Raw genomic sequence first — 72,089 nt, 5'->3', positions numbered from 1 at the left:
GTGAATAAGTTGGTTGACCAATTTGAATGTATGATTGATATATGTGTGTGATGTATTAAGTACTTTGCTTTGAAGAGTATAGAAGTGTAATCATCACCGACGTGTTAAGGTGAGTGGAATAATTATATGCGTAAGTATATAATGTATTTATTTGTTGTAGCGTGAGATGTGAAGTGTCGATGTGCTAAGACACCATATTTCACGTGACGAGTGAAGTGTCGATGTGCTAAGACACCACTCAAAGTAATAGGACGGGTGAAGTGTCGATGTGTTAAGACGTCACCCGGAGTGAAGTATCGATGTGTTAAGATGCCACTCCAAAAGGTTAACGGATGAAGTGTCGACGTGTTAAGATGCCATCCGGGGGTGAAGTATCGACGTGTTAAGATGCCATCCTGGGTGAAGCATCGACGTGTTAAGATGCCACCCGTGGGATTAGTGTACGACGTGTTAAGTACTCTAATGGTTGTTATGAACACCGATGGGAAATTCAAGTATCATTCCTTGTACGATTGGTTAACCATGGTTTTTTGTTGTGGTATAGCATAATATATTGTTCGTGTTATATGCTATCGTTTGTGCTAGCTCATGATATCGTGGACTTAGCATTTGTATTTTGAGATGGTATGCTAATTTTTAAAATACTAGCATGTATGAGGTATTTGTGTAAGTGATTGCAAGTAAGTAGATTATATATGTATGTGTATAATTATTGCATTCACTAAGCTTTGCTTACCCTCTCGTTGTTTACCTTTTTATAGGCTCGGGCGTCGACAAGGGTAAGGGCGTTCGAATGGATTAGAGATCCCGCTTTGTTTTGATAGGGGACGCTTTTGAATGTGCTAGCTTTTGAAGTTTGGCCAATATATGGGTAGTTTAACCCCAAACACCATGCTCTAGGTGTCGTTTAGAATTTAAACTCTTGTTGTCAAACTTGTATTTTTGAACGAAACTCGTAAAATGGCCGATGTGGGCCCGATGTTGTAAAACTTGGTTTTATGGTGGAAATCTCTTAGTTTAATTTATATTGACATGTTGTAAAAAGGGTTTCGTTTGAAAGTGTCGGGAAGCAGATTTTTCGCTCGCGTAAGTTGAGCACGGGGATCAGTCCCTGGCAGTTCAATGGGACGCCGTCTCAAAAGGTTGGATGCCGTCCTGGCCTTCAGTACTGGACGCCGTCTAGATGTACTCGTCCAGAAAAAAAATTGGGGTCATATTTTGGGCGTATCAAGGTTGGGTTGTTACATTTAGTATTGATAAGGATGTTGAATATATTGGCATGTTGATATTGTACCTATAGAGGAGTTAAACAATGAAGGATTTGATAGTGAATCTGAGTTTGCAGATGGTATTGAGGGTGCTAAAAAGAGGCAGATTAAATAGTTGAAGCAACAGGAAGAAAGTTCAAGTGTGATTAGCACATATTTCTATCTTGGTCAACATTTTGGTACTAAAGAAGAAGCACTAAATTATATAAGGTTGCATGCTATAGAGACAAGAAGACAGCTTTGATTTAAAAAGAATGACAAAATAAGGATAAGAGATGTGTGTAACGGTCAAAACAAGAATTTAAAGATGGTCAATGTAATTGAAAATATAAGGAGGGTACTAATGAAGTAGAAGATAAAAGATGGAAATGCAAATGGGTACTATATATCTCAAAAGAGCCAAACAAGGAAACCTGAGTTGTGAGAACATATAGAAATGACCACGGATGTCTAACTTTTAGAAAAATTAAAATGTGCACATATGACTTTCTTGCATCAAAGTTAACTGACAAAATCCCTTCAAATCCTAACATGCTTATAAAGGCAGTCAAGTATCAACTTAAATCTGTAACACCCGCGTTTAGGGCCTAGTTGAAATAGACTATTTTGCCCTTAAGTGTTACTAAAAGTGATTTTTATAATTGTATGTTTTTAAGTATCTGATTGTTTGGTTAAGACCAGTTTGTGGCAAGGGTCACAGAACAGGTTCGTTTATTTAGTTTAGACTCCGTTAGGGCTGCCTAACGAGGTACATAAGTTATCAGATAACTGGTAAATACCCGGGTGTGATGGGGTATGGGATTTTAACCCCAAATAAGTGTATTGTGCTGCCATTTTCTCCATCTCTCTAGAGATTTCCCAAAAACACACCGTACCTAACTTCATCTCCTACCTCTAACCCTAATCTAATTCAAGTATGGAATTGAATCAAGAAGCTTTAGAGATTAAATTCTTGCATCCTAGTAATCAATAATCCACAGGCTAGCTTGCTTGAATTGTTGCTTGAATTCTTGATTAAATGGATTTTTGTGTTCTTGAGCAAAAGTGTGTTTTGATGCTTAAATCTTGATGAATTATGTTTGTTAGTGTTAATTGTTGTTAGATATATGTTTTATAGTTGTTATATGATGTTTTTGAAGTGGTTTCATGATCAGATTGAGCAAAAATCATGTTTTGGGTTCAAAAAACTCGAAAATAGCGAGATGTAAGTGTTCATTAGAACCCACACTTTTGACAGGTCACTCGTACGAGTGACCACACTTTTGAGGGTCAACCACACGTGTGAGGACTCACTCGCACGAGTGAGACCTCAGTCACACGTGTGAGCACAGGGTCAGATTTGTGGAAGCTTGTTTTGGTCATAACTTTCAAACCGTAACTTCATTTTTGATGAATCAAATATTGTTGGAATCATAATGAAAAATAATTTCCAATGGTAAACTCTTTATAAGCTATATCAAAATGTATTTGGGTCAAAAATAGATGTATTAGCGTGTGTGTCTAGTGTGCATGCGTTAATCTGTTATTATGGGTTGAATTCTTGATATAGGCTTATGAATGAATGAATATATGATGAATATAGGTTGGAAAATATCTTTACAAGTTACTATTGATGTTTCTTATCACTCACACGAGTGAGCCTTCGCTCGCACGAGTGAGCTTTCACTCGTACGGTTGAGGCAGTTAACCGCATGGTGAACCGCACGAGTGAGTGGTTACTTGAACTGTTATATTTGCTAGTTAGATCATACGGTTGAGATGTGACTCGTACGAGTCATATGTCACTCGTGTGGTCAACCGTATGGATCTACTGTTGTGTAATTAGAGATTTGGCCAAGGACCAAACGTACGAGTGAGGTGTCAACCGCACGGTTGAGGTTTCTCAGACGTGCGGATGAGTGTTACTCGTACGGTTGATAGGTCATATTGATTAAGTGTTGGTATTGGTGTTGTTGTTTTGTTGTCGGGTTGTTATCAAGACATGATTACTGACTATGTTATGTCTATTCTCAGGTGATAAAGACGAAGAGAAGGCTCAATAAGATTAGAATTTTGAGTTCCTTCTGTTGCTAGTAATCGGTGAGTGGGATTATCTTCGGGTGTAGTATAGAGTAGCAAGTTGTGCTACTATGTTATATTATTATAGTTGCTATGCTTAGTAGATATGTTGTAATAATGATCACTGTAGAGTTGCCATGCTAGTCGTATTGAGAGTTGTCCGTAGTGGTAGTTGTTTAATAGTTGTGTACACAAGTTGTAGTTGCCAGTTGGGACCTATAGTTGTTAGGCTCAGCTCAGTGAGGTCAACCTAGTTGAGGTTGGGTCCAGTTGGCTACTGATTGTTGTTCAATAGTAAGGACTTTCGGTAGACGCTAGACTGATCAGCTAGTGGTCATGTGCTCGTACAAGCCGTCGAGTCTCTAGTTGGAGCATAGTTACTAGTTGCTAGATGCCAGCTGTCAGTTGATAGTTGCTAGTTATTAGTTGTCAGATGATTAGTTGTTAGTTGTCGGTTGCCTGTTATTGATTGTTGTAGCTGCTGTAGTTATACAAGTTGGTACCGTATGCTAGATCTGTTAGATGATTCCATTCACTTAGCCTTGTGCTAACCCCCCTCACCTCCTCCCTTGCAGGTTTTGGATGTTAGCGGGTTTCGCGATAGAAGTGGTTGTTTGAAGATATGTTTTACAAGACGAACTCTGATGTTTTAACTTTTATAAATATGTAACTAGTCGTTTGATGTAACACCGGTGGTTTGTAATGAAGTAATTAACTAAGGGTATTTATGTAAATTAAGTCTTCCGCTGTGATTTAAAAAAAATAAAAAATCTAGGGTGTTATAACTTGGTATCAGAGCATAGGTTTGGCCGCATATACATTGTGTTGAATGTCATGTTCCCAAACCTTGTGTTGTGTCAAACATATCTGAGGGGACGGGTTAAGTGAATTTAGGGATTACATGCGTTAGTTGATAGGTACTAACTTGTTTTCCACTAAGCGTTTGTGTGAGATGTTGTGGTAGTGCAGATATGGCAGATAATACAGGAAACGCAACTGGTCCGTCAGCCCCCGAAACATTCAGAGCCCTAGATGAAGACGGGCATGTGTCAGAATAAAATCCGCAAGAACAAATTCTTGATTTGGAAAGTCAGTTAAAGGAAGCAAATGATCGAATAAGAGAATTAGAACAAAGTCAGGTAATAGTAAATCCAAGTGGTAGTGTACCGAATCAGATGTTTAGTGGGTATCCGGTGCAGTCAAATATGTATCAGCAAACTGGAAGTGCTTTCCAACAACAGCAATGGTTACCACCTCAGTATCAGTTTCCTCAACAGTATCAGATGCCACCTCAGTTTAATCAACAGTTCCCAAATTAGATGTGGGGCCCTTATCAGATGCCGACGTTTCAACAACCAAAGAAATGTACCTTCAAATAGTTTCTGAATTGTAATCCACCAGAGTACTCAGGAAGTTCTAACCCAACGGTAACCCTTAACTGGTTAAGAGAGATAGAAAAGGTTTTTGAGGCCTGTCAGTGCAAACCAGAATTACAGGTTATTTATGCTAGTCGTATGTTGAAAAATAGGGCAATGGTTTGATGGGATACTGTTATTTCTAGTATACCGAAAGAGCAAGTGAGCATGATTACTTGGGAATAATTTTATAGTAAAGTTTGTGAGCAGTATTGTTCGTCCTCTGACCTCAATCGAATTAAGACAGAATTTCTGGCAATGAAAATGACACCCCAGATGACAATAGATGAGGTGATTGAGCAGTATATGGATAAAATAAGGTTCGTGCAACAGTGGGTTCCATACGAACAGGCCAGAATTTAACATTTTGTTAATATAATTTTACCAGAGTACAGAACGATGGTTAGGATGGCGACGACGCTATCGCAAGCATTTGTTATGGCCAAGATGGTAGAAGATGACATTAAAGCAGCAAGAAATAGAATGGTAGGTTATGTGGTACCACAACAAGATCAGGTGATGAGTCATTCGGACTCTAGGTCAAAGAAGTCTGTTAAGTTGAAACAGAAAAGTGGGTCAGAACAGAGTGGGACAGCATCAAGTCAGAATTCTTGGTGTTATAATTGTAGATCATCTCATAGTGGTCCTTGTTCAGATTCAACCAAAAGATTTTTGAGATGTGGTATTGTGGGGCACGAGATTCGGATGTGTTCGTTCCAAGAGGATGTATGTTGGAAATGTCATCAAGTGGGGCATAGGTCAGCTCAGTATCCGAATGTAAGAGGATCAGGTTCTGGGGCGGGGCCAGGAGCGCAGTCGAGATCAGTAGGTGGATCTTCTGGTTCTCCAGTTGGGCAGAAAAGAAAGAATCCACCTACGACAACAGCAAGAGCTTATCAGATGGTTGCAGATGTTGAATATGATGTGAATACAGGTATGTTTCAAAATCCTTGTATTGTTTGGTTATATACATGTATATGATTGTGCGTATATATATGTGTGTTAGATTAGTAGATCTTGATGGTAGTGTAAGATTTATTTTGTTGCATTATGTTGTTTATGTTTTGGTTGCGACCCTTGTGTGCCATGTGGGATAAGGGTGATCCTGAGGTTGATTTTTCGGGATTGTAAACCGTGACTTGGATAGAGATGTGTTGAATATCTTTATGCAGTGAACTCTTAGATGACATGAAGTTATTGGATAGTGGCATGAGTATGATTGTTATGATGGTAGTGAACTATATTGACCATATATTTCCTAAGCTTGTTGGATGTATGATCTGGTTGATAGATTATATTTGGGTGATTGATAGACAAGGTTTGAGTAACTGTGATTGGACAAATGTTGTGATTGATTAGTCATAAAGTAGTTAAATTAATTACCGATGCTTATTGAGGAGATTGACTGGACATAAGCTAGTGAATGAGACAAGTAGAATTTTTTCATTTCGAGCAACTCAGAATGAAGGTATGATTTAGGATAATATGCTTATGTCCGGCCAACATAAGTATATTGTGATAAATCATACGGAATTTCTGAGAAGCTGAAGGAAAATTAGGTGGCCTGTGCTATATTGGATTGTGATGTGACTGGACATGAGACGGATAACATGTGAAGTTCTGTTGACTTAAGAGACAATTTCGTGGACATAGGTATAGATTTTAGCATGATGACTAATTATGTTGCCTAAGCTTGGGATAATTGTGAAAAGTGGACTGTATAAAGAATTGAATTGGATGACAGATCGTGAAATTTATGATACAGAATGGCGTAGAAACATGAATTTGACTCTGATTATTTGACTTGATCGTGTAATTGTGGGCTTAAGTGGATTAACGGACGTTGATCGAGGAAGATTGTGACAAATATTTTGTATCGGAAGTGTATTGACGTCAAGAATCTCGTTTCCCTATGTAATTATGATGGATAATGTCAGTCTCGGGGATAAGATCGATAAAGTTAACAGTGTGTTTTGGCGGTTTGAGTAACAAATTTGGGGTTTTGTTGACTATAGTTGGCCCGATTTCGAGGACGGAATCTCTTTTAAGGAGGGTAGATTTGTAACACCCGTGTTTTGGGCCTAGTTGAAATAGACTATTTTGCCCTTAAGTGTTATTAAAAGTGATTTTTATAATTGTATGTTTTTAAGTATCTGATTGTTTGGTTAAGACCAGTTTGTGGCAAGGGTCACAGAACAGGTTCGTTTATTTAGTTTAGACTCCGTTAGAGCCGCCTAACGAGGTACGTAAGTTATCAGATAACTGGTAAATACTCGAGTGTGATTGGGTATGGGATTTTAACCCCAAATAAGTGTATTGTGCTGCCATTTTCTCCATCTCTCTAGACATTTCTCAAAAACACACCGTACCTAACTTCATCTCCTACCTCTAACCCTAATCTAATTCAAGTGTGGAATTGAATCAAGAAGCTTTAGTGATTAAATTCTTGCATCCTAGTAATTAATAATCCAGGTTAGCTTGCTTGAATTGTTGCTTGAATTCTTGATTAAATGGATTTTTGTGTTCTTGAGCAAAAGTGTGTTTTAATGCTTGAATCTTGATGAATTATGTTTGTTAGTGTTAATTGTTATTAGATATAAGTTCTATAGTTGTTATATGATGTTTTTGAAGTGGTTTCATGATCAGATTGAGCAAAAATCATGTTTTGGGGTCAAAAACGCGAAAACAGCGAGCTGTAGGTGTTCATCAGCACTCACACTTTTGACAGGTCACTTGTACGAGTGACCACACTTTTGAGGGTCAACCACACGTGTGAGGACTCACTCGCACGAGTGAGACCTCAGTCACACGTGTGAGTACAGAGTCAGATTTGTAGAAACTTGTTTTGGTCATAACTTTCAAACCGTAACTCCGTTTTTGATGAATCAAATATCGTTGGAATCGTAATGAAAAATCCTTTCCAATGGTGAACTCTTTAGAATCTATATAAAAATATATTTGGGTCAAAAATAGAGGTATTATCGTGTGTGTCTAGTGTGCATACGTTAATCTTTTATTATTGGTTGAATTCTTGATATAGGCTTATGAATGAATGAATATATGATGAATATAGATTGGAAAATATCTTTACATGTTGCTGTTTATGTTTCTTATCACTCGCACAAGTGAGCCTTCACTCGCACGAGTGAGCTTTCACTCGCACGAGTGAGCTTTCACTCATACGGTTGAGGCGGTCAACCGCATGGTGAACCGCACGAGTGAGTGGTTACTTAAACTGTTATATTTTCTAGTTGGATCGTACGGTTGAGATGTGACTCGTACGAGTCATATGTCACTCGTGTGGTCAACCGTATGGATCTACTGTTATGTAATTAGAGATTTGGCCAAGGACCAAACGTACGAGTGAGGTGTCAACCGCACGGTTGAGGTTTCTCAGACGTGCGGATGAGTGTCACTCGTACGGTTGACAGGTCAGATTGATTAAGTGTTGGTATTGGTGTTGTTGTTTTGTTTTTGGGTTGTTATCAAGACATGATTACTGGCTTTGTTATGTCTATTCTCAGGTGATAAAGACGAAGAAAAGGCTCAGTAAGATTAGAATTCTGAGTTCCTTCTGTTGCTGGTAATCGGTGAGTGGGATTATCTCCAAGTGTAGTATAGAGTAGCAAGTTGTGCTACTATGTTATATTATTATAGTTGCTATGCTTAGTAGATATGTTGTAATAATGATCACTGTAGAGTTGCCATGCTAGTCGTAGTGAGAGTTGTCCGTAGTGGTAGTTGTTTAACAGTTTTGTGCACAAGTTGTAGTTGCCAGTTGGGACCTATAGTTGTTAGGCTCAGCCTAGAGAGGTCAACCTAGTTGAGGTTGGGTCCGGTTGGCTACTGATTGTTGTTCAGTAGTAAGGACTTTCGGTAGATGCTAGACTGATTAGCTAGTGGTCGTGTGCCCGTACAAGCCGCCGAGTCTCTAGTTGGAGCATAGTTGCTAGTTGCTAGATGCCAGTTGTCAGTTGATAGTTGCTAGTTATTAGTTGCCAGATGATTAGTTGTTAGTTGACGGTTGCCTGTTATTGATTGTTGTAGCTGCTGTAGTTGTACAAGTTGGTACTGTATGCTAGATATGTTAGATGATTCCATTCACTTAGTCTTGTGCTAACCCCCCCTCATCTTTTCCCTTGCAGGTTTTGGATGTTAGCGGGTTTCGCGATAGAAGTGGTTGTTTGAAGATATGTTTGACAAGACGAACTCTGATCTCTTAACTTTTATAAATATGTAACTAGTCGTTTGATGTAACACCGGTGGTTTGTAATGAAGTAATTAACTAAGGGTATTTATGTAAATTAAGTCTTTCGCTGTGATTTAAAAAAAAAATCTAGGTGATATCGGCCAAAAAGTCACGTTTTTACCCCCGATATTGAGCCCTAAAACCATAAAGTTCCAAACTTTATCGCTAAAATAATCACTTTATTGGTTAACTTGGTAGATTTAGTCATTACAAAGGCTATGTTTCAAGAATCACTAAAAACGGATGAGAAACGAGGAAAACCGAGCAAAATCGGCTAAGACGATTAACTCGCGTTTAAATAACTTATTTTATAATTTTTGGAAAAGGTTAATTACTTAACCTCATGTTGTAGGATATTCAATTACGAACGCGTGGGCTTAAGAATCGTCAAAAACGGAGCTAAAACGAAGATTCTAGAGCGAAAACGAGAAATCAAGTTACGAACCAGGGAATCAAGGCTGACCAGCACAAAATCCGCCCTGCCATACTACCTGCCATCTGCCCTGCCAGTATGCATACACCCTGCCAAATACGGCCTTCCAGTGCACCTTGCCAAACGGCCTGCTGGGCATTTTTCAGAAAAAAGGCCTGCCAGTGCACCTTGCCATACGGCCTGCCAGGCGTTTTTTGGCCAAAAATTACAATTTTGCCCTCAAGCTTTGCTTATAAAAGGAGGGCTTCATTTCTCATTTCAACACACCAAAAACACACCAATTCCTCATTTCTCTCTCTAAATATCTCTCTATAGTCGCTCTCTAGTGATCTATAGGAGATTAGTTCTCTCTCTACTTTCTCTCTCTAGTTTTTAGAGAGAGAAAAGTACAGAGATTAGGAAATGTAATTATCTCTCTATTGTCGCTCTCTAGTGATCAATAGGAGATTATTATGTAGTTAGTAGTAGAAGCTTTGAAGCATTGTAACGCTATGGATATTATGAAGTAATACAAGTGTTATTCTGCCGACATTATCTGGTACTATCTATCCTTTCTTTTATCAGTTTATTATAATATTCTTGTTAGATGTTTATGATTTACTGATGTTAGAAATGCTTGTTGCCATGATGTGTGAGTAATTACTTAATTGTTTGCCATGATTTATTAATGTTAGTTAGGGATGATTATCGTTTCGTACTCGCTTTCTGTCTATGATATTAAACCTCGTTATTATCGTCCTTCCACCAATAAACGTGATTAAAACCTTTTATAAAGTCGACATTATAAAGGTAATTAATTATCTGTGTTTATACATTGGTCAAGGTATGAACCCATCGGAAATACTATAAAGTACATGGGAAATTACCATAGGACCAGATCAAGACATTGGTTAAGAGTATGACTCATGTCGATGTACTATAGGACCACTTGGGCATGGTCAAGGTTAGAAGCTATGGAACCACTATAAGTCTAGTACATGGTGGATAACTAAGGGATTTATTGGGTAGATTTAAGTAAGGGCTGATTTAAGTCATAAATGGGAGTTTAACGCACTACAATACAAACTAAGCTTATAAATCTTAAGGATGACTGAGAACTATCGGATGTTCTAATTTGTCTACAAACCCTTAGATTTTACCAAACCATTGACAGAAAGGGATTCGAAACAAAATCATAACCACTCACTTGGGTGATACACTAAGGTGTTAAGAAATGTTGGATATTCTATATGTATATGGCTATGCTACTTTATTCGTGCTCTCAAGGTATGCACTGCATCCAAGATGGGCCGCTTATATCCTTAAACCGGATAAAGCATCGGGAGTTGAGCATAGTCCATCCGATCAGAATCTTCAAAGCCTAGTTCCTCGTGACATGCTAACCGGGAAACCGCTTAGTAGGGAATCTAGTGTTCACACCAAGGTATATCTGTCCAAGGAGTGTCTCATAATCATCCCGATAGTACGTTATCTTAAATCATGGTGAACCACGTCTTCTCTGTCTTTAGTTGTTGCATGCTAGCTAGCTTATTTTAATTATATTGCTTTAATATTTTAAATACAATTATAAATCAAATCAACCCAACTATTGCCTTTACATAATTTGATATTCCGGATAAAGTGGTGTCTAGAATAAACCAGTTGGACTTGGTTATTGGATTTTCCGAACAGTCGCCAATTTATTGGGACCAAAAGGATCCTGCCTCTCCACACAAGGTGTACCTGGCCACTAGTCTTGGATAATAAATTGTGTATAAACCCATCTTAATCACTAAATTATCTAGATAAGCTCCTCTTCAAATTTGACCGCTCAAGGAACGACCCTAGGTCATATTTGCCCTTGCTAACCCATAGGAAGGAATAATAGATTTAGGCCTAGCACATATAAATTAAACAATCAACTTCTCCCGTTGGTATCCTGAACTGACGTTTTGCGACCTAACGACGCCACATAAATAAATCGTCCGATTCGGACATATCACGGGGGTAGTTAAGTTTTTGAAGCCGTTGCCGGGGAGCGGTAGTACGATTTGGAGCTTGTTTAGATTAGTTAGTTTTTAAGAGAACCTTTTGACTGAGAATAGATTTGTCAAAAGTTACTAGTTTACCGTAGTTAGGTTAGATAATATTAGCTTAATTTAGTTTAATTAAAAAGTTTAAAATGGACTTCCTTATTAGTGAACCTTTAGGATGGTTTAACCTACTTAGACCGCTAAGAATTCTTCCGACACATCCTTTCTTCTATCCGATATCATACATTGTACCCATCCGACGAGATCCACACTTACCTTCCGATAGTTCGACGATGGCTGCACGCATCACTCTCGCTGACATCACCAAACCCTCGTTAGAAGGACGAGGAGGACCGATACTCTATCCAGAAGTTAACGGAGCTTCTTTTGTGCTTAAGCATAGCATCATACAACTCATTCAGAATCACTGTCTATTCCATGGCTTACCAATTGACGACCCCAATTCTCACCTTGATAGATTCCTCTCCCTATCCAACTCTTATAAGCAAATCGGGGTTGAATAAGATGTAGTTCGTCTGTATCTGTTCCCCTATTCCTTAACACTTCATGCAAAAGCCTGGTTCGAGGGGTTAAAACCTAATTCTATCACCTCATGGGAGGAAATGGCAACAACTTTCTTAATCAAGTACTTTCCCCCATCAAAACAATTCAGACTTAGGAATGACACCGTAAACTTTCAACAAGAATATGATGAATCACTCTACACCGCATGGGAAAGATTCAAACACTTGCTTCGAAGATGCCCGAACCACCGTCTTGAGAGCTCTGATCAGATTTTGACCTTCTACAAAGATCTGAATCAGAACAATAAGTCTACTCTTGATGCTGTTTCTCAAGGTAACTTCATGAACTTCACTGCTGACGAGGCCTGGAGATTGATCGAGGAGATGACTATGCACCATCACGATTGGATCACGGAAGAGCAAATTTCATCAGCAACACCTCTTTTCGCCTCCGATCCTATCAAAACCATCAAATTTCTCTCAGAACAAATAGAAAACCTCACCAAAGAAGTTGGAGAGCTAAAGAAACTCCCGCAACATATGTCTCAAGTGCAATTATGCCAGAATTGTACTGAACCACATTCGGCCAAGGTATACGAGGCTGAATGTGAGGACTCTATTGCCTACACTGATAAGATCCTAGCTCATCCACACAACCCACCCACTAAACCCACTACCCTACCAGAGACAAGTCCAGACGATGTCCTACTGCGAATCATCTCCATGATCACAGCAAGACAAGACGCAGCTGACTTAGTCATGACTAATCACTTGAGTAGTCTTGAAAATCAAATAAGCCAGCTAAATCAACGTCTCGATTCTCTTGGTTGTCCTAAAAATGACTCAAAGGGGGCACATAGCCAACCTTTAGTTTCTTCTAAGGAGAAGAAACTAACTAATACCCGTTCGGTAGTAGTCATTGAGTCATCACCTAAAACACCCATTCCATTCCTAGGCCGTCTCAAGCAAAGACATAACAAAATGAAATCTTTCAAGCTTGACGGTAAATTTTTGGACACTTTGTCTAAAAATCCTCATAGTAAGAAGTATTTTAGGAAACTGCTATCAACCAAGGATAAGGTACCCGAAGTACCCAGTGTCCCGCTGAACGCAGATTGTTCAGCCATTCTCTTAAATACTCTTCCTGAAAAACTAGGAGACACCGGACGATTTACCTTTCCTTGTTCTATCTACCAATCTGGTACTATTTATTCTCTCGCTGACCTTGGTGCCAGCATCAATCTCATGCCCTACTCACTGTTCCAGAGACTCGAAATTGGAAACCTTAACCCTACCAAAATGAGCATCCAGCTAGTTGACCAATCCACTAGATATCCTAAGGGAATAGCTGAGAACGTCATGGTTAAGGTCGACAAATTCCTTTTTCCAACTGACTTTGTGGTTATGGACTATAAAGAAGACATGAAAACCCCTATCATCTTAGGAAGGCCTTTCATGAATACAGCCAAAGCGATCGTTGATGTTTATTTACGGACTATCACCTTGAGAGCCCGTGGAGAAGAGGTCACTTTCACGATCGACGAGTCTGTATGTCCTTCTGATGAAAACGGCGAAGTAAATACCATCTCCACTACAAAAGTCACCTCTTATTCCGAGAATGAAGAGAAGAAGATAGAAGTAGAAGACAAGAAGAATAACCACTCCACACCAACCCAATCTTCACTCCCACCTTACTTTGATCTTTTAATGACTGGAAAGGATTTCGTTCTAGAAGAACTCTCTGAACCAATTATTCTTGAAACTCCTGACCAGAGTGACGAGGAGGTGGATGAAGAAATTGAAATGGAGAGCCCGAAAAAGAAGAAAGAGATGAAGGATTCTAGCACCGAAGTAGTTGTTAATGTTGCTACCGTATTGGAGACGTCAATGGACATCATCCCACCTCCATCCTTAGAGTACAACATTACGACCAACCTGAAGTCACAAAGAAGAAAGACGAGTTTTGCGTCAGGGCTACCCTATAAACCATCACTCAAATACATAATGACATACACATCATGGAGTGATGAGGACCCATTTGACCAACCCGCACAAATCAAGGAGGTAAAAGAAACTGATAGCTTTGTTACACCTCATGTTAAACAAAGCAGTCACTTCAAACCACCTTCTCCTCTCATTGGACATACCTTATTCTATGCCCGCTTCAATCTCATCGGTATGTTCCAATTTTACCTCTTGTGTCTACTGATGGATGAAAGGGAGCCGCCTAGATTTCCTGAGAAATAAGGCTAGAGTCAGGCTCGTGACTCGAACAAAAACAAGTGCTTCTCGGGAGGCAACCCGTGTGTGTTTATTTTTCTATAGCTTTAGTAGTAGTTAGATTAGAATAATTAGGTTAATTGAATAAATGAGAAAGTGAAACTTAAAATGGAATTTTCAAAGTTTCTTACTTGTCATGAACTTAATTGCAATATTTCAAATGTCTTAAAATTAAAGGCAGTCAACACTTTAAGTCTGGGATTAAGCTTTTTAGTCATACACTGATTTGTTGAATTTTCAAATAACATTTTCATCAAAATGCAAATCAGTGAGTCTATGGCCTAAAGCTTAATCACCTGTCTAGGATTAATGTTTTCTATCTTTACAAGTAATAGACAGTTATTCATGCCTGTGATGGAGAGTCGTTGAATAATGATGAAACGACAAGGAAACCCGTTGATTATTTCATTGCAAGTTATTGGTGGATGTTGAATGGAGGATGAGAATACCCTAATGAGCTCGAGTACACTTCAAGAAGACCGATTCGAATCCAGCAGAAGATGGTTCTGACTCAGTCTACCTTCAGATCCTCAGCTCACAACCGCACCTAAGGGGAGTAATTCGTTTCTTTCTCTTCGTTTGTTTATTTGCTTCGTTATATCCTAAAACTATACCCTATCCTAAGCTTATCACTAAGTGTGGGATTCCAACCCAATATTGAGCTTAGATACATTTTCTGACATGTTCAAACTCTAAGTGTGGGATTTTAGTCCCTAAAATCTAAGAATGAACATTAGGGACAATGTTCCTCTAAGTGTAGGATAGCGGTGTAGTACACCGTAATTAGCAATGGGATGCTCGGAAAATGTTCTTAACATAAAATATTACTAAGATTTTCTAGTATACCTACTATTTAGATTCTTTATCCTCAACGTAAATTTTTCAAAAATTTTGACTAAATGATACTTTCTGAAAAAGTACTTTCGAAAATCAAGCGTGTTTGTTTTAAAATTAAGACAAATGAGGACAGAAATCTTCTTGAGGATGAACCGATTCTCTAAAAGAGCATTGCATGACTAGGCATTATCAACCCAATATAATTACTGTGAGGCACCCCAAAAATGGCCAATAAGCATTCATTTTTAATGCTTCACTATCTTTTTCGTTGAGAGTGCCGATGTTAGCATTTAGAGTTAGAACTTGACCTTGACATACATTTTGAGTCCAATGGTTAGTAAGCGCCATACGTGGTGTAGGTGCGATACTCCTTCCGAAATCATTCTGAATAGAGAAGACAAAAAACCATTCGTTTCTGTTTCCACTCCACGCATTCAAACCGACCAACTCACGCCAAAGAGTTGATGAATCAGAAAATACTCACCTCAAATTCACTATCAAATACGTTACCCTTTCCACCCTCTTTTCTTTCTCATTTCAAAATCTAAAAATTCAAAGAGATAGATCGACCAAGTTTACTTCAAACACTTGTCGAAAAATTCCGAAATTCCAGACTATTTTTGATAGGTCAAAAAGACCTATTTCTTGTGAAATACCTTTCTCTCTGGGCACAAGAAGAAATAGACAAAGTTATGAAGATGGGATATGAAAAAAAAAAAAAAAAAAAAAATTGATGAGCAAAGTCTCAAAAGTAAAGAAGAGAAAAATCTTCGAATAAAAGCATAGATCCCCCCAAAAAAATGAAGATTGTGACCCAGGAGGATTGCAGAAAAGAAGCAAAGTCTTCGCTGAAAATCAGCACCCTCTAAAGGAACTCTTCAACAAAAATAGAGTACCATCTTTCCTAGAAAAAGTATATATCATCATGAAACCGAAATCTATCGAATCTCTCTAAATTTCAATGGTTCGAAAATCACCCTTTTCGCCATTTCAAAACCTTCGCGTTTCTCCGCAAACCAACCTTTAAACCCGCTCTTCCTCTTGAAAGAATGATTAGGGAGAAGATCAGTGCCGTCCTTATCTAACCGGTGGAGATTTGATTCTTGGTCAAGCCTATGAAAATACTTGCAGCATGACTGGCTATGAGCGAATTCATTTCATAGATTGATAGGGAACCCCAAACACTTGAGTGATTTGAGTGACCCGTGTAAGGAAGCCAATGTCATGTAACCTCCTCTCATGCTTGCAGAGATAGTTTCTACCCCTTTTAGATGACGGTTTGTCTGATCTTAGTCTTATAATAAATAACAAGCTACTTGAATAATAGAACGGAAACCTCAGAAGCATCCTTGAACTCAAAATAAAAGAGAGGTTTGCTTGAGAACGAGCAAAGTCTAAGTGTGGGATATTTGATATCGGCCAAAAAGTCACGTTTTTATCCCCGATATTGAGCCCTAAAACCATAAAGTTCCAAAATTTATCACCAAAATAATCACTTTTTGGTTAACTTGGTAGATTTAGTCATTACAAAGGCTATGTTTCAAGAATCACTAAAAACGGATGAGAAACGAGGAAAAATGAGCAAAACTGGCTAAGACGATTAACTCGCGTTTAAATAACTTATTTTATAATTTTTGGAAAAGTTTAATTACTTAACCTCATATTGTAGGATATTTAATTACGAACGCGTGGGTGCAAGAATCGTCAAAAACGAAGCTAAAACGAAGATTCTAGAGCGAAAACGAGAAATCAAGTTACGATCCAGGGAATCAAGGCTGACCAGCACAAAATCTGCCCTGCCATACCACCTGCCATCCACCCTGCCAGTATGCATACGCCCTTCCAAATACGGCCTGCCAGTGCACCTTGCCAAACGGCCTGCCAGGCGTTTTTCAGAAAAAACGGCCTGCTAGTGCACCTTGCCATACGGCCTGCCAGGCGTTTTTTTGACCAAAAATTACAATTTTGCCCTCAAGCTTTGCTTATAAAAGGAGGGCTTCATTTCTCATTTCAACACACCAAAAACACACCAAAAACTAAACCCAAGGTATGTAGGCCCGTTCAAAATTATCGAACGCATCGGACCGGTAGCTTATCGACTCGAGTTACCGCAACAACTCGCCGGAGTACATAATACATTTCACGTCTCGAACCTTAAAAAGTGTCTTGCAAAGGAAGACCTCACCATTCCTCTTGAAGAAATTCAAGTTGACGAGAAACTACAATTCATAGAAGAACCAATCGAGATCATGGACCGTGAAGTTAAACGGCTCAAGCAGAGCAACATACTGATCGTTAAAGTTCGTTGGAATGCACGAAGAGGTCCCGAGTTTACTTGGGAGCGAGAGGATCAAATAAAACAAAAAATACCCGCACTTGTTTCTCGATGACGCAAAATAGGTACAATTTTAAAATTTCGGGACGAAATTTATTTAACGGGTAGGTACTGTAATGACCCGCACTTTTTCGATCAATTTATACTTATAAGATTAATATTTACATAAATTAAACCTTACCAACATGATAAGCAATCCAAATTGTTGAGACTTATGTTTTTTAAATGAGTTTTACACAACGTTTGACCGTCTAGTTTGACCGATGATATCACGAACTATACAATATATGATAATTATACGTTTGTGTATATATATGTATATATACATATTTAACATGATCTAAGGATGTTTTAATACCTCATTTTGTATTAATAACAATAAGTTATAAGTATATTTTGAAACTACTAACTTAAGTTTTCAAAACGATAACCATACGTAACGTTATTTGACATAAATACTTATGACCTATAATGTTTATACATATATCGTATAAGTAATGTATTTAATCACTTTTTAAGGACTTAAATACATAAAACAATATAAGTGTATTCACAAAAGATAGCTATATTTGAATTCTCATTCCATTTTTCACAAAATTTCTATACGTATATCTAGAGTACATGTACTCGTATCATACCTAGCTTCTATACGTATTTACTATTGGTATATACACATCAAATCACCACCAACCAGCCCTTGTTCAATGCCTTATGTATAAGGTAACTACTTTTGTTATCTAGTATGACAATTTCACATGATTAAAAGATTTTTTCACAAAATTACAAACTTATACACCTTTTACATCACCATTTATACTCCATCCATTTTCAATTTTTGATTCATTTTTACCTCAAACCTCTAGCTAAAAACACACACACTTTTAAGAGTCTTAAACTCCATAACCATTCAGCTAATATCCATGAAGATCTAGCCATAAAAACATCACTTAATCACCATAAGAAAACTCTTACAAAAACACTTCAAGAATCCTTCCAAGAACACAAACTTACTTCCAATCTTTCATCCAATTCCATCACCCTTTTGGTTCTAGGTTCTTACTCCTCTTTTACAGTAACCTTGTCCAAGTAACTTGAGGTAGTAACTTTGTTCATAACCTTATTCGATTCATATATATATATAGTTATCTTATTTTATGGTATACAATTTTAACAACAAGAACATAGTTTGAATGATTTCAAACTTGTTTGCAAACTAAATAGATCCTTCTAACTTAACTTTTAAAATACTTCAAGACCTGTAATATATCATAAATATATTCTAATTTAACTAGGTATAACTTGGTTTTTCAAAGAACACCTTAAAAACTGTTTTTACGACGTCGGAGTGCAACCGGGGGCTGTTTTGGGTTGGATAATTAAAAACTATCTTGAACCTTGAATTGGAGGTTTATTTTCTGGAAAAATGATATTTACTATGAATATGATAACACATAAAAATTTCATGATTTAACTCAAAGTATAAGTATTTTTAGAAAAATAATCATTTAAGGTTGTTTACATGATGGAAAATGATTAACTTCATAAGTTTCACCAAAGTTTGACCTATGACCTGTGATTTTGAATACAAACTAAGGTATTTACAGTTCATATTCTTAAAGAAGGACTCGATCCAAGGAAGTGGCAAGTTGAACCAACGAAAACGGAGTTGTAACGAAGAAACTATGACCAAAACAAAATCGGATATCCAAGACTAGTTTAGCCACGAAAATAATTGGAGAAAATTAAAAAAATCACATCTTTCTAAAATAACATGATATTTTATATATATGTACTCATAATTTAATTTTATATGGTTCAGGATCACCCGTAAACAATACGAGAAGATTAATCATAAGATCCCATGATTGTACGCAACACGTCATTTGACCACACCGGTACCGTGGGTCAAGATTAATCTCGACCAATACATATACGATGGGGGTTTTATTTATTTCATTGGGGGTTTATTAAACACCTAAAAATGAACCATTAAAATTGAATTACTAACATCAGACTGCTAACTACGGACTAAGAAATTATTAAAAGTATTAAAAGTATAATAAGTATATATATGTGACGATTGTTTTAAAAAGAAAAGGTATTGATATATTATATATGGATAGGTTCGTGATATCAACCAGAGACCAAGTCAAAATATATATATCTTCAAGGCAAAAGTGAGTATATAGTCCCACTTTTAAACTTTAAACATTTCGGGATGAGAATACATGTATTTTATGTTTTACTATATGGACACAAGTAACTGAAAAATATATTCTACGTTGAGTTGTACCACTGGCATACTTCTCTGTAGCTTGGTAACTATTATTTACAGCGGTATTGTAAACGCGAATCCTGTTGATAGATCTATCGGGCCTGACAACCCCAACCGGACTGGACGACCAGTATTCAACGGTTGCACAGTACTTCGTTTCGTGACTACACTTGGTACGGTGTAGCAAGATTTCATAATAAAGGGAATATGCGACGTGATTAAATGTTAAGTATGGTTACCAAGTGCTCAACCACTTAGAATATTCTTATTAAAATGTTTACATATGAAATCTTGTGGTCTATATTTATATCGCTGCCGGCATTAAACCTATATCTCACCAACTTTATGTTGACGTTTTAAACATGTTTATTCTCAGGTAATAATTAGAAGCTTCCGCTGCAACATGTTGAATTTAAGCAGGATCTTGCGTACTCATATTTGTGTCAAAAACAAAACTGCATATCCGAGGATTTGTATTGTAAAATATGCTAGAAATCGTGTTGTTATCATCATATGTAAAGTTTGTAAGTCTAAGATTATCGCTAAACGATAATCATCTTTTTATTGTCTAAAGCTTGTATCAAAAATAAGAATTATGGTTTGTAATGTAAAATATATGCAGTTGTTCTTTTAAAAATGTCGCATATAGAGGTCAATACCTCGCTATGAAATCATACGTTATCTAACACGTTCTTATGGTTAAGGACGGGTTATGACATGTGGTATCAGAGCGGTGGTCTTAGCGAAGCAGGTTTGCATTAGTGTGTCTAACTGATAAGTCGTTAGGATACATTAGTAAGTCTGGACTTTGACCGGGTCTGATTTAAAAACCATTGCTTATCATTGTTGGTTAAAATTTATATGTAAATATTATGTAGTACTAATGGGTTAGTTGTTGTGTGATAGATGTCGGGCTCAAAACTTGTTATCACATTCAGCGACTCCGAACCAGAATCTTCAGATGGTGTTCCAGTCATTAACCTATCCGATGATGAAAATAATATCTTTGGGAAAGACTCACAAATTCCGGATGAACCGACTATAGAGAACCCGGAAAGTGAACCCGAGGAGGAAAGTGAACCCGAGGAGGAAAGTGAACCCGAGGAAGAAATACAAGAAATTACGAAAGACAAGTTCGAACTAGGAAAGAAACGAAAGGCTAATGAATTAGAAAATTCAAATCCTGAGTTTAGTAGGGATGATGTGGCACCAACTCCACTAGACACTACCACCCCTATTCCCGCTATTCCTATTCGTTCTATCCCGGCATCTAGTTCTTCAGCCCCACAGCCAAAATATAGGCAGACAGCTAGGATAAGCGTTAGGCCATTCCTTGAACCTAAACGTCCTAGAAAATAGACCAAACGATGCGCTGCCGTATTAAACCATGGGATCATATAATGTTTTGTATAATATTATTAGTGTGGTTTGCTTAATGTTCGATGTAAGATAAGCATATGTAAAATAAGTGAAGTGTGAAATGCAATAATTTTCCATGGTTAAGTATTATTTAGATGGTAGTAATTGATTCTGTACTAAGCTATTAAGTATGGACATTAACGGGTAGGTACTACCCTAGATATAATTATAAAACGCTAATAAGAAGAAAAGGCTTTTATAATAATACCTGGTTCATATTATTAATAAGCTATAATGTACTGTAAATATACACTACATCTATAATATTCCATGTGAATAATTATTTTCTTTTCATTCTTATAGAAGAATATGGCGCGATTGAACCGAATGACGGAACAAGAAATCCAGGAATTCATCAACCAGCGAGTCAACGACAGAATGTTATGGGTCGAAGCTGCAAGAGCTGCTGCAGTTAACCCAAATCCTCGTGTAGGATGCACTTACAAGACTTTTCAAGCTTGCAAGCCCTCATCATTCAGTGGAACGGAAGGACCGATCGGTTTAACCCGGTGGATAGAAAAGATGGAGACTGTGTTTAAAATCAGTGGTTGTGTTGAAAAGGACATGATCAAGTATGCATCGTGCACTTTACAAGATAGTGCACTCACGTGGTGGAAAAATTATGTGAAGGCTGTAGGAGGAGATGTAGCTTATGATACTCCATGGGAAGAATTTAAAATAATGTAAATCAACGAGTATTGTCCAAGGAACGAGGTTAGGAAGTTGGAAGATGAATTACGAAGCCTGAAGGTTGTTGGTACTGAAATCACCAACTACAATCAGCGATTCATGGAATTAGTTTTGCTATGTCCTGAATTGGTTCCAACCGAAGAACGGAAGATTGAAATGTACAAAGATGGTTTGCCCAAAAAGGTCAAGGCAAACGTTACAGCATCGAAACCTAAGACAATTCATGAAGCTATAACCATGGCAAACGAGCTAATGGATCAGGTCATCATGGATAAGAAAGCATCCAATACTGATGTGAAGGTATCAGGTAACAAAAGAAAGTGGAATGGAAATTATGATCGAGGTAACCAACAACAATCTTTTAAGAAATAAGAAACCACGCAAGGTGCAGGTAGTGGTTCAAGCTTTGGTTACAAAGGACAAAATCCTTTATGCAACCGATGCCACAAACATCACTCTGGCTACTGTAATGTGGTATGCAACAAATGTAATCGAAAGGGTCATCTTGCTGAAGATTGTAGGGCTCTCGTTACAAATACAAATGGTATCAAGACTCCTGCCACCAATGCAAATAGAACTGCTTTGGCTACCATTACTTGTTATGGGTGTGGAAAATAGGGTCATTATAAGAGCCAGTGTCCGAATCCAGAGAAGAATAATGGATCTGCACGAGGAAGAGCATTTGTTATTAATGCTAGAGAGGCGTGTGAAGACCCGGAGCTTGTTACGGGTACGTTTACCATTAATAACTTATCCGCATCTATTATATTTGATACTGGTGCTGATAGAAGTTACGTGTGTAGAGACTTTCACACTAAATTGAATTGTTCATCATTACCTCTAGATGCTAAGTACATGATTGAGTTAGCTAATGGTAAACTAATTAAAGCCGATAAAATTTGTCGTGATTGTAAAATAAATTTAGCCGGAGAAACGTTTAAAATTGACTTAATACCCGTAGAATTAGGAAGTTTTGATGTAATAGTCGGCATGGACTGGATGTCCAAAGTAGGAGCTGAAGTTGTGTGTGCCAAGAAGGCAATTCGCATTCCTGGTAAGGATAAAATGCCGGTGATGATTTATGGAGAGAAGGGTAATTCAAAGCTAAAACTTATTAGCTGTTTGAAAGCCAAGAAGTGTTTAGAAAAGGGATGTTATGCTATTCTAGCACATGTTAATAAAGTCGAAAAGAAAGAAAAAGAGAAGTGCATCAACGACGTGCCTGTGGCAAGAGATTTTCCTGAAGTTTTTCCGGAAGAGTTGCCGGGATTACCTCCATTTAGATCTGTAGAATTTCAAATAGATTTAGTACCAGGAGCTGCACCAGTTGCCCGTGCTCCATATAGACTTGCACCGTCCGAGTTAAAAGAACTTCAGAGTCAGTTAAAAGAATTACTGGATCGTGGATTCATACAACCAAGTACTTCACCATGGGGAGCTCCGATTCTATTTGTTAAAAAGAAAGATGGATCTTTTAGGATGTGTATAGATTATCGTGAATTAAATAAGTTAACTATCAAGAATCGGTATCCACTACCGAGAATTGATGACTTATTTGATCAACTGCAAGGATCATGTGTTTATTCGAAAATCGACCTAAGATCGGGTTATCATCAATTACGTGTCAAAGAAGAGGACATTCCGAAAACTGCTTTTCGGACACGTTACTGTCATTACGAATTTTTGGTCATGCTGTTTGGATTGACGAATGCGCCAGCTGTATTCATGGACCTCATGAATCGAGTTTGTAGTCCATATTTAGATAAGTTTGTTATTGTTTTCATTGATGATATTCTTATCTATTCCAAGAGTGAGCAAGAGCATGAGCAGCATTTAAGGTTGATATTAGAGTTGTTGAGAAAAGAACAGCTATATGCTAAATTTTCTAAATGTGCTTTCTGGTTGAAAGAAGTGCAATTTCTTGGTCACGTTGTTAGTAGCAAAGGAATTCAGGTTGATCCAGCAAAAATTGAAGCCATTGAAAAATGGGAGACTCCTAAGACACCGATGCAGATACGCCAATTTTTGGGTTTAGCCGGTTATTATAGAAGGTTTATTCAAGATTTTTCCAGAATAGCTAAGCCGTTGACAGCGTTAACGCAAAAAGAGAAGAAATATGAATGGACTTCTGAGCAGGAGAGTGCATTTCAATTACTGAAAAAGAAGTTGACTACGGCGCCTATTTTATCGTTACCAGAAGGGAACGATGATTTTGAAATATATTGTGACGCTTCGAGACAAGGTTTTGGTTGCGTTCTTATGCAACGGAAGAAAGTTATTGCATACGCATCCCGACAATTAAAGATTCACGAGCGGAATTATACGACGCATGATCTAGAACTGGGAGCAGTCGTGTTTGCATTGAAGATATGGAGACACTATTTGTATGGGGTTAAATGCACTGTGTTTACTGATCATAAAAGCCTTCAACATATTTTCGATCAAAAACAGCTGAACATGAGGCAACGTAGGTGGGTTGAGTTAATAAATGACTATGATTGTGAAATTCGTTATCATCCCGGGAAAGCGAACGTGGTGGCCGACGCTCTAAGCAGAAAGGAACGAGAACCAATTCGAGTACGAGCGATGAACATAAAAATTCGCATGAATCTCAACTCACAAATCAAAGAAGTTCAACGAGAAGCACTTACTAAAGAAAATATAGGAAATGAAATAATGAAGAAGTATGAGAAGCAACTCGTTATGCGGGAAGATGGAATTCGATATTTTGCAAATCGTATTTGGGTACCGAAGTTGGGTGGATTAAGGAAGTTGATATTGAACGAGGCACATAAGACAGGATATTCGATACATCCTGGAGTTGGAAAGATGTACCAAGATCTTAAGACACATTATTGGTGGCCTAATTTAAAGACAGACGTTGCAACATATGTTGGGGAGTGTTTAACGTGTTCCAAAGTCAAAGCAGAACACCAGAAGCCGTCAGGGTTACTTCAACAACCAGAAATTCCAGAATGGAAATGGGACGGTATTACCATGGATTTCATCACGAAGTTACCAAAGACTGCCTGGGGATACGACACCATTTGGGTAATTGTTGATCGTCTTACCAAATCTGCACATTTCTTGCCTATAAAGGAAACAGATAGAATAGAGAAATTATTACGATTATATATAAAGGAAATAGTTTCAAGGCATGGAATACCTATTTCCATTATATCCGATCGTGATAGTAGATTTACCTCAAAGTTCTGGCAATCACTACAGGAGGCCCTAGGAACTCGTTTGGATATGAGCACCGCATATCATCCGCAAACTGACGGGCAGAGTGAAAGAACAATTCAGACTCTTGAAGACATGCTCAGGGCATGTGTGATCGATTTTGGAAATGGATGGGATAAGTATTTACCGTTAGCAGAATTCTCGTATAATAATAGTTATCATGCGAGCATTAAAGCTGCACCATTCGAAGCACTGTATGGAAGGAAGTGTAGATCTCCTATCTGTTGGAATGAAGTAGGATATCGACAATTAACTGGTCCCGAGATCATACATGAAACTACTGAAAAGATAGTACAAATCAAGGAGAGATTGAAAACAGCCCATAGTCGCCAAAAGAGCTACGCCGATGTCCGAAGGAAACCATTAGAGTTTCAGATCGGTGACATGGTTATGCTAAAGGTGTCACCTTGGAAAGGTGTAATACGTTTTGGAAAAAGGGGTAAACTAAACCCAAGGTATGTAGGCCCGTTCAAAATTATCGAACGCATCGGACCGGTAGCTTATCGACTCGAGTTACCGCAACAACTCGCCGGAGTACATAATACATTTCACGTCTCGAACCTTAAAAAGTGTCTTGCAAAGGAAGACCTCACCATTCCTCTTGAAGAAATTCAAGTTGACGAGAAACTACAATTCATAGAAGAACCAATCGAGATCATGGACCGTGAAGTTAAACGGCTCAAGCAGAGCAACATACTGATCGTTAAAGTTCGTTGGAATGCACGAAGAGGTCCCGAGTTTACTTGGGAGCGAGAGGATCAAATAAAACAAAAAATACCCGCACTTGTTTCTCGATGACGCAAAATAGGTACAATTTTAAAATTTCGGGACGAAATTTATTTAACGGGTAGGTACTGTAATGACCCGCACTTTTTCGATCAATTTATACTTATAAGATTAATATTTACATAAATTAAACCTTACCAACATGATAAGCAATCCAAATTGTTGAGACTTATGTTTTTTAAATGAGTTTTACACAACGTTTGACCGTCTAGTTTGACCGATGATATCACGAACTATACAATATATGATAATTATACGTTTGTGTATATATATGTATATATACATATTTAACATGATCTAAGGATGTTTTAATACCTCATTTTGTATTAATAACAATAAGTTATAAGTATATTTTGAAACTACTAACTTAAGTTTTCAAAACGATAACCATACGTAACGTTATTTGACATAAATACTTATGACCTATAATGTTTATACATATATCGTATAAGTAATGTATTTAATCACTTTTTAAGGACTTAAATACATAAAACAATATAAGTGTATTCACAAAAGATAGCTATATTTGAATTCTCATTCCATTTTTCACAAAATTTCTATACGTATATCTAGAGTACATGTACTCGTATCATACCTAGCTTCTATACGTATTTACTATTGGTATATACACATCAAATCACCACCAACCAGCCCTTGTTCAATGCCTTATGTATAAGGTAACTACTTTTGTTATCTAGTATGACAATTTCACATGATTAAAAGATTTTTTCACAAAATTACAAACTTATACACCTTTTACATCACCATTTATACTCCATCCATTTTCAATTTTTGATTCATTTTTACCTCAAACCTCTAGCTAAAAACACACACACTTTTAAGAGTCTTAAACTCCATAACCATTCAGCTAATATCCATGAAGATCTAGCCATAAAAACATCACTTAATCACCATAAGAAAACTCTTACAAAAACACTTCAAGAATCCTTCCAAGAACACAAACTTACTTCCAATCTTTCATCCAATTCCATCACCCTTTTGGTTCTAGGTTCTTACTCCTCTTTTACAGTAACCTTGTCCAAGTAACTTGAGGTAGTAACTTTGTTCATAACCTTATTCGATTCATATATATATATAGTTATCTTATTTTATGGTATACAATTTTAACAACAAGAACATAGTTTGAATGATTTCAAACTTGTTTGCAAACTAAATAGATCCTTCTAACTTAACTTTTAAAATACTTCAAGACCTGTAATATATCATAAATATATTCTAATTTAACAAGGTATAACTTGGTTTTTCAAAGAACACCTTAAAAACTGTTTTTACGACGTCGGAGTGCAACCGGGGGCTGTTTTGGGTTGGATAATTAAAAACTATCTTGAACCTTGAATTGGAGGTTTATTTTCTGGAAAAATGATATTTACTATGAATATGATAACACATAAAAATTTCATGATTTAACTCAAAGTATAAGTATTTTTAGAAAAATAATCATTTAAGGTTGTTTACATGATGGAAAATGATTAACTTCATAAGTTTCACCAAAGTTTGACCTATGACCTGTGATTTTGAATACAAACTAAGGTATTTACAGTTCATATTCTTAAAGAAGGACTCGATCCAAGGAAGTGGCAAGTTGAACCAATGAAAACGGAGTTGTAACGAAGAAACTATGACCAAAACAAAATCGGATATCCAAGACTAGTTTAGCCACGAAAATAATTGGAGAAAATTAAAAAAATCACATCTTTCTAAAATAACATGATATTTTATATATATGTACTCATAATTTAATTTTATATGGTTCAGGATCACCCGTAAACAATACGAGAAGATTAATCATAAGATCCCATGATTGTACGCAACACGTCATTTGACAACACCGGTACCGTGGGTCAAGATTAATCTCGACCAATACATATACGATGGGGGTTTTATTTATTTCATTGGGGGTTTATTAAACACCTAAAAATGAACCATTAAAATTGAATTACTAACATCAGACTGCTAACTACGGACTAAGAAATTATTAAAAGTATTAAAAGTATAATAAGTATATATATATGTGACGATTGTTTTAAAAAGAAAAGGTATTGATATATTATATATGGATAGGTTCGTGATATCAACCAGAGACCAAGTCAAAATATATATATCTTCAAGGCAAAAGTGAGTATATAGTCCCACTTTTAAACTTTAAACATTTCGGGATGAGAATACATGTATTTTATGTTTTACGATATGGACACAAGTAACTGAAAAATATATTCTACGTTGAGTTGTACCACTGGCATACTTCCCTGTAGCTTGGTAACTATTATTTACAGCGGTATTGTAAACGCGAATCCTGTTGATAGATCTATCGGGCCTGACAACCCCAACCGGACTGGACGACCAGTATTCAACGGTTGCACAGTACTTCGTTTCGTGACTACACTTGATACGGTGTAGTAAGATTTCATAATAAAGGGAATATGCGACGTGATTAAATGTTAAGTATGGTTACCAAGTGCTCAACCACTTAGAATATTCTTATTAAAATGTTTACATATGAAATCTTGTGGTCTATATTTATATCGCTGCCGGCATTAAACCTATATCTCACCAACTTTATGTTGACGTTTTAAACATGTTTATTCTCAGGTAATAATTAGAAGCTTCCGCTGCAACATGTTGAATTTAAGCAGGATCTTGCATACTCATATTTGTGTCAAAAACAAAACTGCATATCCGAGGATTTGTATTGTAAAATATGCTAGAAATCGTGTTGTTATCATCATATGTAAAGTTTGTAAGTCTAAGATTATCGCTAAACGATAATCATCTTTTTATTGTCTAAAGCTTGTATCAAAAATAAGAATTATGGTTTGTAATGTAAAATATATGCAGTTGTTCTTTTAAAAATGTCGCATATAGAGGTCAATACCTCGCTATGAAATCATACGTTATCTAACACGTTCTTATGGTTAAGGACGGGTTATGACATACTCGCTTTCTGTCTATGATATTAAACCTCGTTATTATCGTCCTTCCACCAATAAATGTGATTAAAACCTTTTATAAAGTCGACATTATAAAGGTAATTAATTATCTATGTTTATACATTGGTCAAGGTATGAACCCATCGGAAATACTATAAAGTACATGGAGAATTACCATAGGACCAGATCAAGACATTGGTCAAGAGTATGACTCATGTCGATGTACTATAGGACCACTTGGGTATGGTCAAGGTTAGAAGCTATGGAACCACTATAAGTCTAGTACATGGTGGATAACTAAGGGATTTATTGGGTAGATTTAAGTAAGGGCTGGTTTAAGTCATAAATGGGAGTTTAACGCACTACAATACAAACTAAGCTTATAAATCTTAAGGATGACTGAGAACTATCGGACGTTCTAATTTGTCTACAAACCCTTAGATTTTACCAAACCATTGACAGAAAGGGATTCGAAACACAATCATAACCACTCACTTGGGTGATACACTAAGATGTTAAGAAAGGTTGGATATTCTATATGTATATGGCTATGCTACTTTATTCGTGCGCTCAAGGTATGCACTGCATCCAAGATGGGCCGCTTATATCCTTAAACCGGATAAAGTGTCGGGAGTTGAGCATAGTCCATCCAATCAGAATCTTCAAAGCCTAGTTCCTCATGACATGCTAACCAGGAAACCGCTTAGTAGGGAATCTAGTGTTCACACCAAGGTATATCTGTCCAAGGAGTGTCTCATAATCATCCCGACACTACGTTATCTTAAATCATGGTGAACCACGTCTTCTCTGTCTTTAGTTGTTGCATGCTAGCTAGCTTATTTTAATTATATTGCTTTAATATTTTAAATACAATTATAAATCAAATCAACCCAACTATTGCCTTTACATAATTTGATATTCCGGATAAAGTGGTGTCTAGAATAAACCAGTTGGACTTGGTTATTGGATTTTCCGAACAGTCGCCAATTTATAGGGACCAAAAGGATCCTGCCTCTCCACACAAGGTGTACCTGGCCACTAGTCTTGGATACTAAATTGTGTATAAACCCATCTTAATCACTAAATTATCTAGATAAGCTCCGCTTCAAATTCGACCGCTCAAGGAACGACCCTAGGTCATATTTGCCCTTGCTAACTCATAGGAAGGAATAATAGATTTAGGCCCAACACATATAAATTAAACAATCAACTTCTCCCGTTGGTATCCTGAACTAACGTTTTACGACCTAACGACGCCGCATAAATAAACCGTCCGATTCGGGCATATTACTAGGGTGTTACAAAATCTGAGCACGAGGTTGATGTTACTAAAAGCAAGGCATATAGAGCTTTGAAGTGTGCAATTAAATATGTGCAAGGAGATTATGAGTTACAATATGTACATTTAAGGGATTACTTGGAAGAATTGAGAAGATCTAACCCTAGTACTACTATAATAGTGGATGTTCAACAATGTGAATCTAGCTCTGATATTAGGATTTTTAAGCGGGTGTATGTATGTTTAGGACTATTAAAGGAGGGTTTCAAGGCTTTAGATAGGGACTTGCTTGGATTAGATGGAGCTTTCATGAAATAATTAGCATCAGGAGAATTACCCAACTTCTATTGGGATAAGTAATCTTCGCAACCTGATTGATCTACGTCACCCTCCTCCCTCACAACAAAATACTATTCACGTTTTGGCCATTTGCATTTTGATATTATACTCGGATTGGTCCAAATTACTCCATCAGCTTTTAATTAAAAAAAAACATATATTGACTATCGAGTGCTTTGCGTGTTATTATATTATACAAGACCAAAGGTAGCTTGGATCAAACTCCATCAGATATATCAAACACCTCCAACACCCATACCCTCCACTCCCTTCTGTCAGATGTACTTCTTCAAGCCTTTCCATACCACATTTTCTTTTTTCATTACAAACAAAACCAAAAAACCTAAACAAAAAATCTCCCGATGTACCGATGCCCTCACCAGATTAATCACCATCCGCCACCATTGCCGCTGAGCACCACACCTCCAACAACAACACTTCCACTCATCTGATTGCTTCACAAGGCGTTGTAAAACAAGATTGCAGGTACGAAATTCTGGAACAATCGATCAGTTTTAATTAAATTAGTTATTTATGTCTTTTATGCCTCTTGAATTGATCTTTTTGTATTCAAATTTGATCTTCTATTATGTTTTTTTTTTCTACATGTGAAAATTGTTAGAAATAGGAGGTTATGTGCATATTATTTATGGAAGAGAGGATTGATAATTTAGAAGTTTGATTGATCTTGAAAACTCTTCTTTTATTGCTTATTGAATTGCTTTGTTGCTTGATTACAAATGAGGGGTGAAGCCCTCTATTTATACTACTCAATGGAGTAGTCTAGATCACTCCATCATCTACTACTATCTAGATATTTCCTAGTATTTCTAGACCTAGATATTTTACAAGATTATTCTACACACATTCTACACACTTTCACTACTACATATTACAAGAAGTTTCTACAAAATGGGCTATAATCTTGATCCAAAATATTTGTATACTTGCAAGCCCAAATCCAAAACAAATAGCCCAAAATCAAGTTTATTTTCCAACAGCCCCCCTTAAACTTGATTTCGTTACTCCGAGCATATTCCGTAATCTCTGAAACGTCTCGTGTTTTAGAGGCTTTGTGAAAATATCTGCAACTTGGTCAAGTGACTTCGCGTACTTTATCTGCACCTCTTTATTTGTAACACACTCCCTGATGTAATGGTATTTCGTATCAATGTGCTTGCTTCTATCATGGAAGACTGGATTCTTCGCTAGAGCAATCGCAGACTTGTTATCCACATATATCTCTGTGGATTCCTTTTGAAAAAACTTAAGCTCATTTAGTAACTTCCTGAGCCATATTGCATGACAGGTGCACGATGTTGCTGCTACAAACTCGGCTTCACACGTTGACAGAGTCACAATGGGTTGCTTCTTCGAGCTCCATGTGAACGCCGTATCTCCCATATAGAACACGAAACCACTCGTACTCTTACGATCATCTATGTCTCCAGCCCAATCACTATCACTGTATCCAACTAGCTTGAAGTGCTCAGAAGGCGAATAAAACAGGCCATAGTCAATCGTACCTTTGATGTAGCGAAGTATCCTCTTGGCCGCCTTCAAGTGATTTATTGTAGGTGCTTCCATATATCGACTTACTAGTCCAACTCCGTAGAGAATATCTGGTCTCGTGCAGGTTAGGTACCTCAGACTTCCAACCAAACTCTTGTATTGTGTTGGGTCCACCAAGTGTCCTTCATCATCTTTTGACAATTTGAGATTGCAATCCACCGGTGTGTTCATTGACTTGCAGTCATTCATCTTAAACTTCTTGAGCACCTCATTCGCATAACCTTCTTGGGATATGAATATTCCTTCTTTCTTTTGTTTTACCTCAATCCCAAGATAGTAAGCCATAAGTCCAATGTCGGTCATCTCGAACTCCCGAACCATTGCTTTCTTGAACTCATCAAACATTTTGGGATTACTACCAGTGAATATCAAGTCATCCACATATAGGCACACAATCATAACATCTCCTTCCTTGCTTACTTTGGTATAGAGAGCATGCTCATGTGGGCATTTTGTAAAGCCATTCTGTTGGAAATACTTGTCTATCCTGCTATTCCATGCCCGAGGCGCTTGCTTCAACCCGTATAAGGCCTTTTTCAATTTTAGCACCTTATTCTCTTGGCCTTTCACGATGTATCCCAAAGGTTGTTCTATATAGACTTCTTCTTCTAAGTAGCCATTAAGGAACGCGGATTTGACATCCATTTGATAAATCTTCCAATTATGTTGAGCCGCAAGTGAGATTATCAATCTTATGGTTTCTAGACGAGCGACGGGAGCAAATACCTCGTCATAGTCTATGCCGGCTCGTTGACTATATCCCTTCGCCACCAACCTTGCCTTGTATCTTTCAATTTCACCTTTGGAATTCTTCTTGGCCTTGTATACCCATTTTACACCAATGGCCTTATGCCCCTTTGGTAGAGTAGCAAGATCCCACGTATCATTCCTCTGGATTGCTTGAATCTCCTCGTCCATGGCACGTTTCCACTTTTGGCTTTTTGCTGCGTCTTCGTAACTTATTGGCTCACAATCGGTAAGAAGGCAGAATAATGTTAGATTCTCCATAGGCTGTGTTACCTCGTACAACTCCTCAATGCTCCTTGTGTGATGTTGTAGCCTACTTGATTCTCCTCCTGATGGTGGTGTCACTTCATTAGGTGTAGTGGTTGGAGTACGTGGAGAGTGCGGAGATGGTGTACTAGAAGGTTCCTGAACTTCTAGATATTCTTCGTTCCTTGCAGTACTCTCGAATGGATAAGGGAGAAAGTCGTAGTTCTCCTCTTCGGGAACATTCCAATCCCACGTTGCTTCTTCATCGAACACCACATCTTGACTTGAGATTACTTTACCGGTCTTGGGATTGTATAACTTGTAACCCTTCGAACTTGAGTCATAGCCCACGAATATGAGTTTCTCGCTTTTATCATCGAGCTTCGTCCTCTTCTGATCTGGCACATGAGCATATGCCACACTTCCGAACACTCGAAGGTGTGAGATGCCGGGCTTCCTTCCACTCCAAGCTTCAATGGGCGTTTTGTTCTTGACGCTTCTAGTGGGCGAACGATTTGCTAGATAGATCGCACAGTCCACTGCCTCAGCCCAAAACTCCTTAGGCATCCTTTTGCTCTTTAACATACTCCGAGCCATATCAAGAATGGTCCTATTTTTTCTTTCCGCAACACCATTTTGCTGAGGTGAATACGGAAGGGTTAGAGGACGTCGTAACCCATTGTTGTCGCAAAATTCCTTGAATTCCTTGGATGTGAACTCTCCTCCACGATCGGATCTCAACGCCTTTATGGTGAGACCACTTTGATTCTCCACAAATGCTTTAAACTTCTTGAACATTCCAAAAGCTTCCGACTTCTCTTTTAGAAAATAGACCCATGTCTTTCGACTAAAATCATCAATGAATAGAAGAAAATATCTATTTTTACCAAAAGACGGTGGGCTGATGGGTCCACACACATCCGTGTGAATAAGTTCTAGAGGTTTCTTCGCTCTACTAGAAGCTTCTGTTGGAAAACTGTTTCGAAAGTGCTTTCCTAGAAGGCATCCCTCACATATTTGATCCGGATGATTAATTGGAGGCAAACCCTTCACCATTCCTTTACTTGATAATAATTTTAAGCCTCCAAAATTTAAGTGCCCGTATCTCATGTGCCAAAGCCAAGAATTATCTTTGAAACATGCTTTTAAACATCTTGGAATGTCATGTTGAATATTTAGCATGAACATCCTATTCGTTGACATTGGCACCTTAGCAATCAAACCTCCTTTTTTGTCTCTTAAAGAAAGGGTACGATTTATCATGTGAATATCATAGCCTTTCTCCAAGAGTTGTCCAATACTCAGTATATTCGTCTTCATATTGGGCACATAATACACGTTAGAGATAAATTGATGCCTTCCATTTTTCAAGCGGATGAGAATCTTACCTTTGCCTTTAACCGGGACTTTAGAGGAATCTCCGAAGGTGATATTTCCACTAATTACCTCGTCTAACTCCACAAATATGTTTTTGTCACCGCACATATGGTTGCTTGCACCCGTGTCGAGATACCACAAATTTGATTCTCCGTTATCTTCACCTTTGCATGCTAGTAACAAAGTGTTTTTCACGGCTTCGGTATCTTCTTGCACTAAATTTGCTCTTTCTTGCACGTAATTGTTTGACTTCTCGCATTCCGAGGCATAGTGGCCAAATTTATGACAATTATAGCATTTGGCAGTCCAAGATGTACAGAATCTACTCGGTTCGAAGATTAGGAACGAAATGGTCGTCATTATGATTTATAGGTTACGATTTTTTTGCGATTAAAGAGGTTAATGTTTATAGTTATTCTATTTGTTTGTTTCAATAATCTTTCAGTGTTTGCGTTATTAATCTTCTAATTGAATGAAGAATCAGGATACAAATTAGGGTTTCAGGCGTTATTAAAATTACTGAAAAACTCCAAATTTATACGATTCTATTTTCCAGCTAGGGTTGGTGGTACTGCTCAATTCGATTCTCCGACGATAGTTCCGGCAATTATAGCAGAGGAAGAAGAAGATTTTGTTTATTTCTTGCTTTACCCTTAACCTGCAAAAAGGTACTTTTAATGTTTTATTCTATCAGTTTTTTCTTTTCATTCTGATAATTGGTTTTAGACTGTATGTGTGTTAATAGCGAATCTGGTGTTGATGTTATGTCTTTTAGGGTTGTTTGTTTGTGCTTATAAGGTATTGTCAAATAATATGATGTAAAGAGATTATTATTCTTTGTTCATTGTTTGCTTCTTAGTGATCAACTTTACATGTCACATTTCCATGTTGAGGATTAGTGATTTTTTGAGTTGAAATACACTGACCTACAGTGTTGTTATTGTAGGCTTCAAATTATGGAAGTCCCAAGATTATGTTGTGTAGAAGGAAGGATATCTTTTTTACATGGAGACATATATAATCTATTATAAATAATAAATAATATATTTAAATCTAATCTAAATATATTTAAAAGAAAATCGATATGTAATCTTCATTTGCTGAAAAATTTACAGTGCAACATGCAACGGAGGTTCTGAACATCAGAAATGAGGCTACTCCAAGTGGTAAGTTTTTAGTTTCTGTTTTAGTATGATATGTGAATTTTGTTGTTGGTTTTAGCTGTAATAACATGCCGATAGTTATGCCTACGGGACTCGAACGCCGTGATCACGGACGACATTCATATCACAAATTCAGGTAGCTGTTATATTTTATGCAACCAGTCGCTTGATTTATAATTAGTTTCGACTGAAATTTACAGATTATTTGTCGTTTTTTCTTTCAGGTATTTCAATACCCAAATATGTGGATTGACTTGCTAATGATGTTAAACACAGGTTGTTGGTGGTTTCCTTTTGTGGGTTGGGGTTATTGTTTCATGTTCTTATATTTATATGCACACGAAGGTAGAAAATGGGTTAGGTGCACAACAAATGTCAAAGGTCACTTAAATTACTATTCTCAAATAATCACTAAAATTATAGATATCCATTTTATATGATATTGATAATCATGAATGCACTTACACTCTTTTTTAGTTTAATTAGAATTAGAATAGCAACTACGAGTATTTTGTTGGTGTTGATTTTAATGCAAGTGTAGAACTGTCTATACATTTTAAAGATTGTGTGGCAACTAGATTAGCAAATTCTAGATCAAAATTAATATATGACAATTCCAAATTAGTTTAGGTGATGTTGTTGCTTGCTTCATAGTTGTAGTTGTTTTGTTGTTATACAATATTTTTGTCATCACTAAACGTTGACTGTTTCAGGTTTCCATATTCTATCTACTATGTACCTGCTACTGCTGCTAATGGTTTTACAGCTGCTCCTGGTGGCAGTCTTGCTATTGTTGTCGAAGCTAGCGAAATTGATTGTGATCTTTTTGTGAGTTTATATCGTTTAACTTTTGTTATATGTATCGCTTAAGTTCTTAATATATCTTTGACGTTATAGTAGTTGTGATTTCAATCGGTTTGTTTGATTTTTTTAGCCATTAGGTACTGTTTGTTTGTTGCTTTATAGGTGATAATTTTGTAACCAACCATGAGATGGTGTTTCCTCATGTAAGTAGACATTTTTTTAACTAATGACCATATGTTTCTTTGACCGGCTATTTGTTGTGCAAGGCTCGTATCTATTTGTTTGATTTTTTACCGTAAGATAGTGTTTGTTTGATTCTTTGTAGGTGATGATTTTGTACGCAACGATCGTTTTTCTTTGATTTGAGTTGCCTTCTTGGCAAATTTCGAGTTTGTAAAGCTACTATCCTAATACAGTAGCATGTGTTTATAGGTAGATGGTATGTATGATCATGTAGCAATTAATAATAATTTAAATGTCATGAAATTAGATTCATTGTTTTATTGTTTAAGTAGATACCATCATAGGTATTCATTCTAGGGTTAACTTAGATCACAAAGTAAACTAAATGGATTATAATTATGGATTATAATTGGACTGAAATCTTGAAATGGATATATAACCTATAACCTGTAAAGGTCAATTTCGCACCATTAATAGTTCACCAACCGTTATATTTATAGATTTTTCAAACATAATGTATAACCGCGTAGCGTGTAACGACTCTGGATTTTTCAACGTTTAATTAATAATATTTATTATTAGTACTTGTGTTTAATGAATGTATTTTTATACAATTACTTGTTACCGTACTTGACTTTACATGCCCGACTCGTTTTTGTGACACACGTACTTTTAACGAATAATATTTTCGAATATTATTTACATTCATGATTAATTATTATTAATCATTTTTAATTAACTAATGCAAGTGGTTAATTACTTGGGCCTTATTTAATTAATTGTTGCTTACTTACTTAAAACTTGGGCTATTGTTAATGGATTCATGTTAATGGACTTGGAAGCCCACCATACTTTTCTTAATGGACTATTAGGAGCCCAATATTATGTTAATGACTTGTTAAGGACTTAACTTGGATTAATTAGTAAAGGAATCTAGTTACATGCACACTTACACCACTTTCCCATACCAATTTGCTTTATTACCATTCTAAGCTATCACCTCATCCCCATGCTTGAAAGGTTGCATTTGACCCTTCCTCTTTGACACCAAAACCGTCCACTTTAGATGGGTGTGGGAGAGTTCAAAATTTTTTTTTTTTTATTACTTACTCACTTGCATTCTCTCATTCCAAACACACACAACTTACTTGCAATTTCTTTTTACTCTCCTTTTCTCTCAAATTGTAAGTAACAAGGCTTCATTTTTTTTCTCTTCTTTTTCTTGTGAAAACCGAAACATATACCTACATCATCATCATCATTTGCTTGATTAAGTTACTTGTTCTTTGTTGTTGTTGAATTACTTGCTTTGTTAGCTTGTTGTTTGTTGTTGTTAAGAATCAAACTTCCTAGTTTATTCTTCATATTATCTTGTTATTACAAGAACAAACAAGAACCTAAACTTTCTAGTTTATGGTTCTACACTTAATGTTTTAAAAGATTTAGAGTTCATGAGTTTTAAACATACTTGTGTTCATGTTTGTAAACTCAAGGTTTACTTTCTTAAAGATTAAAGCCTTGGCTTGAATCTTTAAAGTATGAACAACCATGAACTTGTCACTTGTAGAATTAGTTTATCTATTCATTTTATGTACTTTAAAGTTTGTGATGTTGTTATTTTGATCAAGTGTTACTAGTTAATCTTGATCTCATTTTTCTTTAACCAAATTTAACTTTGTAAGTTCAAGAACATGGAAGTATAACTTTCTAGTTATAACTTCATATACTTGTGTTGGATCTAAGTTTCTATAGCTTATGGTCTTCTAATTTTGTTGTAAACAAGAGCTTATGAGCTTACATACACTTTTCAAGATGAAAATCTAAGTTTCATAACTTATGGTTTCATTAAAGTAAAGATCCAAGTATTATAACTTAGGATCTAACTTAAGAACTTTAGATCTAGACTTTTGGGTCTAGGATCTTCAAGATCTAACTAAGAACTATGTTCTACAACTTAAGATCTTGTTTATTTAGTTTACTTTCAAGTTTGTAGCTTAATATTACTTTTATAACTCTTGTATGTGTCGGATCTAAGATCTTGATGTAACTTTGGTTCATCAAACTACTTGCAACACTTAAATGAGTTGTGCTACATATCTTAGACTTGCACTGGTGTTATGATGGTTAAAACTTGGTAAAGATGATGTAAACACATCAACGAGTTGTACACTTGAAGCTATATGCATCAAGGATGAGAACCGTGATGAACATCAAGCACCAAGAACCCACCGAAGAACTGTGTTTACTGTTTTTGGAGGTCTGGTCAGTAACCTGGGCTACTGTAAAGTTGATTTTTAGTTAGTTCGGTTCGAGTAGATGATCTTCTGTTTAGGCCTCGTCTTAATCCGAGTTACGGTTTAGGATTTATGGCTCTCGAAAAGTCACTACACCCTATTAACGTTATGCTGAAATTTCTGACCTACTCGCACTTAAACCGTCACCACGGTCAAACAAAGACGAGTTTGGTTCTGTAAATTGGTCAGCCTCTAGGGGACTCATATACGGAGCCATGGCCACTTTCCTCACCTTATTTCAGTTTGTATAGAGGTCGTAGCAGCTGAACGAACTCAGCCTTTGTTTTAAACTCTTTTCTTGAACGAAACTTACTTTACACTTTTTGTTTAATGATGGATGATGATGATACTTAAGACCTAATTTACATACTTTTAAACCATTGGGAACGATTTACTGACTTAGTAACTTTTGACTTAGGTTGAGGACTTTTCAGACCAACCACTTTGCTTACCTTTCCGCTTATCGACTTTTACTACTTTCCACTGTGAGTTATAGCATCCCTTTTTACTTTAACTATTTTGGGAACTGAGAATACATGTGCATTTTACGTTTTACATACTAGGCACGAGTACTTAAACTTTATAATTGTGTGGGTTATACAACGGCATAAACTTTCCCCTTAGCTCGGTAACGTTTAGTCATTGGTCTTTGAACCGGTGAACGCGAATCTTAGATATAGATCCATAGGGTTTGACATCCCCACTCGGGCTAGTAGCCCTAGCATTTAACGGGTGTTTAATACTTCGTAAACATACGCACTCGCCAAGTGTAAATTTAGGGGGTGATAAACGTTAAGTTAGTTACCAAGTGCCCACGGTTATACATATACTTTTCATACTATTTTGAAACTCTGTTGAAGCACTGAAATCTCGTGGCCTACCTTACATTACTGTTATACTTAAACTATAGCTCACCAACCTTTGTGTTGACGTTTTTAAGCATGTTTTTCTCAGGTGCTTAAGGTTTGCTTGCTTCCGCTGTACTAGTCATGCTTTGTAGACACCCGCTGCGCTTATTAGAGATGTCACCGCATGAAACATTTAATTTGCATTCAAACTATATTACTTTTGAAACGATGTATTTGTAACGACCTATGGGTCACGTACTATTATTGCTTGCTATTCGTAGAGGCACACTTTTGGTTGCTAAACATTTGACGTTGGTTAAAACGTCACCTTTATTCATGAATGCAAACTTGTTTTGAAACAACATATAGTATTTGACCTTGTAATGATCCTGTTGTTGATGATTCGTACATGATGGTTTTTTACGGGGCATCACATTTGGTATCAGGGCTTTGGTTGTAGGGAATTAGGTTGCATTAGTGAGTCTGGACTGACCCGAGTAGGATTCACTAATATGACTAATCTACAACTTGCTAGTTTACTTGTTTCTGCGGAACTTACTGCATGCTGCTGCTTACTATTGCTACTATATGCCGTATACTGCTACATGTTTACTCTACTGCATGCTACTATATGCTTCGATTGCATGATACTTCTGTACGATTTGCTATTATTGCCATGCTACTTACTGTTATACATGATCTAGACTGTCATAGTTACTTTGCCTAATACGTGCTTGCTTTATGACTTACTGACATGGAAAAAGTTATTTTTTTCCTTGTTCAGATGTCGGATGCCCCGCCCACTATCATTCTCTTGGAGAGCGACTCGGACTCATCGGCCACCTTACCTACCGTTGTTGCTGACTCGATCTCGTCATCTACACCTTCCAGAGACTCCGGAAATTCATCCTCCGGAGCCATTAGCCATGCGCCCGGCCCAGTGATCACCTCTAACGAAGCCGAGGACCTACAGGAGATTCCAGCTCCACTTGCCCCAGGACCCTCGGAGCCACAGCAACATTCCGGTGGTGCTGTGATTCCCGCGGAACTTGGGGAAGGTCCGGTCCATAATGAGCATAACCATTGGTGCCGACGCCTTCCTGATGGACGTTTAGTGCCGATCCTGCCTTTCAGATACCGACTGATGATGGCCGCCCGAGGAGAGCCACCCGTGCAGCCACCCCCAGATGATTCCGACGACTCATCATCCGACGACTTATCCTCTGATGACTCCAGTGACGAGGATTCCAACGAGGATCCCAAGGAAGCACCTGTGCAGCCACCCTCTACCCCGCCGAAGAAGCGGTATCGTTTCGACGGTACTGTGATTCCTGGGGTTAACGGAGGAAGATCGTCCGTTAACGCACATGGACTGAGGACTAGTGTTATTGCCCGTATGCAGCTTATGCCGTATCCTGCTGATCCCTTCATCCGTAAGCCTTACCGCTATGCACCATCTACTTCTGGAGCCGGACCATCTGCACCACCAGCACCACCTGTACCGACTGCACCGCCTGCCCCACCATCTCCCTCTGTCGAGGAACTGACGAGGGAAGTGGAGATCCTCCGTGCTCGGGTAACTGAGCTCGAGGACCAGATGTCCCAAATAATGGACATCCTTCACCCACCATCACCATAGGAGATTTGTATTAGAATTCATTATGTAATCTAATTTGTAGTTTCATGTATTACTTATGTATTGTACGAACATATGCAGATGTATGCAACTTATTATTAATGAATGGAACTTTGTGTTGTTTAATTCTTGCACAGTGTTCTATTTGCATTACTGTGTGATGACTTTGTGGTATCTGAATCTATTTGTGTTACTTAATTAGCATGTGTTGTGTTGATTCCATGCTGGTTACCATATATTGTATTATTACTATTTGAATACTGGATTTTGAATTGAGTCAAAATTTTTGTTTAGAACATCAATGGCGAACGGAAGATCAACACCCACCGCAGCCCAAATCGAGGAAATGATCAATGAACGAGTCGCCGCAGCTTTAGCGGAAACGAACCCCCAAGCTCCACCGCCACCGGTTATCCATCCCATTCGTAATGGGTGCACATACAAAGAGTTTCAAAGCTGCAAGCCCCACAACTTTAGTGGAACTGAGGGGCCAGTTGGTCTCACCAGGTGATTTGATAAATTAGAATCTGTGTTCCGAGTTAGTAACTGCTCAGAGGCGAACAAAACCAAGTATGCTTCATGTACGCTGTCAGACGGCGCACTAACTAGGTGGAACACTCTGGCTCAAGCAAAGGGTATTGATGAGGCGTATGCCACTCCATGGGAAGAGTTTAAGGGGGCCATGATTGAGGAATATTGCCCTAGGATAGAGATCCAGAATATGGAGATTGAGTTTATGCAGTTGAAAGTTGTGGGAAACGATCTCGATGGTTACAACCGTAAGTATCTAGAATTAGCCCTGATGTGTCCTACCATGGTTACCCCGGAGTTTAAGCGCATGGAAAGGTACTTGTGGGCACTTCCTAAGTCCATTAAGGGAAATGTCACCTCATCTAAGCCACCTAATGTCCCGGAAGCAATGCGCATGGCGCACACCTTAATGAACCAAATTATCATCGATGAACCGGAAAAGGCTAAATCCGAATCGGGTAGTAGTGATAAGCGTAAGTGGGACAACAACAAGGGGAGAGTCTATGATCAAGCCTCCGCTAAGAGGCATAACAACGGTGGGATCTCAATCCGAACACTAGCTCGAACTCCAACTACATGGGTAGTCTGCCGCAGTGCAAGAGGTGCTACAAGCACCATACCGGGTACTGTAACGTTGTTTGTGAAAAATGCAAAAGGACTGGGCATATTGGCAAGGACTGCAAGATCACCACCATGACTGGGAAGCCGAACCCCATGGGACCGAGAAAGTGCTATGAATGCGGACAGACGGGCCACTTCAGAAATGAGTGTCCCAACAAGCAAAAGGACGACGGACCACCGCGTGGCAGAGCTTTCAATGTAAATGCAAGGGATGCCCATGAGAACCCCGACTTGGTGACAGGTATATTCACTATCAACAATCTATTAGCTTCTGTCCTATTTGATACTGGTGCCGATAGAAGTTATGTATGTAGACACTTTTGCTCTAAGATAAATTGGTCGTTAGTTCCTTTAAAGGAGAGTATGCTTGTAGAGGTAGCCAATGGAAAACTTGAGAAAGTTGACCAAATTAGCCGAGGAGCTATTATCAACATAGCTGGTGTGGATTTCGAGATTGACTTGATACCCATTAAGTTGGGAAGCTTTGATGTTATTGTCGGTATGGAATGGTTGACCAAGATAAGGGCTGACATTATCTGTGGGGATAAAGCTCTTCGTATACCACACGGAGACGGTGAGCCACTGATTATTTACGGAGAGAGATGTAGTTCGAAACTGAATCTCATTAGTTGCATGAAAGCGCAAAATATCATGAAGAAAGGACGTCTTGCTGTTTTGGCACATGTGAAAATGTTAGAAACTGAGGTGAAGAGCGTGGATGACGTACGAATTATGAACGAATTTTCCGATGTCTTTCCGGAAGAATTTCCTGGATTACCGCCACCTAGAGTAGTAGAGTTTCAGATCGATTTAGTGCCAGGAGCTGCACCTGTAACTCGTGCACCTTATCGACTCGCACCTTCCGAAGTGCAAGAATTGCAGAGCCAACTACAAGAACTGCTAGACCGTAGATTTATCCAACCAAGTTTCTCGCCTTGAGGCGCACCTGTTTTGTTTGTGAAGAAGAAGGACAGATCCTTCCGCATGTGTATCGACTACCGTGAACTCAACAAATTGACGATCAAGAATCGGTATCCTCTTCCCCGAATTGACGATTTTTTTGATCAACTACAAGGATCAAGCGTTTACTCTAAGATCGATTTGCGATCCGGTTATCACCAGTTGAGGGTGAAAGAGAGCGATGTGATGAAGACTGCATTCAGGACTCGTTATGGTCATTATGAGTTTCTCGTGATGCCGTTCGGTTTAACCAATGCACCTGCCGTGTTTATGGATCTCATGAATCGTGTCTGTAAGCCATACCTGGATAAGTTCATTATCGTCTTCATAGATGATATCCTCATCTACTCCAAAAGCAAAGAAGAACATGAACAACATCTTCATCTAGTGCTCGAACTCTTGAGACAAGAGCAACTTTATGCCAAATTCTCCAAGTGTGAGTTTTGGTTGAAGGAAGTCCAATTTCTGGGTCACGTTGTGAGTGATCAAGGTATCAAAGTTGATCCCGCAAAGATTGAAGCTATCAGCAAGTGGGAGACCCCCACTACTCCGACTCATATCCGCCAATTTTTAGGCCTCGCCGGTTACTACCGAAGATTTATTGAAGGTTTCTCTCTGATTGCGCGTCCTTTGACCGCGCTGACTCACAAAGGGAAGAAGTTCATTTGGGAACCCGAACAGGAATATGCATTTCAAATCTTGAAGAAGAAGTTAACCACTGCACCTATCTTATCACTTCCTGAAGGTAGTGACGGTTTCGTCGTTTATTGCGATGCTTCGAAAAGTAGTTTTGGTTGTGTACTGATGCAACGCACAAAGGTTATCGCTTACGCCTCTCGTCAACTGAAGATTCATGAACAAAATTACACAACGCACGATTTCGAGCTTGGAGCCGTTGTCTTTGCATTAAAACTGTGGAGACACTATCTTTATGGAACAAGGAGCACTATTTTCACCGATCATAAAAGCCTCCAACACATCTTCGATCAAAAGCAACTGAATATGAGACAGTGTCGATGGATCAAGATGCTGAGCGACTATGATTGTGAACTACGTTATCACCCTGGCAAGGCCAATGTTGTAGCTGACGCTTTGAGCCGAAAGGAGAGGATGACACCTCTTCGTGTTCGGGCACTGAACATCACCATTCATTCGAACCTCAATAGCCAGATCCGAGCAGCCCAAGATGAGGCTCTCAAGGAGGAGAATATATCTCATGAATACTTGAACAATCTCATTTATTGATTTGAAGTTAAGGAGACTGGACTCCGATGCTATGCCGGAAGAATTTGGGTGCCCCGTTATGGAGATCTACGGAACCTTATATTAGATGAAGCCCACAATTCGAGATATTCGATTCATCCAGGAGCCGGTAAAATGTACCACGATCTTAAGGAACAGTATTGGTGGCCTAATCTTAAGAAGGACGTTGCAACTTATGTTGGTAAGTGTTTGACTTGCTCGAAAGTTAAGGTCGAACATCAAAAGCCTTCTGGGTTACTTCAACAACCGGAAATCCCGCAATGGAAGTGGGAAAGGATAACAATGGATTTCATTACGAAGTTACCAAAGACGGTGGGCGGATACGATACCATCTGGGTTATTGTTGACCATCTTACTAAATCTGCACACTTCTTAGCCATGAAGGAAACGGATACGATGGAAAGACTAGCTCAACTATACATAAAAGAGGTTGTATCTCGTCATGGTGTACCTTTATCGATCATCTCAGATCATGATCCCCGTTTTGCTTCCAGATTTTGGTGTTCTTTGCAAGAAGCCTTGGGGACTCGTCTCGACATGAGTACCGCGTATCATCCACAGACCGACGGGCAAAGTGAATGCACGATTCAGACTTTAGAAGACATGTTGCGTGCATGTGTCATTGATTTCGGAAAGGCTTGGGAAAGGCATTTGTCGCTAGCCGAATTCTCTTACAACAACAGTTATCATTCGAGTATTAATGCCGCACCTTTTGAAGCATTGTATTGCCGCAAGTGCCGATCTCCTATTTGTTGGGCCGAAGTAGGCGAAACGTAAATCACCAGACCCGAGATACTCCATGAAACAACTGAGAAGATTGTCCAAATTCAAGCGAGACTCAAGACGGCCCGTGATCGCCAAAAGAGTTATGCCGACCTTAAACGTAAAGACTTTGAATTCAACATGGGTGACCGTGTAATGTTGAAGGTCGCACCTTGGAAAGGTGTGATATGTTTTGGAAAACGTGGGAAGTTAAACCCGCGATACATTGGTCCTTTTGAAATCTTGGAGCGTGTTGGACCCGTTGCTTACCGTCTGGATCTCCCAGCTCAATTGAGCTCCGTTCATCCTACTTTTCATGTATCGAATTTGAAGAAGTGTCTTGCTAAACCGGAACATATCATACCATTGGAGTGTTTGACGACAAACTCCACTTCGTGGAAGAACCTGTTGAAATTATGGACCGTGAGGTCAAAACTTTGAAACACAACAAGATTCCGATCATCCGAGTACGATGGAATGCCAAACGAGGACCTGGGTTTACCTGGGAACTAGAGGATCAAATGATGCAGAAGTATCCTCACCTTTTCCCAACTCCTCCATCTACCTCATCTAAAAATTTCGGGACGAAATTTTCTTTAACAGGTGGGTAATGTAACGACCCTGGATTTTCCAACGTTTAATTAATAATATTTATTATTAATGCTTGTGTTTAATGAATGTATTTTTATACAATTACTTGTTACCGTACTTGACTTTACATGCCCGATTCGTCTTTGTGACACATGTACTTTTAACGAATAATATTTTCGAATATTATTTACATTCATGATTAATTATTATTAATCATTTTTAATTAACTAATGCAAGTGGTTAATTACTTGGGCCTTATTTAATTAATTGTTGCTTACTTACTTAAAACTTGGGCTATTGTTAATGGATTCATGTTAATGGACTTGGAAGCCCACCCTACTTTTCTTAATGGACTATTAGGAGCCCAACATTATGTTAAGGACTTGTTAAGGACTTAACTTAGATTAATTAGTAAAGGAATCTAGTTACATGCACACTTACACCACTTTCCCATACCAATTTTCTTTATTACCATTCTAAGCTATCACCTCCTCCCCATGCTTGAAAGGTTGCATTTGACCCTTCCTCTTTGACACCAAAACCGTCCACTTTAGATGGGTGTGGGAGAGTTCAAATTTTTTTTTATTACTTACTCACTTGCATTCTCTCATTCCAAACACACACAACTTTCTTGCAATTTCTTTTTACTCTCCTTTTCTCTCAAATTGTAAGTAACAAGGCTTCATTTTTTTCTCTTCTTTTTCTTGTGAAAACCGAAACATATACCTACATCATCATCATCATTTGCATGATTAAGTTACATGTTCTTTGTTGTTGTTGAATTACTTGCTTTGTTAGCTTGTTGTTTGTTGTTGTTAAGAATCAAACTTCCTAGTTTATTCTTCGTATTATCTTGTTATTACAAGAACAAACAAGAACCTAAACTTTCTAGTTTATGGTTCTACACTTAATGTTTTAAAAGATTTAAAGTTCATGAGTTTTAAACATTCTTGTGTTCATGTTTGTAAACTCAAGGTTTACTTTCTTAAAGATCAAAGCCTTGGCTTGAATCTTTAAAGTATGAACAACCATGAACCTGTCACTTGTAGAATTAGTTTATCTCTTCACTTTATGTACTTTAAAGTTTGTGATGTTGTTATTTTGGTCAAGTGTTACTAGTTAATCTTGATCTCATTTTTCTTTAACCAAATTTAACTTTGTAAGTTTAAGAACATGGAAGTATAAATTTCTAGTTATAACTTCATATACTTGTGTTGGATCTAAGTTTCTATAGCTTATGGTCTTCTAATTTTGTTGTAAACAAGAGCTTATGAGCTTACATACAATTTTCAAGATGAAAATCTAAGTTTCATAACTTATGGTTTCATTAAAGTAAAGATCCAAGTATTATAACTTAGGATCTAACTTAAGAACTTTAAATCTAGACTTTTGGGTCTAGGATCTTCAAGATCTAACTAAGAACTATGTTCTACAACTTAAGATCTTGTTTATTTAGTTTACTTTCAAGTTTGTAGCTTAATATTACTTTTATAACTCTTGTATGTGTCGGATCTAAGATCTTGATGTAACTTTGGTTCATCAAACTACTTGCAACACTTAAATGAGTTGTGCTACATATCTTAGACTTGCACTAGTGTTATGATGGTCAAAACTTGGTAAAGATGATGTAAACACATCAACGAGTTGTACACTTGAAGCTATATGCATCAAGGATGAGAACCGTGATGAACATCAAGCACCAAGAACCCACCGAAGAACTGTGTTTACTGTTTTTGGAGGTCTGGTCAGTAACCTGGGCTACTGTAAAGTTGATTTTTAGTTAGTTCGGTTCGAGTAGATGATCTTCTGTTTAGGCCTCGTCTTAATCCGAGTTACGGTTTAGGATTTATGGCTCTCCAAAAGTCACTACACCCTATTAACATTATGCTGAAATTTCTGACCTACTCGCACTTAAACCGTCACCGCGGTCAAATGAAGACGAGTTTGGTTCTGGAAATTGGTCAGTCTCTAGGGGACTCATATACGGAGCCATGGCCACTGGCCTCACCTTATTTCAGTTTGTATAGAGGTGGTAGCGGCTGAATGAACTCAGCCTTTGTTTTAAACTCTTTTCTTGAACGAAACTTACTTTACACTTTTTGTTTAATGATGGATGATGATGATGATGATACTTAAGACCTAATTTACATACTTTTAAACCTTTAGGAACGATTTACTGACTTAGTAACTTTTGACTTAGGTTGAGGACTTTTCAGACCAACCACTTTGCTTACCTTTCCGCGTATCGACTTTTACTACTTTCCACTGTGAGTTATAGCATCCCTTTTTACTTTAACTATTTTGGGAACTGAGAATACATGCACATTTTACGTTTTACATACTAGGCACGAGTACTTAAACTTTATAATTGTGTGGGTTATACAACGGCATAAACTTTCCCCTTAGCTCGGTAACTTTTAGTCATTGGTCTTTGAACCAGTGAACGCGAATCTTAGATATGGATCCATAGGGTTTGACATCCCCACTCGGGCTAGTAGCGCTAGCATTTAACAGGTGTTTAATATTTCGTAAACATACACACTCGCCAAGTGTATTTTTAGGGGGTGATAAACGTTAAGTTAGTTACCAAGTGCCCACGGTTATACATATACTTTTTGTACTGTTTTGAAATGCTGTTGAAGCACTGAAATCTCGTGGCCTACCTTACATTACTGTTATACTTAAACTATAGCTCACCAACATTTGTGTTGACATTTTTAAGCATGTTTTTCTCAGGTGCTTAAGGTTTGCTTGCTTCCGCTGTACTAGTCATGATTTGTAGACACCTGCTGCGCTTATTAGAGATGTCACGGCATGAAACGTTTAATTTGCATTCAAACTATATTACTTTTGAAACGATGTATTTGTAACGACCTATGGGTCATGTACTATTATTGCTTGCTATTCGTAGAGGCACACTTTTGGTTGCTAAACATTTTACATTGGTTAAAACGTCACCTTTATTCATGAATGCAAACTTGTTTTGAAACAGCATATAGTATTTGACCTTGTAATGATCCTGTTGTTGATGATTCGTACACTATGGTTTTGTACGGGGCATCACATAGCGCGTACCTTCAATCTTGTTATTATCATCTGTTGGAGTAGATTCAAATAATGGTATATATCCATTAGCTTATGCATTGGTGGAAAAGGAGAAGTATGAGTCTTGTTTGTGGTTTTTAGATTGTTTAGGGAATGATTTGGGTCTACATACATGTTCCAATTTTACTTTTATAAGTGATAGACAAAAGGTATTTAATATATTCTTTTTTAATTATTATTTTTTCTTTTTTTTTTTTCTTTTCAGGGATTGTTACAAGCAGTGGATAGACTCTACCCATGTGCAGAACACAGATGTTGTGTAAAGCATCTACATGGTAACATGAAATCTAAATGGAGTGGGGATGCATACAAGAATCACCTTTGGTAGTGTGCTACATCCACAACTGTACCTGAATTTGAAAAGAATATGTTAGCATTGACGAGTTTTAATGAAGCATGGTAGATTTGGTTGAATAAGATTCCACCTAAACATTCGTCAAAAAGCCACTTTACTGGTATGCTTAATTTTTAATTTATTAAATTTTTTAAATCTTTGATTATAAGTAAACACTAGTTAGTCAATTGCATTATATTGCAGGTAGAGCGATGTCTTACTCAGTAATATGTGTGAGGTGTTAAATATGTGGTTAGTAGATGTTAGAGATAAATCAATCATTACTTGTCTGGAATTTGTTAAAGAGTATCCAATGAAAAGAATTTTAAATTTTATTAATTGGATGTCCAACTGTAAAGGTCCATTAACACCAACTGCAACCAAAATATTCGAAGGAAATCAGAAAGATGCACACAAGTTGACTGTTTTATGGAATGGTGATGGAAAGTACCAAGTTAATGGACCTCATAATGAACAGTGTGTGGTTGATATAGTGAATAAAGTGTGTGCTTGTCGAAGATGGGAGCTCATAGGTATTCCTTGTAAACATGTAGTGGTTGTACTTTGGAATATGTCTAGGGTGAATGATGAGAATGTTGGTCCTCTTGAGTCTTGGGTGCATCCAATACACTGGCTATCTACTTAGAAGAAGACTTATAAATTTAAAATTAATCCAGTCAATGGAAGAGATTTGTGGCCTAAGAGTGATGTAACAACCAAATTGTTACCACCAATAAAAAAAAACTACAATTGGAAGACCTAAGAAGAACAGAAAGAAAGGGTTGGATGAAAAAGTTGACTTGAAAGGGAAAAGCAAATTGTCTAAGCATGGTGCAAATAATCGTTGTGGTAATTGTAAACAACCTGGGCATAACAAGAAGCGATGTACTAATGATAGGGTCAACACCGGTCAAAGTCAATGAGGGTCAAGATTACTTGTCAAAGCAGGGTGTTATGTTGGGGTTATTTTGGTGTTCTTCAATACTTTTGTTATTTATTATTTAGTGTTATTTGGTATTCTTGAATACTTATTTTAGTATCATGTTATTTTGAAATGGTGATTGATATGTGGACACAATAACTTTGTCATGTTAGTTTAGTATCATGTTATGGAATGTGTTACTTTTTCATGATAGTTTAGTATCATGTTATTTTGTTATTTGGTTATCTTGATACTTATTTTGTTATCATGTAATCTTAATTGCTCCAAACTGAACACAATAACTTTGTCAAAACTGGACTGTCAAAACTGCTCATTGAAGGGCTCCACAAATGAGTTTAAACCAAGCAGTCTCAAAACTGCACAAATGAGTTTAAACGAAGCAGTCTCAAAACTGGACACAATAACTCGAGCAGACTCAAAACTGCACAAATGAGTTTAAACCAAGCAGTCTCAAAACTGTACAAATGAGAACTTTTTTGACTTAAAACTGGTAAAAAAAATGAGCTGCACAAAACACGTTAACAGTGTCATATTCGAGCTGTTGTACATGGAATCAAATGAAATAAAGTACAAACTAAAATGAGCAGACAACACAAAGTACATAGAATAAAATGAGAAGAATAACATACTCAAACTTTCATTGATGAATCATAATAATGGATCAGAGTACATTCATTATTGGATCATAATACATTCAAAATTATAAACTAAAACCTGCATTTGAGTGAAGTACTACTAAAAAAATTTCAAATACATAATAACTAAACATAACAATATTATTAAAAACTGGAGTCATCTTCTCTTTTGTTCTTAAATCTTGAGTTTCAATTCTAATATGTTCTTCATCTCCATTAAAGATTCTCAATCCATCACATGTGGGTCATACCATTGAACAAGCCTATAATCTGACCACTATACGAACATACTAGGGTTACAAAAAAAAAAAAAAAGGAAACGAATTTAAAAAAAAATCATAATACATACCGAAATTGGGCATCCATAAAATCTCCTTCCAGGGTTTTTCGAAGTCTTTGATACGCGAAGAATGGCTTCTCTACCACACCAACAATTAACCATTTTTGTAATTTTGAAACCAGGGTTTTAGAATGGACAATTAAAATTTGGGAACTAGGGCTTGAAAAGAGGACGAATGAAGTTACAATTGTTCACGAATGTACCTAGGTGTGTATATATATAAATAAATAGACTATATAAATAATATAATTAAATATACACGCAATAGTACGGAATTACCCTCAACTTGTTTAGCACGTGACAGGTACTAAACGGCAGAGTAAACGACAGTTAATCTTGGGGCCGAAAATGAAACTGTATTGTAACATTAAGAGTTAGGATGAGAAAATAAAACATTAGGGACAAAAATAAAACAAAGATTAACTTTAAGGACTAAATGTGTGATTAAGTCTAATTATTATGGAGCATTATTATAAACTAGGAAGTGGCCAACGAAACAAACTTTCGTAAAAAAAATACTAAATGACGAAATTGCTGACGTCATGATGATGTTATCAAAAAAGTATTCATTCATGTTGGCTATTATATATATTGTTAATTGTTAATTATAATTATAAATTATTGATTATTTATTATTTATGTTGTTTAAAGATTAACGAATTACGCAGTACAAAATATGAAAATTGCCTAAAGTTTGGGGGAAAAAAACTCATTCTCAATGGGCCGGTAAAATTGGGCCAATGTTTACATAGACTCTTTCTTCAAACCCTAGCTGTATATTGTATTTTAACTTGAACCTAAATTTCAGGCAGCAGGTTCATTTGGGGCGTCGTCTCTGATTTCAGGTTTGAGTACGTTCTTTTCACTATCTCGTTCAATCAAACTCTCATAGTCTATGTATATCTATATATATCTATCTATCATCTATCATATATATATAAGCATTCTTAAATTAGGCGATTAATTTTGTTCTTTTTGCGCTACGTATCGTTATATCCACTAATTGTTGATATTTGACGGTATCTGTGTACTAATAATTATTGTTTAGTGTTCTTAGGTTTTTATTTTAAATAAAAATTATTTCTATTCTGCAATGTATATACTTTTATATATATTAAATTGTTTTGATGAGTTACGTGTGTGTGTGATGCATCTGTTTATGCTTAATTTTGATGTTTTATTAGTTTGCTACTGTAGAATATAAATTCAATCTATTAGTCTTTTATTGGCCAAATATATGCACTTTTGCTTTGCACTATTTGAAATATTTAGGATTATGTGAGATGGTTACGATGATTTTATCATCGACAATTAAAGTACATTTGTAATTGTATTGAATTATATAAAATATTATCTTCTCTTTTTTGTACAGAGCTGCAATTGATTGGAGCATTGACAGCTTGAAACGATGGTGCACGTTTCATTTTATCGCAACTGTAACTCATTACCCTTTTTTCACATTTTTTTTATACTTGTACATATGTAATTGACATGCACACTTTGGTATTTGAATTTTTGTATTTTTCTTTAGCTCTAGCTTAGTTCATGATGATTTTGTTGCAACTATGTTTCTGCTTATTTCATTAACCTCTTAATAATGAAACATCTAGGTTTCTTAACTTCTGTCTCCGCGTCGGTAAATTTAATTTGGCCTATTGGGAGTGACACTAATTAATAGGAAATGTTATATTTTTCTTGTGATCCTGGTTGAAAATATAATTTTATAGATTGAACATGGTGCCTTTGATCGCCACTTACAATTTTGATTGAAACTAGTCCGGATCCGGCCCTCGCGATGCAGCAGGGGCTTTCGGCCTGTGTATTCATATTTAACGTAGCGTTGCGTATTTACAGAGGGGAAACGGCTCATGTGTTAAGTGCCGTTTTAGATGTCGTTGTTTTAAGCGTTTTTTAAAAATTGTCTGTTTCGAACGTAGTTAGTTTCGTTTTGTTCATAAATTTTTTTCGAGTGTAACGGTGCTGTCGGAAAAATTTAACTCGCGGCGAACAGAAAGATACGGGCTGTCGTTGTGTTTAGCTTTTTTAAAAAGTCTCCGTTTCGAACGTAGCTAGTTTCAATTTGTTGATAAAAATGTTTCGAGTGTAACGGTGTGGTCGGTGGAATTTAAGTCGCGGCGAGCAGGAAGATACGGGGTGTCGAAGTATTCGGGTGGAGTTTTTATTTTAAGTAAGAGAATTTATGTTTTACCTCCCTGAAAATTGGTGTAATTTTTGCAAGTTGGGTATAGGTTAGAGGGAAAGAATGAAAATATAAGTGTGAAAAGGGGTGGGCACTGTTGTCGTATTGCCCTTGAGGGGACGACCACAAGTCCCATGAGATTTAGTAAAGATACGGGGTGTCGAAGTATTCGGGTGGAGTTTTTATTTTAAGTAAGAGAATTTATGTTTTACCTCCCTGAAAATTGGTGTAATTTTTGCAAGTTGGGTATAGGTTAGAGGGAAAGAATGAAAATATAAGTGTGAAAAGGGGTGGGCACTGTTGTCGTATTGCCCTTGAGGGGACGACCACAAGTCCCATGAGATTTAGTATGTATAGTATTAAGTATTAAATTAATATTAATATTAATATCCATAAACCATAAGAGCTTATCACAAAACTGTGAAACTGAATTATGTTTTGGCTATTTTATGACCTGATTTTTCCCTGAAGCCTACCGTTAAGTTTTAGTGTTATCAGATAGATGCGTATGTACGCCTTCATCCAAGAATTTTGCTTTATGTCATTTTCTTTGAAAATTAAGTTGAATTAAAGATACTATCATGTACTTGAAACTGAGTTCATTTGGTGTTTGCAAGTTCTGTTGTAATTAAGCTTTAAGCATTAAGTTTGTAATAGAAAGTTGTTCATTGAGTTTTATATATATTAGAGACTTTTAAATAGTTATACCTAGATACCTAGATTATAAAAGTTAAATCTTGATTACAGTATAATGAATGTAATACTGCTGCCCTTTGTATTATTTCAAGAAAAATGATCATAACAAGAACCTTAAATTTGTCATAGATGGGAAAACTTTCAAGAAGCCACGACGCCCATATGAGAAGGAGCGTTTGGATGCTGAGTTAAAGCTTGTTGGTGAATATGGTCTGCGTTGCAAAAGAGAGCTCTGGAGGGTTCAATATGCACTTAGTCGCATTCGTAATGCTGCTAGAATGCTCTTGACCCTTGAAGAGAAGGACCCACGTAGGATATTTGAGGGTGAAGCTCTCATGAGGAGGATGAACCGGTACGGGCTGCTCGATGAGAGCCAGAACAAACTTGATTATGTACTTGCCTTAACCGTTGAGAACTTTCTAGAACGCCGCTTGCAGACACTTGTGTTTAAAACTGGAATGGCTAAGTCTATACACCACGCTAGAGTCCTTATCAAGCAGAGACACATCAGGTATAATTGAATTTTCTATTATCTTAATCATCATGTCAAACAATTTATTCAGTAATCTGTATTTAGATATGGCATATTGTGGTTTTGTGTTTAGTTGATTGTCGTTGGTGATTACAGGGTTGGGCGACAAGTGGTGAATGTACCATCTTTCATGGTCAGAGTTGACTCTCAAAAGCACATTGACTTTTCACTTACAAGTCCATTCGGAGGTGGTCGACCCGGAAGAGTAAAGCGAAAGAACCAGAAGGCCGCTGCAAAGAAAGCCGCTGGTGCGGATGCTGAAGATGATGAAGAAGAATGAGCAATCAGCTAGTTGATTACTACTAATAAGAGTGATGTTTTTTTTTGTTTACATCAAGGGTTTTGGGTCCTTGAACATAAGGTATTGTAACCTTTTATTATATTTGGCTACTACTTATTAGCATATCCTCATTTTGGTTGTAGTTTTCAAAGAAGCATAGTAGTTAGAAATTAATTTACTGTCACAAGAAAGGTAATCTTAAACAAGCATAGATTGAACCTCAACTTTTGATCTTGATTAATGAAAGCATCTTTGTCCGTCTTTCATAACTGTATGAATATCACCTCTAAGTATGAAATATGAATACCTCTTATCCCTACTAATTGAGGTGATAGATTAATCTTACCGTCTATCATATATTTAATAGCGCAAGTTTAGACAAACTCTCCGATTGTCCTTGATCTTTGTACAAAACATTGTAGGTAACCTTAAACTTTTTTTTTAACTTCGTTGACCCCGATCTTTCAAGTTATTCCACGGATGACCTTGTGTTTAACTATCGCTAAATATTTGTTGTTAAGTCTTTGCACGTGAGGGGCATTTTTGTCAATTTATTCCTTCCAAAGAATTACAACTAAGGAGGTCTGCATGCAACAGACTCGAAACAAATTGGGCTTACATTACAGTTCCATTCTCAAATCCTACAAATCACATTCAATTTTTGCTTTACATTACTGTTCCATTATCAATATTTGGATTTACATTACAGTTCCATTATCAAATATTTGAAACAAAGCTCCCTCAATTTTTGGTTTTTAATCACTGATCTGTGCTCCTTTTGGGTTGGTCTTCCACACCTCAAAGTACCCCAAAATTTTGAACTTTTATTATATATCCATAAAATAATTGAGATAAAGCTCTCAAACTTGACATGATATCTTCATTTAGGATTGCTCTTCTCTTTTCTTGTGTTGCGTGAACCAAGTCGCTTCTTCACTTCCATAGGATTAGTAATAGTAAAGCGAGAAATAACACCGATCCGACTACAATTGATACTTGGAAGCTGGCCGAAGAAACTATTGTTGTGTAGAAATAGTCAGGTGAAACGGTAAAGTTATTGATGGAAAAAGCAATCGGGCCGGTCAGATTAATAGCGGAGAGATCTGACCGAGCCAAGCGAGTCAGCTCAGTAAAACTCGACGGGAGCTCACCTGCGAATTTGTTGTTCTGTAGATATACGTTCCGAACGAAAGCGAGGTTACTGAAATGGGAAGGAAAACCACATGTGAGATCGTTGGAGAGAAGGGATAACACATGGAGCTGAGATGATTATTTGATAGTGTTCGGTGGTATAGTTTCGATGAGTCCGGTACCAAGAAGACAGAGTGAGACGACATAAGTGGTGGTGGAATTGACTTGACACCAGTCCAAGGGCACGTGGGTTGATTACAGTTCCATGAGATTCTAAAAGAGTGAGGAACTGAGAGGAATGAGAGTAGATCTTGTTTTTCTTGAGTTGACTCGGATGTGACTCGGTAGTTTAAGAAAATTGTACGTGATGAGGAGAAAATAAATGAAAGAAAGAAAATTGTAATGACAAAAATACCCCTCATGTGAAGAGACTTAACATTAAATATTTGACGCTAGTTAAACAAAAGGTTATCCGTGGAATAACTTAAAAGATCAGGGTCAACGAAGTTAAAAAATAAGTTTAAGGTTACCTACAATGTTTTGTATAAAGGTCAAGGACCATCGAAGAAATTTTGTCCAAGTTTATTAGGCTGCAAGTATCGGCGCGTAGTTGAGTGTGTCGTTTCTTTCACGGGTCAACAACGCCAATACTAGCAAGCGGCGAAGAAAGAGTCGATGCGTAGCAGAATGAATGGAATTGAGTTCGATAATTAAATATTTAATACAATAAATTACAAAAATTAAGTTATAGTCGTTGCAACGGCTAGAATTTTATATATTTTTCTTTTTCTAATTTATGTAAAATAAATGTCTTTTCTTATATATACTACCATATTTGATACATTTAAAACAAACCTGAAACTATCACTCAAATTTTCTCTAAAATGGATAAACCATCCAATATATGAAGAAATTGTATTACTTGCAAATGCTTATAATCCACTACATGCACTTGAAGTTATTGATATGTTAGAAGAAGGTGATGAGGAAAATGAAGTTGTAGCTATAACTACAGCTCTCAGAAGACATTTTTTGAGAGATCATTTGATGGCTAAACGATTGTTCGATGATTATTTTTCCAACACACCCACTTTCGCATGATCGTTTCCGGAGATGCTTCCGTATAAGCAAGTCTTTGTTTATCCTTATATGCCGAGGTATAATTAATTTTAATCAAGAACCTATTCCCGAATATATTTGTTACTATTTCCAAAAGTGATGTTACAAATTTATATGGTTTTATTGTTTTCTAAAAATACAAGTCCGCTATAGAACAATTAGTGTACGGTGTTGCACCCCATATATTTGATGAGTATTTACATATGGGTATCAACATCTTATCAATGTTTGGACAACATTTGCAAAAGTGTTTTATACTTATATTCGGCCGAATACATGAGAAGGCCAAAACACAAGATGTCCAACGTTTAATTTCAAAACATGAAGAAATACTGGGTTTTTCGGGGATGCTCGAAAGTCTCGATTGTATGCATTGGTGTTGGAGAAATCGTCCAGTTGCTTGGAAAGGCAATATACGCGAGGTGAGCATGGTCACACAACAATAATATTAGAGGCGATGGCCTCGTATGATACATGAATTTGACACGATTTTTTTTCTGCCCCGCATGTTCAAACAACGACATAGACATACTAAATGAGTCGAATTTATTTAAGGAACTATTAGATGATGTGGCACCTCCGTGTAACTATGTGGTGAATGGCTTACAATTTATGCAAGGGTAAATTTTTTAGTTGATGGAGTTTATCTAGAATGGTCAACACTAGTGAAATCGTTTAAAAGTTCGTTTGATCCAAAGGTAAAGAAATTTAAAAGATTCCAACAGTTCGCAAGAAAAGATATTGAACGAAATCCGGCAAGACAAATCTATATCAACGACATTCAAAGAATTATGTACGCTTTTGTGCTCTTACATAATATGACAACCGAAGACAATGGCTTGCATTTTGTGGACTGGAGGAAGATTACCCACCGGCTCATCGTCCGCGGCAATAAAACATTTGAGAAAGGGTTGAACTACATATGCGATAGGACAAATAACTACGAGATAGAAGCAATCATCATTTTCTCCAATATATGCTTCTCGGACATATTTTGAATCTTTCACCAAACCACCGTATTCGATATAATCCAACTGAAGCGACCCGTCCTAATCCATAAGGACTAATACAATAACATATGGTACATTGCGAGGTATTTGACCTCTATATGATACATTTTACAAACATTGCATTCGTTTTTAAAAGACAACTTTCATTACAACGATAGTTGACAAAACGCATACCATTTTCCAATATATACAAACTATAAATGACTTAATAATAATCTTGATGACTTCAACGACTCGAATGCAACGTCTTTTGAAATATGCCATGAATGACTCCAAGTAATATCTTTAAAATGAGCAAATGCACAGCGGATGGTTTCTTTAATACCTGAGAATAAACATGCTTAAAAGTGTCAACCAAAAGGTTGGTGAGTTCATTAGTTTATCGTAATCAATCATTCCATAATTTTAATAGACCACAAGATTTCATTTTCATAGTTAACTGCAGGAACACTCATCTGCAAAAATCATTCATATGGTGAACACCTGGTAACCGACATTAACAAAATGCATCTAGAATATCCCCAAATATACAGGTACACTCGTCTGTATATAAAAATCGAAGTACTAAAGCATCCATAACCTGGATGGGACGTGTCAAAGTCCATAGATCTATCTTCAGGATTCACGTCAATTTGGGGGTCTGTTCCCAAATTCTTAGGCTACCAAGCTAAAAAGGGTGATATCCGGTATAATAATTCAATCATAGAATGTAGTTTCAAATACTTGTGTCTATTTCGTAAAACAGTTGTAAAAACAGCGCATGTATTCTCAGTTCCAAAAATATATATTGCAAAAGCATTTAAAAGGGAGCAAATGAAACTCACAATACTGTATTTCGTAGCAATTATGCATATGACGGCACTGAACAAGTGCAGGGTTGGCCTCGGATTCACGAACCTATATTAAGTATATATATTTATATGTTGGTCAATATCTGTCTAACAATTTAGGTCAAGTCGTAGTGTATCAAAATCCTAATGCTTGAGATTATCATGCAAAAGTCAACAAAAGTCAATTTGACCCAAAATGACTTCCAAAATCTATACATGTTTATTATATACATAAATATAGTCGTTATATAAATTTAAGTATATTTATCAGATTTTTAATAGAGTAAATAATACAAGTCAATTATTAATAATTAAAATTTATATTAAAGTTTATATATAATAAAAAAAAATATTTTTATATATCTCAGGTAATAAAATTTATAAAGTTCACTTAATATCATAAAAATATAGTAGTATTGTGTTATTAATGTAATTATATTACGTATGGTAAAAATATCTTTGTATCACATTTTTATTTGGTAAATAATATTAATAATAATAATAATAATAATAAATAAAAGTTGTATTATTTTTTAATAATAATAATTATTATTATTCTACTAATAATAAAAATATTTATATTTATTAATGATGATATTAATTATGATAAAATGATAATTCTAACCATGATAATTTTAATAATAACGATACTTTTTATTATTAACTGTAATAATAATAATATTTTATAAAAATAATAATTCTATTCAAAATGATAATTTTAATAATAATAATACTAAAATGATAATAATAATAATATTTTATAATAACAATGATATTTCTATTAAAATAATAATTTTAATAAAAATGATAGTTTTAATATTAATGATACTTTTAATAATAATAATAATAACGATAAAAATAATAAAATGATAGTTTTGATAAATATATTAATTATTTTAATAATAATAATAATAATAATAATAATAATAATAATAATATTGATAATATTAATAATTGAAATGTCCCGTTCTTATTGATTAAAAACGTTCCATATTAATTGATTTCGTTGCGAGGTTTTGACCTCTATATGAGACGTTTTTCAAAGACTGCATTCATTTTTAAACAAACCATAACCTTTATTTCATCAATAAAGGTTTAAAAAGCTTTACGTAGATTATCAAATAATGATGATCTAAAATATCCTGTTTACACACGACCATTACATAATGGTTTACAATACAAATATGTTACAACAAAATAAGTTTCTTGAATGCAGTTTTTACACAATATCATACAAGCATGGACTCCAAATCTTGTCCTTATTTAAGTATGCGACAGCGGAAGCTCTTAATAATCACCTGAGAATAAACATGCTTAAAACGTCAACAAAAATGTTGGTGAGTTATAGGTTTAACCTATATATATCAAATCGTAACAATAGACCACAAGATTTCATATTTCAATACACATCCCATACATAGAGATAAAAATCATTCATATGGTGAACACCTGGTAACCGACAGTAACAAGATGAATATATAAGAATATCCCCATCATTCCGGGACACCCTTCGGATATGATATAAATTTCGAAGTACTAAAGCATCCGGTACTTTGGATGGGGTTTGTTAGGCCCAATAGATCTATCTTTAGGATTCGCGTCAATTAGGGTGTCTGTTCCCTAATTCTTAGATTACCAGACTTAATAAAAAGGGGCATATTCGATTTCGATAATTCAACCATAGAATGTAGTTTCACGTACTTGTGTCTATTTTGTAAATCATTTATAAAACCTGCATGTATTCTCATCCCAAAAATATTATATTTTAAAAGTGGGACTATAACTCACTTTCACAGATTTTTACTTCGTCGGGAAGTAAGACTTGGCCACTGGTTGATTCACGAACCTATAACAATATATACATATATATCAAAGTATGTTCAAAATATATTTACAACACTTTTAATATATTCTGATGTTTTAAGTTTATTAAGTCAGCTGTCCTCGTTAGTAACCTACAACTAGTTGTCCACAGTTAGATGTACAGAAATAAATCGATAAATATTATCTTGAATCAATCCACGACCCAGTGTATACGTATCTCAGTATTGATCACAACTCAAACTATATATATTTTGGAATCAACCTCAACCCTGTATAGCTAACTCCAACATTCACATATAGAGTGTCTATGGTTGTTCCGAAATATATATAGATGTGTCGACATGATAGGTCGAAACATTGTATACGTGTCTATGGTATCTCAAGATTACATAATATATAATACAAGTTGATTAAGTTATGGTTGGAATAGATTTGTTACCAATTTTCACGTAGCTAAAATGAGAAAAATTATCCAATCTTGTTTTACCCATAACTTCTTCATTTTAAATCCGTTTTGAGTGAATCAAATTGCTATGGTTTCATATTGAACTCTATTTTATGAATCTAAACAAAAAAAGTATAGGTTTCTAGTCGGAAAAATAAGTTACAAGTCGTTTTTGTAAAGGTAGTCATTTCAGTCGAAAGAACGACGTCTAGATGACCATTTTAGAAAACATACTTCCACTTTGAGTTTAACCATAATTTTTGGATATAGTTTCATGTTCATAATAAAAATCATTTTCTCAGAATAACAACTTTTAAATCAAAGTTTATCATAGTTTTTAATTAACTAACCCAAAACAGCCCGCGGTGTTAATACGACGGCGTAAATCCGGTTTTACGGTGTTTTTCGTGTTTCCAGGTTTTAAATCATTAAGTTAGCATATAATATAGATATAGAACATGTGTTTAGTTGATTTTAAAAGTCAAGTTAGACGGATTAACTTTTGTTTGCGAACAAGTTTAGAATTAACTAAACTATGTTCTAGTGATTACAAGTTTAAACCTTCGAATAAGATAGCTTTATATGTATGAATCGAATGATGTTATGAACATCATTACTACCTTAAGTTCCTTGGATGAACCTACTGGAAAAGATAAAAATGGATCTAGCTTCAATGGATCCTTGGATGGCTCAAAGTTCTTGAAGCAAAATCATGACACGAAAACAAGTTCAAGTAAGATCATCACTTGAAATAAGATTGTTATAGTTATAGAAATTGAACCAAAGTTTGAATATGATTATTACCTTGTATTAGAATGATAACCTACTGTAAGAAACAAAGATTTCTTGAGGTTGGATGATCACTTTACAAGATTGGAAGTGAGCTAGCAAACTTGAAAGTATTCTTGATTTTATGAAACTAGAACTTTTGGAATTTATGAAGAACACTTAGAACTTGAAGATAGAACTTGAGAGAGTTCAATTAGATGAAGAAAATTGAAGAATGAAAGTGTTTGTAGGTGTTTTTGGTCGTTGGTGTATGGATTAGATATAAAGGATATGTAATTTTGTTTTCATGTAAATAAGTCATGAATGATTACTCATATTTTTGTAATCTTATGAGATATTTCATGCTAGTTGCCAAATGATGGTTCCCACATGTGTTAGGTGACTCACATGGGCTGCTAAGAGCTGATCATTGGAGTGTATATACCAATAGTACATACATCTAAAAGCTGTGTATTGTACGAGTACGAATACGGGTGCATACGAGTAGAATTGTTGATGAAACTGAACGAGAATGTAATTGTAAGCATTTTTGTTAAGTAGAAGTATTTTGATAAGTGTATTGAAGTCTTTCAAAAGTGTATAAATACATATTAAAACACTACATGTATATACATTTTAACTGAGTCGTTAAGTCATCGTTAGTCGTTACATGTAAGTGTTGTTTTGAAACCTTTAGGTTAACGATCTTGTTAAATGTTGTTAACCCAATGTTTATAATATCAAAAGAGATTTTAAATTATTATATTATCATGATATTATGATGTACGAATATCTCTTAATATGATATATATACATTAAATGTCGTTACAACGATAAACGTTACATATATGTCTCGTTTCAAAATCATTAAGTTAGTAGTCTTGTTTTTACATATGTAGTTCATTGTTAATATAATTAATGATATGTTTACTTATCATAATATCATGTTAACTATATATATAACCATATATATGTCATCATATAGTTTTTTTTTACAAGTTTTAACGTTCGTGAATCACCGGTCAACTTGGGTGGTCAATTGTCTATATGAAACCTATTTCAATTAATCAAGTCTTAACAAGTTTGATTGCTTAACATGTTGGAAACATTTAATCATGTAAATATCAATCTCAATTAATATATATAAACATGGAAAAGTTCGGGTCACTACAGTACCTACCCGTTAAATAAATTTCGTCCCGAAATTTTAAGCTGTTGAAGGTGTTGACGAATCTTCTGGAAATAGATGCGGGTATTTCTTCTTCATCTGATCTTCACGCTCCCAGGTGAACTCGGGTCCTCTACGAGCATTCCATCGAACCTTAACAATTGGTATCTTGTTTTGCTTAAGTCTTTTAACCTCACGATCCATTATTTCGACGGGTTCTTCGATGAATTGGAGTTTTTCGTTGATTTGGATTTCATCTAACGGAATAGTGAGATCTTCTTTAGCAAAACATTTCTTCAAATTCGAGACGTGGAAAGTGTTATGTACAGCCGCGAGTTGTTGAGGTAACTCAAGTCGGTAAGCTACTGGTCCGACACGATCAATAATCTTGAATGGTCCAATATACCTTGGATTTAATTTCCCTCGTTTACCAAATCGAACAACGCCTTTCCAAGGTGAAACTTTAAGCATGACCATCTCTCCAATTTCAAATTCTATATCTTTTCTTTTAATGTCAGCGTAGCTCTTTTGTCGACTTTGGGCGGTTTTCAACCGTTGTTGAATTTGGATGATCTTCTCGGTAGTTTCTTGTATAATCTCCGGACCCGTAATCTGTCTATCCCCCACCTCACTCCAACAAATCGGAGACCTGCACTTTCTACCATAAAGTGCTTCAAACGGCGCCATCTCAATGCTTGAATGGTAGCTGTTGTTGTAGGAAAATTCTGCTAACGGTAGATGTCGATCCCAACTGTTTCCGAAATCAATAACACATGCTCGTAGCATGTCTTCAAGCGTTTGTATCGTCCTTTCGCTCTGCCCATCAGTTTGTGGATGATAGGCAGTACTCATGTCTAGACGAGTTCCTAATGCTTGCTGTAATGTCTGCCAGAATCTTGAAATAAATCTGCCATCCCTATCAGAGATAATAGAGATTGGTATTCCATGTCTGGAGATGACTTCCTTCAAATACAGTCGTGCTAACTTCTCCATCTTGTCATCTTCTCTTATTGGTAGGAAGTGTGCTGATTTGGTGAGACGATCAACTATTACCCAAATAGTATCAAAACCACTTGCAGTCCTTGGCAACTTAGTGATGAAATCCATGGTAATGTTTTCCCATTTCCATTCCGGGATTTCGGGTTGTTGAAGTAAACCTGATGGTTTCTGATGCTCAGCTTTGACCTTAGAACACGTCAAACACTCTCCTACGTATTTAGCAACATCAGCTTTCATACCCGGCCACCAAAAATGTTTCTTGAGATCCTTGTACATCTTCCCCGTTCCAGGATGTATTGAGTATATGGTTTTATGAGCTTCTCTAAGTACCATTTCTCTCATATCTCCAAATTTTGGTACCCAAATCCTTTCAGCCCTATACCGGGTTCCGTCTTCCCGAATATTAAGATGCTTCTCCGATCCTTTGGGTATTTCATCCTTTAAATTTCCCTCTTTTAAAACTCCTTGTTGCGCCTCCTTTATTTGAGTAGTAATGTTATTATGAATCATTATATTCATAGATTTTACTCGAATGGGTTCTCTATCCTTCCTGCTCAAGGCATCGGCTACCACATTTGCCTTCCCCGGGTGGTAACGAATCTCAAAATCGTAATCATTCAATAATTCAATCCACCTACGCTGCCTCATATTCAGTTGTTTCTGATTAAATATGTGTTGAAGACTTTTGTGGTCGGTATATATAATACTTTTGACCCCATATAAGTAGTGCCTCCAAGTCTTTAATGCAAAAACAACCGCGCCTAATTCCAAATCATGCGTCGTATAATTTTGTTCGTGAATCTTCAATTGTCTAGACGCATAAGCAATCACCTTCGTTCGTTGCATTAATACACAACCGAGACCTTGCTTTGATGCGTCACAATAAATTACAAAATCATCATTCCCTTCAGGCAATGACAATATAGGTGCCGTAGTTAGTTTTTTCTTCAATAACTGAAACGATTTCTCTTGTTCATCATTCCATTCAAATTTCTTCCCTTTATGCGTTAATGCAGTCAAGGGTTTTGCTATTCTGGAAAAGTCTTGGATGAACCTTCTGTAGTAACCAGCTAGTCCTAAAAACTGGCGTATGTGTTTCGGAGTTTTCGGGGTTTCCCACTTTTCAACAGTTTCTATCTTTGCCGGATCCACCTTAATACCTTCTTTGTTCACTATGTGACCGAGGAATTGAACTTCTTCCAACCAAAATGCACACTTTGAAAACTTAGCGTACAATTCTTCCTTCCTCAATACTTCTAACACCTTTCTCAAATGTTCACCGTGTTCTTGGTCATTCTTTGAGTAAATAAGTATGTCATCAATGAAAACAATGACAAACTTGTCAAGGTATGGTCCACACACTCGGTTCATAAGGTCCATGAACACAGCTGGTGCATTAGTTAAACCAAACGGCATGACCATAAACTCGTAATGACCGTAACGTGTTCTGAAAGCAGTCTTTGGAATATCATCTTCTTTCACCCGCATTTGATGATACCCGGAACGTAAGTCAATCTTTGAATAAACAGACGAGCCTTGTAGTTGATCAAATAAGTCGTCGATTCTCGGTAGTGGGTAGCGGTTCTTGATGGTAAGTTTGTTCAACTCTCGGTAGTCGATACACAACCTGAATGTACCATCTTTCTTCTTGACAAACAAAACAGGAGCTCCCCACGGTGATGTGCTTGGTCGAATGAAACCACGCTCTAAAAGTTCTTGTAATTGGCTTTGCAGTTCTTTCATCTCGCTGGGTGCGAGTCTGTAAGGAGCACGAGCTATTGGTGCAGCTCCTGGTACAAGATCTATTTGAAATTCAACGGATCGATGTGGGGGTAATCCCGGTAATTCTTTCGGAAATACGTCGGGAAATTCTTTTGCAATGGGAACATCATTGATGCTCTTTTCTTCAGTTTGTACTTTCTCGACGTGTGCTAGAACAGCATAGCAACCTTTTCTTATTAGTTTTTGTGCCTTCAAATTACTAATAAGATGTAGCTTCGTGTTGCCCTTTTCTCCGTACACCATTAAGGGTTTTCCTTTTTCTCGTATAATGCGAATTGCATTTTTGTAACAAACGATCTCCGCTTTCACTTCTTTCAACCAGTCCATACCGATTATCACATCAAAACTCCCTAACTCTACTGGTATCAAATCAATCTTAAATGTTTCGCTAACCAGTTTAATTTCTCGATTCCGACATATATTATCTGCTGAAATTAATTTACCATTTGCTAATTAGAGTAAAAATTTACTATCCAAAGGCGTCAATGGACAACTTAATTTAGCACAAAAATCTCTACTCATATAGCTTCTATCCGCACCCGAATCAAATAAAACGTAAGCAGATTTATTGTCAATAAGAAACGTACCCGTAACAAGCTCCGGGTCTTCCTGTGCCTCTACCGCATTAATATTGAAAACTCTTCCACGGCCTTGTCCATTCGTGTTCTCCTGGTTCGGGCAATTTCTAATAATGTGGCCTGGTTTTCCACATTTATAACAAACTACATTGGCATAACTTGCTCCGACACTACTTGCTCCGCCATTACTCGTTCCGACACCATTTGTTCCTTTCGTTCTATTAACCCCTGGTCCGTAGACCTCACACTTCGCCGCGCTATGACCATTTCTTTTACACTTGTTGCAAAATTTGATGCAGAACCCCGAGTGATTCTTTTCACACCTTTGGCATAGTTGCTTCTGATTGTTGTTGTTGTTGCGGTTATTATTGTTGTTGGGATGATTGTTGTAGTTGCTGTTGTTGTTGTTGTTGTTGTTGTTGGGCCGTTTGTTGTAGTTGCGATTGATGTTGCGATTGTTGGGATAATTGTTGCGATTATTGTTGTAATTGCTGTTGTTGTTGTATTGGTGATTCTTATCACCGTTTTCCTCCCACTTTCTTTTGACTTGCTTCACATTGGCCTCTTCAGCAGTCTGTTCTTTAATTCTTTCTTCAATCTGGTTCACTAGTTTGTGAGCCATTCTACATGCCTGTTGTATGGAGGCGGGCTCGTGTGAACTTATATCTTCTTGGATTCTTTCCGGTAATCCTTTCACAAACGCGTCGATCTTCTCTTCCTCATCTTCGAATGCTCCCGGACACAATAGGCACAATTCTGTGAATCGTCTTTCGTACGTGGTAATATCAAATCCTTGGGTTCGTAACCCTCTAAGTTCTGTCTTGAGCTTATTGACCTCGGTTCTGGGACGGTACTTCTCGTTCATCAAGTGCTTGAATGCTGACCACGGTAGTGCGTACGCATCATCTTGTCCCACTTGCTCTAGATAGGTATTCCACCATGTTAACGCAGAACCTGTGAAGGTATGCGTAGCGTACTTCACTTTGTCCTCTTCAGTACACTTACTTATGGCAAACACCGATTCGACCTTCTCGGTCCACCGTTTCAATCCGATCGGTCCTTCGGTTCCATCAAATTCCAAAGGTTTGCAGGCAGTGAATTCTTTGTAGGTGCATCCTACACGATTTCCTGTACTGCTAGATCCAAGGTTATTGTTGGTATGTAGCGCAGCCTGTACTGCGGCTATGTTTGAAGCTAGAAAAGTGCGGAATTCCTCTTCATTCATATTCACGGTGTGTCGAGTAGTCGGTGCCATTTCCTTCAAAATAGTTAAATGGAACAAGTTAATCATACAGAATATTAAGAGTAGTTAATAGTATTTCGTAGCATAATATGAACTCATTTATAAAAGCTTTTTCTTCATATTAGCATTTTATAAGTTTAAATTCGGGTAGTACCTACCCGTTAAGTTCATACTTAGTAGCTAATATACAATTCAACTACTACAATTCTATATGAAAAACTGATTATAATAATATTTCGCGTTCAAACTTTTATACAATATTTTACAAACTTACAATACCGCTTATTTTACATAAAGCATGAAATATAGCACACAATAACTTTGATACAAGATAGTTGTGAAGATAATTCTAGCTAGTACACAAGTCGTTCAGCAAAGGCAATAAAGACACGTAATTCATACGTCCAGAAACAAGTCATGCATTCTGGTTTTACTAGGACTACTTCCCATCCTTGGTCTTGTGCAACATAACCATTATGGCCGTTGATAAGACAGCGTGTTGTAACATCATCAAAGGGACGAGGGTTACGTAATGTCCAACAGTCCCGTAATAATCTAAAAACCTCATTTCTTACCCCAATTACCGACTCCGTCACTTGTGGAAACGTTTTGTTTAATAGTTGTAGCCCGATGTTCTTGTTCTCACTTTGGTGAGAAGCGAACATTACTAATCCGTAAGCATAACATGCTTCTTTATGTTGCATGTTAGCCGCTTTTTCTAAATCACGAAGTCCAATATTCGGATATATTGAGTCAAAATAATTTCTTAACCCGTTGCGTAAAATAGCATTTGGGTTCCCCGCAATATATGCGTCAAAGTAAACACATCGTAACTTATGGGTTTCCCAATGTGATATCCCCCATCTTTCAAACGAAAGTCTCTTATAAACCAAGACATTCTTGGAACGTTCTTCGAATGTCTTACAAACTGATCTCGCCTTAAATAGTTGTGCCGAAGAATTCTGGCCGACTCTAGACAAGATTTCATCAATCATGTCTCCGGGTAGGTCTCTTAAAATATTGGGTTGTCTATCCATTTTGTGTTTTTAAACTGTAAAATAGACAAGAGTTAGATTCATAAAAAAATACTTATTAATACAAGCAATTTTTACATATATCATAAAGCATAAGAACACTATATTCCATATATTACACCACACGAATACAACTATCTTATTCCGACTCGCTCGTTTCTTCTTCTTCGGTTTTGGTTCGTTTTGCCAAGTTTCTAGGGATATATGATGTTCCCCTAATACGAGCCGTCGTTGTCCACATTGGTTTAGAAAAACCTGGTGGTTTAGAGGTTCCCGGGTCATTGTTACAACTTAAGGACTTCGGGGGTTGACGATACATATACAGTTCATCGGGGTTGGAATTAGATTTCTCTATTTTTATGCCCTTTCCCTTATTATTTTCTTTTGCCTTTTTAAATTCAGTTGGGGTAATTTCTATAACATCATCGGAATTCTCGTCGGAATCTGATTCATCGGAGAATTGGTAATCCTCCCAATATTTTGCTTCCTTGGCGGAAACACCATTGACCATAATTAACCTTGGTCGGTTGGTTGAGGATTTTCTTTTACTTAACCGTTTTATTATTTCCCCCACCGGTTCTATTTCTTCATCCGGTTCCGATTCTTCTTCCGGTTCCGATTCTTCTTCTGGTTCCGACTCTTCTTCCGGTTCCTCTTCGGGAACTTGTGAATCAGTCCACGAATCATTCCAATTTACATTTGACTCTTCATTATTATTAGGTGAGTCAATGGGACTTGTTCTAGAGGTAGACATCTATCACATAATATCAAACGCGTTAAGAGATTAATATATCACATAATATTCACATGTTAAAAATATATAGTTTCCAACAAAATTTGTTAAGCAATCATTTTTCAAGTAAACACGGTCGAAGTCCAGACTCACTAATGCATCCTAACAAACTCGATAAGACACACTAATGCAAAATTCTAGTTCTCTAAGACCAACGCTCGGATACCAACTGAAATGTCCCGTTCTTATTGATTAAAAACGTTCCATATTAATTGATTTCGTTGCGAGGTTTTGACCTCTATATGAGACGTTTTTCAAAGACTGCATTCATTTTTAAACAAACCATAACCTTTATTTCATCAATAAAGGTTTAAAAAGCTTTACGTAGATTATCAAATAATGATGATCTAAAATATCCTGTTTACACACGACCATTACATAATGGTTTACAATACAAATATGTTACAACAAAATAAGTTTCTTGAATGCAGTTTTTACACAATATCATACAAGCATGGACTCCAAATCTTGTCCTTATTTAAGTATGCGACAGCGGAAGCTCTTAATAATCACCTGAGAATAAACATGCTTAAAACGTCAACAAAAATGTTGGTGAGTTATAGGTTTAACCTATATATATCAAATCGTAACAATAGACCACAAGATTTCATATTTCAATACACATCCCATACATAGAGATAAAAATCATTCATATGGTGAACACCTGGTAACCGACAGTAACAAGATGAATATATAAGAATATCCCCATCATTCCGGGACACCCTTCGGATATGATATAAATTTCGAAGTACTAAAGCATCCGGTACTTTGGATGGGGTTTGTTAGGCCCAATAGATCTATCTTTAGGATTCGCGTCAATTAGGGTGTCTGTTCCCTAATTCTTAGATTACCAGACTTAATAAAAAGGGGCATATTCGATTTCGATAATTCAACCATAGAATGTAGTTTCACGTACTTGTGTCTATTTTGTAAATCATTTATAAAACCTGCATGTATTCTCATCCCAAAAATATTAGATTTTAAAAGTGGGACTATAACTCACTTTCACAGATTTTTACTTCGTCGGGAAGTAAGACTTGGCCACTGGTTGATTCACGAACCTATAACAATATATACATATATATCAAAGTATGTTCAAAATATATTTACAACACTTTTAATATATTTTGATGTTTTAAGTTTATTAAGTCAGCTGTCCTCGTTAGTAACCTACAACTAGTTGTCCACAGTTAGATGTACAGAAATAAATCGATAAATATTATCTTGAATCAATCCACGACCCAGTGTATACGTATCTCAGTATTGATCACAACTCAAACTATATATATTTTGGAATCAACCTCAACCCTGTATAGCTAACTCCAACATTCACATATAGAGTGTCTATGGTTGTTCCGAAATATATATAGATGTGTCGACATGATAGGTCGAAACATTGTATACGTGTCTATGGTATCTCAAGATTACATAATATATAATACAAGTTGATTAAGTTATGGTTGGAATAGATTTGTTACCAATTTTCACGTAGCTAAAATGAGAAAAATTATCCAATCTTGTTTTACCCATAACTTCTTCATTTTAAATCCGTTTTGAGTGAATCAAATTGCTATGGTTTCATATTGAACTCTATTTTATGAATCTAAACAAAAAAAGTATAGGTTTCTAGTCGGAAAAATAAGTTACAAGTCGTTTTTGTAAAGGTAGTCATTTCAGTCGAAAGAACGACGTCTAGATGACCATTTTAGAAAACATACTTCCACTTTGAGTTTAACCATAATTTTTGGATATAGTTTCATGTTCATAATAAAAATCATTTTCTCAGAATAACAACTTTTAAATCAAAGTTTATCATAGTTTTTAATTAACTAACCCAAAACAGCCCGCGGTGTTAATACGACGGCGTAAATCCGGTTTTACGGTGTTTTTCGTGTTTCCAGGTTTTAAATCATTAAGTTAGCATATAATATAGATATAGAACATGTGTTTAGTTGATTTTAAAAGTCAAGTTAGACGGATTAACTTTTGTTTGCGAACAAGTTTAGAATTAACTAAACTATGTTCTAGTGATTACAAGTTTAAACCTTCGAATAAGATAGCTTTATATGTATGAATCGAATGATGTTATGAACATCATTACTACCTTAAGTTCCTTGGATGAACCTACTGGAAAAGAGAAAAATGGATCTAGCTTCAATGGATCCTTGGATGGCTCAAAGTTCTTGAAGCAAAATCATGACACGAAAACAAGTTCAAGTAAGATCATCACTTGAAATAAGATTGTTATAGTTATAGAAATTGAACCAAAGTTTGAATATGATTATTACCTTGTATTAGAATTATAACCTACT

The 72,089-nt window shown here is 36.6% G+C and overlaps 1 protein-coding gene and 1 long non-coding RNA gene across 7 annotated transcripts; both read left to right on the top strand.

Moving 5' to 3' along the window:
* Positions 1–30,520: 30,520 nt before the first annotated feature.
* Positions 30,521–36,631, top strand: LOC139897700 (uncharacterized). Of its 5 annotated transcripts, none has more exons than XR_011776743.1 (4): positions 30,521–30,876; positions 34,638–34,704; positions 34,889–35,631; positions 35,720–36,631. It is a non-coding gene; the product is annotated as an uncharacterized lncRNA (long non-coding RNA). The 5 variants fall into 5 exon arrangements; XR_011776741.1 differs by having other exon boundaries at positions 34,638–34,730; XR_011776744.1 differs by having other exon boundaries at positions 34,638–35,000; positions 35,279–35,631.
* Positions 36,632–52,059: 15,428 nt separating this feature from the next.
* Positions 52,060–55,277, top strand: LOC139897699 (small ribosomal subunit protein uS4y). Of its 2 annotated transcripts, none has more exons than XM_071880392.1 (4): positions 52,060–52,190; positions 52,718–52,781; positions 54,371–54,752; positions 54,870–55,277. In XM_071880392.1, the coding sequence occupies exons 2-4, from the start codon at positions 52,754–52,756 to the stop codon at positions 55,051–55,053; spliced, it is 594 nt and encodes a 197-aa protein (XP_071736493.1). In that variant the 5' UTR covers positions 52,060–52,190; positions 52,718–52,753; the 3' UTR covers positions 55,054–55,277. The 2 variants fall into 2 exon arrangements, with proteins under 2 accessions (XP_071736493.1, XP_071736494.1); XM_071880393.1 differs by having other exon boundaries at positions 52,113–52,196.
* The last annotated feature ends 16,812 nt before the right edge of the window (positions 55,278–72,089 follow it).

This window comes from Rutidosis leptorrhynchoides, chromosome 3 (assembly GCF_046630445.1).
Source record: "Rutidosis leptorrhynchoides isolate AG116_Rl617_1_P2 chromosome 3, CSIRO_AGI_Rlap_v1, whole genome shotgun sequence".
NCBI lineage: Eukaryota > Viridiplantae > Streptophyta > Magnoliopsida > Asterales > Asteraceae > Rutidosis > Rutidosis leptorrhynchoides.
Note: the sequence above shows the minus strand (reverse complement) of the source record. Positions and strands in the feature narration are given on the sequence as shown.

Coding starts and splice junctions, on each gene's coding strand:
- LOC139897699 (XM_071880392.1), top strand. CDS start 52,754: ATGGTGCACGTTTCATTTTATCGCAACT. Junction 52,782..54,370: donor CGTTTCATTTTATCGCAACT/GTAACTCATTAC, acceptor AATTTGTCATAG/ATGGGAAAACTTTCAAGAAG. Junction 54,753..54,869: donor ATCAAGCAGAGACACATCAG/GTATAATTGAAT, acceptor TGGTGATTACAG/GGTTGGGCGACAAGTGGTGA.